Raw genomic sequence first — 72,089 nt, 5'->3', positions numbered from 1 at the left:
TGCCTTGAAGCTCTCATTACAAATAAAGGGTTTTCCACAAAGTATTTAAGAAATTTCAGTAGGCGTGTTCAATACTTTTTTCCTGTGGCATTCCACTTTTTTACTCATAACTCTACTTATGAACATTAATGTTTGGATTTTTTTATATGTGTGGAATACTAATGTCTGGTGAAAATTTCATGCAAATAGCCTCACTGGAAGTATACTTACTGAAAAAAATGTTGACGTGTTCAATATTTATTTTCCCCGCTGTATATCAGTCTCGTATCAAGAACATTTAAAAGGCTCTCTTCATCATTTTGACAATCATTCTTGCAGCTCTTACAAGCATTGATATATCAGTCTCGTATCAAGTACATTTAAATCACACAAAAGTGATTTAGTCAGTTGAACATGTCAAAAAAGAAATGTCTGTTTGCACCCTGCGATGGCAAGGAGGACGACTTCAAAATATCTGGATCCAAAGGAATAGCTACTCTTCTTAAAAAGAGTTTAGAGATTGGAGACACAGCTATACATGAGACTTTGTCAAACCTCAATGCTACTCATGGTGCTTTGTCAGCATCCATATTGTGTCACAAATCATGTTATAGCTCATACACCTCTATGACTAGAAATGTGAACAAACGCAAGTCAGATTCTGGCCAGAGTCTGCCGGGTAAACGGATTGTTAGTTCTCAAATCTCTACCTTTGAGTACTCAAAACAGTGTTTGCTCTGTGGTTTGATTTGTGAACCTAAAGACCCCAAACACCCTGATAGGTGGAATCCAGTCAAACAATGTCAAACTTTAGAGAGGCCTAGTGTTCCATCATTCAAAGATGTGATTTTGTCTAAATGTGAGGAGCGACTAGCCTAGAAATCTAGACGCACCCTAGCGGCGGCAAATTAATTTGCTCAGCTTGTACGTCTAGTATCGAACCATAGGAATTTCTATTGGCTTAACACCGTGGATGACGGCCAATCACAGCGCTCTATTTCGTTAGAGAGTCTTAAGGCGGGCTTAACGGGATAACGACATCCTGCGACGGTGAACAACAAGGAAGGTGGCTATGGCAAACGAAGAGCGGTTGTTTGAATCGGCGTTGGCGTCAACTTTGGAGGAGTTGGACTTGTGCTTTTCTTTGAAAGTAGATCAACACAATGCACTTAAGTCATTCCTTTCGAAGAAGGATGTATTTGCCGTTTTGCCGACCGGATACGGATATGGTCGTAGCGCTGGCCTATTGCATGCCTAGGCAGTTTGAAAGACAATTCTCTGCCCGCCCCTTGGATTAAGCGAGGTGAATGATTCGATGCCAGACTATACATGTCAATGATATAGGATGGCCCGCCAGGCTAAGGAGCGACAGGATGACTGGGCTGAAGTTGTGAAGCTACGAGCCAATGGTGTATTGGACCTACCTGCAGCTGATGCCCAATACCACTCCAAGTGTTACAATGCCTTGAGGAAGGTGCCTATTACCTCAAGAGCAAGCAGTAGTTGTAAAACAGTTGATAGCTGTTTGGTTGCTGTCATTGACCAAATGAATGCAAACAAGTCTGTAACTTGGACTGTGTCAGAGTTACACAACATTTATGTTGCTAATTCTGGAGGCTTGTGCAGGAAGCAAATGCTAACCAACTTAAGTGATTATTATGGTGATGATGTTGTTCTAATGAAAGTTGAAGGTTGCCAGACTATTGTTGGCTTTAGACAGTACATTAGTAAGACACTTAAATTAGTAGGACAAGCTGAGACTGCTAATGATGATGATGTTGTTAGAAAAGTGCTAGCAGAAGTTGGTAATATTCCTTTGCCTTGTGAATATGATCTTGGCATGTTTCAACTTGACAGTGTCATTCAGGATACAAGTCCAACTCTCCTAAAAATTGTCTCCAGTCTTGTGTCCAAGGACGGAGCAGTAACAAAACCATCACTTACACTTGCACAATGCATCCAGCAGCACATCAATAAAAGCTGGAATCAGACAACTTTGGGGCTAGCTGTAAAACTCCACCATAAGCATGGTAGCAAACAACTGGTTAATGATCTGCATGAGCATGGTATTATTGCTAGCTATGATGAAGTCCTACAGCAGTCCTTACAGCCCTATCCACAGTTGGGGTGATAATTTTGATCTTGTGGTCTTCACACCAAATGGTGGTCGCTCAACTCATGCCATGGCCACTCAGTTCATGCAGAATCCTGCAGGCATCATGCCTACTGGAGGGGCCACTCCTGATGGTGGGATCATGTCGCTAAAACTTACCCGTCTGACGAAACTTGAAGCTAAGAAACTTTGTCTAGCAGATAAGTGCAGTCTTGTCACTGAACATTATACAGGTCCCAAGAAGATGGCTCCACCAGCTCTAACATATGTTCCAAGAACTGCTGCTGTCCAGGAGAGCATCATACAGAGGGTTTCTAGAGCGCAGGAGAGGGATGCTGCTTGGCTCTGTCAGCTCCACTCCTCTCCACTCCCCCTGGACTGGTCGGCCTACAATATTGTACAAGATCGTCTTAATGATAATATTGCTCCTAAAATGAAAACAACAAGTGTCTTTGGGCCGCTGCTTGACTCACCTCCTGCCCACCCTGATACAGTGCTCAGCACCATCAAATACTTAGACACATCACTCAAGCGGCTTGGTATGAGCTATAGTCACTTAACATTTGACATGCAGCTGTACATAATTGCTTGCCAGATCAAATGGAGTGATCCACAGCGATGGTCATCAGTGGTACTCAGACCTGGAATGATGCACACTCTCATGTCGTTCATTGGTTCAATTGGACAACTGATGAATTCAACTGGTCTGGAGGAGCTAGTGGGTGCATCATTTGGAGGGCTGACATCCATCTTCAATGGGAAGGCCTGGCCCAAGGCTATGCGAGCCTTCCGTATGGTTATTTCTGCTCTTCTCCATGATTTCTTAGAGGATGGTGATAAGACTTGCGGGCAGATCATGGCATTCCTGGAAAATGCTAGACAGCACCCTACAGGGCGGCTATGGGTGGATTGCTTCATCACACCAACTTTAATAGCCCATAGATTCTGGCGAGCAGAAAGAGAAGGTGACTGGCTGCTACAACAACACTGCCTTGAAGAGATGCTACCCTATTTCTTTGCTGCTGGTCATCAACACTACTCAAGATGGATCACATGGCATTTGTGTGAAATGCAGCACCTTCCTGCTCCAGCAAAAGATGACCTTCTAACTGGAAGTCATGTTTGCCGCCACTCAGATGGTGCACCTGCAGTGAGTGCAGATATGTTTGGAGAGCAGACATACATCAGACAAGGGAAGGGTGTTGGGGGCATGAAGGGCATTTCCACCAACCCTGAGCAGGTTGCCGTGTGGATCAATTCTTTTGGATTCTGCTCCCATCTGTCCCAGTCCCTGGATGAGATGTACATTGATACAGCAGCAATAAACAAGACAGTGTTCGACAGACATAAAGAGGAGGGTCAGGGACGTCGGGAGTTGGATGCTGAAGACTGGGCAAAAACTTTGAACATGCTGCGGGAAAACTCTCACCCACTCACCACAGAGAGTACTACGCTCCACCACATTATAAATGGGCAGGTGGCAGAAGATAAAGTGAATGTACAAGATGCATTGAAGATTGGCCAGGACATGAGTGCAGGGTTCTCTTCATCACTTCCTGAGGGATTTCATTCACCCATCTCAAAGAAGGTGGTGACAATGAAATTCAAGGCGAGGGGAGTAAAGGTCAGTGGGAAGGTTGTATGTGACCTTGAATCATTGTTTGCTCGGCTGTTGGTGGTGGGAAGTCAGAGAAAGATGGAGCTCTCTGCTCTCTTTGAATATGAGCTTGGTCCAGTCCCATCTTCCATCATTGATGAATATGGATGCCTCAGAAAGGGGAATAAGTCAGTGATTGTCCACCAGCTTGGAGTTCTTGTCACCAATCCCCACCCACCAGATGTTGTTATTGTGGATGCATCCCAGCTCATCTACCATGTGGTTTGGCCATCGTCAGGGACTGTGGCAGATCTTGCAGCCAGCATGGGATGCCGACTTAATTGTTACAGCACCAAAACTTTTCTGATCTTTGACAGGTATTCTCATGTCTCTGCTAAAGATCATGAGAGACAGAGAAGAGCAGGGGATAGCTCAACGGAATACAAACTTACCCTAACTACCCCTCTTCCTGGATGTGACAAAGCCATGAAAAACAAGAATAACAAGCAAAGGTTGGGGGATCTTCTTTGCACATACAAAATAGGAGAACACATCATGATGGTCAACAAAACAGACAGTATCATCACTCATGATGAAGCTGACATCTCCATGATATCATACTTGTTAGATGCAGTGAGGTGTGGGGCTACAACTGTCCGCATTCTTAGTGACGACACTGATGTGTTTATACTCATGATTTATTGGTGTTGGAAGGCTGGTATCAAATGTAACCTGCAAATGGAGAAATGGGACGGCACTATTCTCAACATAAATGGAACTGTTGGGAACTTAGGTGACCAATGCCGTTCCATTCTGGCTATGCATGCCCTCTCTGGATGCGATACCACCTCCTATCCTGCAGGGAAAGGGAAAGTGTCTGCGCTCAAGGCCATGAGAGTTGTACCCAGTGAGCTGCTCCATTGTGTTGGAGAGGCAGGAGCTACTGATTTACAGATCAAAAAAGCATTGAGGGCTTTCTTCCTGGCTCTGTACAATCAAAAAAGGTCTGCAACTTTAGATGCTGCCAGGGATAAAATCTACCGAAAGAGAAAGACCCCTCCAGCACTGAAGACACTGCCTCCTACAGAACGCAACTTGCTCCTCCATGGGAAACGTGCACATTTACAGGTGCTGCTTTGGAAAGCAGCAGATCGTCCTGATCCACCAGCTGTTGATATCACTGCGTTTGGATGGAGTAAGAAGACAGGTATGAAGGAAGGAGAGGAACTCATCATGCCCACCCTCGATTCAAGTCCTGTTGCTCCTCCTGCTTTGTTGGATGTTATCAGCTGTAACTGTAAAGCTGGGTTAAAACCGTGTACATCTGGAAAGTGCAGCTGTGCAGCTGCAGGTCTGGCCTGTACTAATTATTGCTTCTGCAAAGGCAGTGATGTTATATGTTGCAATATATTTACACAGCAAGTAGAGCAGAATGACAGGGATGAAGAGTCTGGAGAAGATGACGACAGGACAATGGATGAGGACAGTGAGGAGGAGTAGTAGAGGGTAGTTCTTCCCTTTGTTACCCAATTGTGAGTCACAGCAGAGGGCCAGTGAATAGCTATTTCCAAAATTATTGTGGAATTTAGAAATAACTTGAGGATCCAAATTATTCCTGAACACTGAACATTTTTATTCTCCAAACATCCTTCTAAATTGCCTCAAAAACTCAGAAAATCAGCTTAATGAGAGTAAAAACGTGACCAAACCATGTTTAAATAGTGATTTTGAATCTTGAAAATGTCAGATATGGACTCAGCATCTCGAGTAACCCCTAAAACCATACTGACATTGTCCATTTTGGCCAATATACTCTATACACTGGCTGCAATAATACCTGTCTAAAGAGCTTACAGTGTATACAAAATGCAGCTGCTCGCACACTCACCAGGACTAAAAAATATGAACATATTTCCCCCATCCTAGCATCTTTACACTGGCTACCTGTTAAAAGTCGCATTGACTTCAAAATATTAGTTCTAACATACAAATGGTGGTCACTGACCATACCTGCGCTGATGCTGACTACCCCTCACCATGCCTTAGTTATCCTGCTATAGCATAGCGCTGTCATGGACTTTTCATCGTCGTACAAACCCTCTTCGTTCTCCCTCCCTCTCTCTCTCTCAACTCTCCCTCCTACCTCTTCTCTCTGTCTTGTCGTTCAACTCCCTCTTCTCCCCCTCTCTCAACTCTCTCTCTTGCCTTTTCTCTCTATAGTATAACACTATATAGTACCATTGATATACTTATTAATACTAACCACCATGACTTATAATAATACTAACCCACTCTATATATTTTTTCCCCCCTTACCTCACTTGTGAGGTAAACCATTACCAGTCATCAGCCATCCTTGTGTTTGGCCCTCATCGCACCTGAAGTCCCATCCCTATGACTGCCTTACCATTGCTGTCCCCTTGCTCTGACTCCTGGCCCTCGCAGCCTAGTGACCCACCACTTGCCCTACGACAACTCCTAATCCCTATGGACAATTCATTCCCTCCACTGGACTATTTGAACTTTCTGACACTAAATAGTATTCATGCATTATCATACTGGATATGTAACCATCCTACCTCTTTGTACTGTAACATATACCTCAGGTGGCTTTAAACACCATGTTCTATTCTCTACACCTAACTAACCTTTCATTTATAACATGCCAAAGGTCTATGTATGTATACATACATACATACATACATAGACCTTACTGCCCTGTAACTGACCCTTGGCAGATGGGTCAGGCCCTTGAGTCATGGATCTGCTCGACGTTTCTTCCTATATGTATCTCCAATTCTAGGGTGTTTTTCCTCGCCCCTGTTACTCATGGGCTCTCTCTGAATGTTTTAACACTCTGTAAAGCGCCATGAGACATGTGTAATGTTTTGGCGCACTATAAGTGAAATTATTATTATTATTATTTTTTTTAAATGCTTACAAGATTCAGAGCTCAAAATGTATGCCAAGTTGAGAACAGATGGGTTTTAGGACTGTTGTTGATCTGATTGCTTGTTCTTCATTGTCTGTTGATTTTTGATTGCCATTGCATCCATCCATTGATGTCTGATATTTATTTTTGCCAATAGAAACAAATGAATTTCCAGTGTGAGTACTGTATATCTCAATGAGGATGAGTCTGATGAGTCTGTTGTGAATCTTGAGCTCTATCTTATCCAGGAGGTGGCAAGTGATTTCATCCATGTAGGGTCTCATGAAACGAAGGACATTAGGGTAGTTTCCCATGGGTGAATTTCTCCTAAAGACCATGTCCCAAAGTCTGTCCTAATTTGGCCAAATGCCATCAGTAGGCCAGGATTGAAGACTCTAAATTTCCCTTGGGACGAATAAAGTATCTATCTATTAATCCATCCATCCATCCATCCACCTATCATATTAGGAGGCTTGTCCAATTAATTCCATGGTAAAGTTATGTGGACACTGTGAATTATCCATTAACCCAGCTAATTTTAGTCTGTGTATATTTTGTGGTATCATGTGATATGAACTACAATCGGGCTTTGTCCTAGGCTCTGTCCAGAGCTGCTAAAACAGAATTATTTTGGAGTTAATAGATCAGGAAACCTTAAAAGAAACCAGATCCAAGTTTGTGCATTTGTGTATTTGTTTGTGCATTTGTACAGTTTGTGCAGTCCATGGCATGACAAGGTCCTGAGTGAAATGTACTGACATTATTTGTTATGTGTGTTGATTTTTTTTATGTGTTCAGTGCTAATTTGTGTGTGAGCTGCTTCTATGTTTGAGTTATTAAGTTTAGATAAACCCTCATGATAAAGAAAGAGCAGTGTCGAATACGGCAAAATGTAAAGGTTTTGTGTTCCCTTCTGATAGCTAGAAAGCATCTTTCGTTATTGGCAAACAATTTGGTTTTAGCCTAACAGACCAGGAAATCTTAAAGTGATTTTAAAGGCAAATAGGGAGGTCAAAACATGTTACAAATTCTGATCACAATTATTTCTGATTGCGATTAAAAACAATATACTTATATATTCTGAAGAGACTTTTATTATGTTGTAGTTACAGAAGAGCCACAATAATCAGGATATTAATCTAGATGAGTGACTAGATAGAAGATTTCACAGGATTTACTCTGCAGCCTCCTTGCCCTAAGAAAGAGAAATTAAGAAATTTAATGAAATTGACTATGAATATATGATGGCTTAAAATACACTGAAATATGATCAATTAGATTTACCTTTCCAGAATCACGGCTCTTTGCTCTCATCTTGTTGACCTGGGATTCAGCAATGTCAGCACGCTCCTCAGCCTCCTCCAGCTCATGCTGAACCTTCCTGAACTTAGACAGGTGGGAGTTGGATTGCTCCTCCTAATAATGAGCACATATTTTTGATGAGTGAAGAGGCTTCTGATTTGATGCAAACCAATCACTTTTTGTGTCTTTGAAGATTTATTTAGGGTCTAGATCAGTGGTCCCCAAACTACGGCCCGCAGGCCGGATACAGCCCGCCACCTCATTTTGGGTGGCCCCCCAAAACATATCTGTGGTATATAGCATTTGGCCTGCACAGGAGTACGACATCGTCAAACTATAACCTCCATAATTTCCCCCATTCATTCTCTATGGCGAGTCTAACAATACACATGTAATACTCTTTTTGTCCACTGGTGGTTGTTTTGGCGCTGTTTCGCGTTTGCCATCGAAAACGGAATGAACCTACCTGCAAACAATGTAAGAGGCCAGTGGCGCCGGCAGGCGTAATCCTGTACGCACTGTGCGTACAATTTTTTCAAGGCTTTGTTTGTGAAATCATTCAATATTAGCCTACAATAATAAAAAAAAAAAACTGGTGTGACAACTAGCCTATATTTATTGACTCACGTGCAATCTGAATATTGGCATTATTCCGAATAAAACCGGAATATGGTATGCATGGAAAGAAACCATAGACTATAAAATATGAAAACGTAGCATTGTCATGACATGATAACGATTGACCTGTGGCGGTTTTCGGGCGTGGCTTTGGATGGGTCAATTCTGCCGCTTAAAAACACAACGTTCCATTCATTCATAGGCTAAATCATTCATCATTCAGCTAAATATTTTTCAGGCGTTTAACCGTAACGTTAAAAGACTTAGGCCTACTGTTCTTAGCAGTGATGCTGACACTGACAGCAGTGAAAGATTGTCCTCTACGGTCACGGTCTACACATGTTTAAAATGTTGAATTGTTTGCTTACCTCTGTAGGCTTATTTTTAAAAAATACGTATGGTGCGTACTATGGAATACAACCCTAGCGGCGCACCTGTAAGAGGCCTATGCTCACTGCATCAGTAGACTGTTGTTCACAGCACTAAGCTATTTATGGTTACTGATATACTCCGAGTCTCTGGCCCTCTCTTAGAGCCAGGCATAGTAAGCTGGCCCTCGGAAAAAAAGTTTGGGGACCACTGCCCTAAAGGTATAGTTTTGTGCAACTATTAGGGAACCTTTAGGGAAAGTTCCCTGATGGTCATATGAAGGATAAATTCCCTAAAGGTTCCCTAATAGTACAAAAACAACTGTAAGAGGACGTTCGAACGTTCTCTGAAGGTTACACAAAACAATACCTTTAGAGAACATTCCCAGAACGTCATGTAAAGGTTTATTTTTTGTGACCTTCAGAGAACCTTTAGGGAATGTTCCCGGAACGTTGCGTGTTTGCTGGGTCGGTTTTGCATATTCTAAGCTAGTCGTAAACCCCCATTTGGCTGCTACATTTCCAGTGTTAACAAACGTTAGCTAGTCTGTTGACATGATTATTTGCAAGCCTCCAAGCACAGATGTCACACTTTAAATCCTACCTGTTGCCTCTCACCATCCACTTATTTAACTGCTGTCGCATCCCTTGACATGCCATCTCCATCATCGACAGCTTTTTTGGATTATCCCTTTTTTTCCATAGATGACAACTCACTACTCGTATCTGCTCGCTCTGCGCTCACGGCGCCCCCGCTCCGTCTTCTATGTCAAAATTCTATGATGGAATCTTGATGGAAATGAGACCGGGCACATACTCTAGCCTGTTAATCCTTTAAAATGTTATAACATTGAGGAAATGCAGAAACGATTTAGAAACGCACAACAGCAACTACATATAGAAAAGACAATTTTTTTATTATTATTATTTATTTTACATTTTTTACCATCGCTTTGGCGCCCCCATGGTGCTGCGCCCCTATACACCACATATAGCGCATACCCATTTTTTGCCACAAATGAATGTGAATACTTTTGACACCTCTGCTAGCCTAGGGGACAGCCGGGACGATTGAAACACTTTTTAATTTACATTTATTTTAATTTACAAAGAGATCATACCACACTGAAAGCTAATATTTTGTCACTAGCAATAACCTACATCTTTCCTCTGTCAAATACAGTTGCATTTTCAGCTCTGAACAAAACCGAATTATTTAAGCAAAAGTGGAATGTGCGCAATGTTTCATTTATACCTACTGGTCGGGACGAATGAGACGGGCATGGGGGATGAAAGAAACATACAGTTTAGCTTGAGCTATGTAAACTTCCCAACAATTTCAGTATTTTACAACAAATGCTTGAATGGTATTACATGTCATGTCAAACTACTAAACTACTACATGTCAAAAATCATATCGCTACCTGTAGCATAGATGCAACGAGTGTTTATAGTGAGTGAGCTTGATAAACCATAAATGAAAAGTTTAATACAGTAATATTACATTAGGACAGTAAGTCCTTGCACTTTTGCAAGTGCATCAAAAAAGGCCCCGCCTTCGACTGTTAATGGCCAATTGTAGACCAGGGGTGACCCGTGTCACCCGGAGCCATCCCCTGGCTCCGCTCCTAACACGCCCACCCACACATGCACACATACACACACACATGCATGCACACACACACATACATCCACACGCACAGGCACACATGCACACACAGCACACACACATAAACACACACACACACACAAAGGCACACACGCATGCACGCACACACACATACACACAGACACATGCACACACAGGCAAGCACATACAAGCAAACACAAAAGTTGCAAGAGTAGGGGATGGACTAGGAGATGGAGACAAATTGACAAGCGTGATTTATTTTCGCGGAGAGGATGTAGAGGACTGTGCGTTATGCGGTACATCTAGTTTTGACTTAAAACTGTCATGAAACCCTGTTTTGTTTTCAGTGACCTAACTATAGGTGTGCTTTCATTCCATTTCACAAATCACACAAATCACACACATTCCCCAACTCTCTCTCCAATACAAGTAAAAGTTGCTAAGTAATTTTTATTTAAATTGAAGTAGAGAAGTACTTGCTTTTAAAAAATACTTAAGTATTCAGAAGTACATGTATTTTCCCTTTTTAATGTATTGAAATGCAGTGATGGGCAGTAGTAACTACATGTGTCAGTAGCTTGGCAGTAACGTCGTACAAAACGTCATACAAAACCAAGTAACTTTTCAGTTGCTAAGCTCTTTTATCGATCAAGTAGCGTCCTCGAAGGCTAATTTCTCCTGGACATTTCTGACATTTCACATTTAACAGCGTTTCCCTGCAGCCATCAAACACATAAATTAGGAAAACAGGATGTTTCTGTGTCGACAACACGCCGGGTACAAGCGCATGCATAGGCCAAACCAGTGCTTAATTTGTAAAGTGGGAGGTGCCGGAGCGCGAAGGCGGGGTGGATCCGGCGACTCAAAACGGGGATTTGAGGTTACGGACCAACAACAACAAAAAACCCTGCGTACAGCTCCGACTAAAAAAACGAAACAACGCGGTGTGTATGCTACATCAGGGCAATGTTTATTAACCTCAGAACTTGTAACAGACTGTACGGGTGGAAAATGTAAAAAAAAGCAGCAATTATCCATTATCAAATTATCGGGAAAAAAACTAGACAAACACTCTAGCATAGGCCAAAATAAAACATATACAGTAGTATGCTATATATTGCAATGATGACCACCCAGTAATCTATCTGAACCCCTAAATATTACCCCCGATCAAAACACATAGGAACTGACACATTATGGCACAGAGAGAGAGGGGGAGACACAAACACTCACGCGCATACACACACACGCGCGCGCACAGTAATCAATGATCAATACAGCGTGGAAGCGCGATTTCTTCCTACCGTAGCAGGCCTACTTGTCCAAAACCCCCCATACAGCATCCAGACCCCCGGCCTCCATTACCCTGCTTCTTTCTCTACACCTTGTGTCCAGTGCAGCTCTATGTCCTTTGGAAATCCATGACCTCACGTAAGGAAAGGGGTTGAACCGGGTAAGCGGCGGGCCGACAAGGCAAATGAAGAGTAGGGAGGAGATGGTAGAGGGGAGAAGAGACGCTCTGTTTGCTGTACAGATTAGGTTCATCTGTGAAAAGCCCCTCTCACACTCAGCACTTGAGATGGGGACAGTGTCCACCGCAGCCAAGAGGCCATTCAGCTCATCTGGAATGGATGTCCCATTATTGCCACGGTATTCCCTGAAAGCCCTGATGACATTCCGCGGGCTGTCGATGCTAAACTGCTGGCAGAGCGCCTCAACTTCTCTCTCCCCGAACAGCGCGTCACCATCCTGTGGCCAATATTGTGGATAAAGCACCTTTAAATCATCAATTAGTTTGTTATATCCTGTTTGGTCCTTCCCCTGTGATAACATTCGTTTCTCCAGATTTCTTGCCAGGCTCCATAAAAACGTCCTCTGGTCCAGGGTTCTGTCAGTGAGCCGTCCTGCATGCAGGGGTACAGCCTGGAAGTTGTTTTCCTCGACCCCGCGCTGGCTCAACAGGCTGTATCGACCGGGCCTCTCAGACATAGCCTCGAACACCCTGATCTGTCGGCAAATGGCTTTTGGAGCTCGAGAGACAGCTCTGACAGTTCTTGCAGTGCGTCACACATGAGTCCTAAATTGTACACAAAGGCATGGGATGAAAGGCGCTTTGCCAAGCCGTTGTAGCTTTCCCGAGTTGCGCTCTCGCGAGCAGAATCCTCCGCTGCGTTTGTAAAATGTCTATGGAGAGCAGGATAACTTCTCCACACAGCTTCGACTGTTCTGAGACTAGATGCCACCCATCTGTTGTCTAACACTCGACCAATTTTGCACAATTGAATGTTCAAGCCGTCAGCACACTCTTTGAGCTCAACTCGGTTTTTGTTTGATGTACTGTACAGCGCATAAAGTTTATCCATTAGAATTTTGAAATGATTTACAGCCCCCATTTATTTCATCACATCGCCGACTGCAAGCTCAAGTCGATGCGCAGAGCAGTGCCACACCATGATGTTTGGGAAGCGGGTTTTAAGACGAGTTGCCACACCACTCTTGCGTCCGAGCATCACTGACGCTCCGTCACATGTGAGACCGACGAGTGTTTTTGAGAGGAAGGCCTCGTCTAAGTTGGCGTGATCCAATGCATTCAACAGTTTGCGGACAATGCCTTCTGCTCCAAAATCATCCAACTCCACGAGATCAAAAAAGATGTTCTCGGGTGATTCCATCTCTGGCAACTGCATTCGTAAATAGACTATTAATGCGCTCTTCTTATTTAAGCCTGTGGCTTCATCCAGCATGAGTCCGATTTTTGGAGCACAAGTGACAATCCTCTCAAGCAGTTTTCTTTTCATGTCAGTTGCAATATGCTGTTGTATATGAGAACATGCCACGTTAGAGTGGAGAATTCTCCCCATATCCACACCATTCATTTCCTGACAGTCTATTTCATGTTCAAATCCGTGAGCTGGCCTGTGACGCTTGGCCTCCTTGTAAGCGGTGCGAAAAATTCTGGCAGTCGTTTGCACCTGTTCGCTTTGGCTATGAATTACTGCATTTACCAGTGTATTTTCGTTTGCTTTATCACACATCTTTGATGCCATTACATGTGCTTTAGTACTCCCATGCTCAAAAACCTTTTTCCTTAAGGCTCTTTGCTTTTTTCTTAAATCTGGCGCAGATTCATTCTTTTGCCAGTTTCACACCCGTCGTTTTTTCCGGACCCAGTGATCCCACTTTTTTACAAATGGCACAGCCCAGTCTAAATTTGTCCGTTGTAAGCCAAGGATAACTTTTTTTTTTCTCTGTAAACTGAGCGTCTGTCCAGATTTGCCCAGTTAGAGTGTCCCCGACAAAAGTACCTGCTTCGTCGCTATCACAATCTCTCACAGATTGAAAGTCCCCATCAGCCGTCTCGTCCTCTTCTCCTTCTCGTTCCCCTTCCCCGTGTGGGTCTGGGTCATCATTCCCACTAACAACAGGTGCATTGGCAGCATCAAAGTTAGGCGTAGGCCTACTTCTGCTACCACCTTGGTCTTCACATTCTTGATCAGCGATCGACACGATTTTTGCTTGTTTAGGATTCGACTGGCCAGCATATTTGAAAAAGCTAAGTAAACTTTTTTGTCTTTTTGACATTTTCCTGAGTGAAACCTACAGGCTAACAGCAATCTCAATCATCACACGCCATGTGTCACTTTAACTGCCTCCCCCTCCCTCCCTCTCCCCCCTCTGTCTTCTCCTACCCTGAAAATTCACCTCAAAACACATCGAAAATGCAAACACAATATTTCTAAAGACTAATAAGAAAGATATCAACATTGTAGACTACAGAAACAGTAATTTATTTTTTTCGTTTAGGCGATTCATTTTTTATATTGACATAAGAGTTGCCGGATCCAATAAAAGAGGTGCCGGATCCAATAAAAGAGGTTCCGGATCCAACATCGGAGGTGCCGGAACATGTTTGTTTTGATACATATTCGCAAACACCACCGCGAGAACAACAGAGGAGAAAAATCAGCGCAAAATAGTAGAACTTTATCTCCTGATACTGGTTGAAGATGACTGCAGCGGACTCTATTTGCGGGATGGACATACTGTAAGCCTACGCTCAGAGACAAGGATATGAAGAACATAATAGTTAGTGCACTTTGTGCGAAACCGAAAGATCTCACTATGCCTCGCGAAATAGCACAAGTCATTTAATGAAACATCTAAAGTGGTGCCACGCTAATCTTTTTGATTCTTGATTAAACACAAACTTCTACTGCATGTCAGCTTTGAGCTGTGAACTTGAATTCACAATTGAACTTAAAGAGAATAAAGGGATAGAAATGCAGAAAAAAGATTGTGTAGCCTGGCAGTGCCACCGCTCCCACCACGTGCATCACGCACTTTGCGTAGGGCACCAAAGGACAGAGGGGGCACCCACATGTAACCAATGAATAGTAGCTTTACTGCAAACTGCATTTCACTCTTCATCAATAGCGTTTACAATGTCACAATGCACTAACACCATGGTACATGCAAGTTTGATACTTTTTGGGTCTCAATCTCCACCACGTAGTGCTAGAATGGAATTGGTGGGTCTTCAATAATTCGTTTTCCAAGCATTTACATGAAGCACATGATATGCCAAGTTGACAAAAAAAAATAATCCATTCAGATAGCTAGGTGGATACCAGGCTCATAATTCACTTTTATTTGCAAAACGAAATGTGAAGCAACATGTTACTGCATACTTTCCAAAGCAATGAAGGCTGCTTAAAACAACTTATTGTGCATATTATTGTTAATATTGTGCTATCAATGTAACTCAACAAAGAAGGCTTGTAAACAAGAGCTGGCAAAAAGGCATTATGAGAACGTAAAGATCAATGCTCTTAAAGTGACAGTGCACCATTTATAAGAAAACAGCATGAATGTTTAAAAACACACAGTAATGGTCTGTAAATAATATACCTTTTATTTTACTTTAGGTTTTTGAGTTATCATTTAAATGTCACTCACTCAAAACCACTCACTTAGGGCACCAAAGGGCAGCCGTGGCCCACTGGTTAGCACTCTGGACTTGTAACCGGAGGGTTGCCGGTTCGAGCCCCGACCAGTGGGCCGCGGCTGAAGTGCCCTTGAGCAAGGCACCTAACCCCTCACTGCTCCCCGAGCGCCGCCGTCGTAGCAGGCAGCTCACTGCGCCGGGATTAGTCTGTGCTTCACCTCACTGTGTGTTCACTGTGTGCTGTTTGTGTTTCACTAATTCACCGATTGGGTTAAATGCAGAGACCAAATTTCCCTCACGGGATCAAAAAAGTATATATACTTATACTACTTATACCAAAATGGTCAGTAGGCCACCATCTTGACATGTCTTTATTAAAGGAACCGTATGTAAGAAATGTATTTCAATTAATCATAAATGGCCCTGATATGTCACTAGACATTAAGAAATCATGTTATTTCAAATACTTATATCACTGACAACAGTAGTCTGGCCAAGATATTGTCATTTAAAAAGTGGAGTTGCAGCCCTCAACTGATATTGATGTTGTCATGTTGTGTTTTGGCCTGATGCGCCACCCTCCACCTATCTACTAATTACAAAGTCAGTAGTGTTTCGGCATCCGTGTTGCCAGCTCTGCCAGTCAGAGGGGAGGGGAAGGGGATACATCGCTCTACATTAGTTTGAAAGTGATTGCAGTACCAGTTTTGGCCACAATCTTACATACAGTTTCTTTAAGCTTTGATTTACAATATAGTAGGCTCTCTATTGATTTTAATGAGCAGGCCTAGGCCTAAGAGTTACAGTATTTATATCACAATTTACCAGACTTTGACCTTTTGTCGGTTTTTAACAAAATTCTGACTATGATTGAGCGTAATACAAAACTGCATTTTGAATGGCAAATCCATATTTCCAGATATTTTGGTGAAAGTAACTTAAAAGTAATGCAATAGTAGTGTAATGCCTTACAATTCAGAGACAGTAATATTATAATGTAACAAATTACTTTGAAATGACAGTAATAAGTAATAATACATTTAGATTTTGAAGTAACTTGCCCAACACTGACGGTGACGACACACCATAGACAGTAAGCGACACACACACACACACACACACACACACACACACACACACACACACACACACACACACATACTGTACAGACACTGGAGGGAAAAGATAGAATAGCAGAGAGCCGAAGACCATGAACATGTTACACCGTGGCCATACCTTCAAAAGTACGTCACTTCAGTCGAGACCAGCGAAAAATAAATATATTTTCAGATGCCTTCTGTGTAATCCAAAGAAAAAGTTCCTGTCGACGTCAACGTCAACGACATCCAATACAACGAACAGGTTGTGTATTGGGCTATTGTTCAATGCATACATCATACTTTAGCCTTTATCTGACTGACAGTTGTGTTGATCAAGCTAATGACTAATGTAGCCTATCAAGCTACTTTTGACAGTTTGTAACTTAGCTTGCTACATTTTTATGGGTGGTAGCTTCTTTGTAGTGAAGCTGAATTTATTGTAGAGTAGCTGGTAGCTTGGCTCACTACACATATCAAGTAGCTTGCCCATCACTGTTGAAATGTAATGTTTATTTGGACATTAGGGTGTATATCCTGATCCTTTTGTCGGTCATGGGACTTGAAGAGACCTTCAGTTCCTTACATCCAACAGAAACATTTTACCTATTTTCATAACTTTTCAGCAACTGTTCAAATGGATGCAATAATATCATTTAAATCATTATTCATTCTCTGTTCACAAATCTAAAACATTTTCACTGCTGAATACAGAACCAGATAACTCAATTATGAGTAGATTATTTATAGTTTATTATCACCCGGAGAGAAGAAATACTCTTTTCTGATTGGCTGGCGGGTGGCCTTTAATTCTGAATAACAGGACACCGTTCCATATCAATACTTATGAATGGTAAACAACCATAGTAGGACAATGGTTGCAGCGCTCTAGAATCTTTGGTTGCAGGCTTCCCAACAATGGAATCAACTGTAAACAAGCTAACTGTCCATGCTAAAGTTGTACAACAAGCTGAACTAGTGAGCTTCTTTTTAAACAGAACCGCGTGTTTCCAGTGTTTACAGTGGCAACCTGGTGATAAGCGGGATAACGGCCTTCGAGGTGTGTCCAGTTATACGGAATTAATGGACTCGGGCGGAGGCAAAAGATCTAGCTATGTGGTAAATGTCAGGTGATTGTCTAATTTCATTCCAATTTCGCAATGATCATGGAGGATAGCCTGGTTAACACCAGACCACTTCTCAAATCTCAATTGCTAACAGGTTCATCTGGGTTCTCCCAGGCTACATGGAGGATGTTCTGATGAAGACTGTTGTCACCATCATTACCACAGCCAATTCTGCCAAGTTCAAATTAAACTATTGAAAAAATTAACGTCAAGATGGTCTATCACATTATTGCATTTAAATAATCAAATGTGGTTAAAAGTAACTTCATGCACACATATTTCAAATGTAGTGGAGTCAAAAGTACAATATTTGTCTTTCAAATTTAATATTTAAAAAAAAAACTAATACTCAAGTAAAGTACAGATACTCAAAAATCATACTTAAGTACAGTAATAAAGTAAATGTACTTAGTTACTGTCCACCTCTGGTAATATCACAAGACCGTATTTATTTCTATTCAGGAAAAATCTTGATCCTGTGTTTGACTGGAAGCTAGTCGTTTTTGATCATTCAATGTCGGCTCTTTACTGCCTGGGGATATGTGCTGTTGGTGAATTGGGAATTTCTGTCTGTAATGCTTTTTAACCTTTTCCCTGAAGGAAGAGGGACATATTAACAATAACTCTGTTGAAATATTTATAGTTTTGTTTATAGTCTGTTCTAGGATCAGACCTTTAGAGGGGCCCTTAAACAGGTTAATAAGTAAGGGATAAAGGCCACCGAGGTGTCCTGTTATACGGAATTAATGGACGAGGGGGAGGGATTTTCCTCCGCCCGAGCTTGATTGTTGGGGACAGGGAGACAGTGACATTCCAGGGCCTTTGTCCTTGATAGGATGAGCTCAAGTCCACTGACAGTGACAGTGGGGAGGAAGCTGCAGTGACATTCCAGGGCCTTTGTCCTTGACAGGATGAGCTCATGTCCACTGACAGTGGTGTTGTGCTCCATATAATACATCTCTCTCTCTCTCTCTCTCTCTCTCTCTCTTTAATTTCTAGTAATATCAGAAGACCCTATTTCTATGCAGTTAAAATCTTGATCCTGTGTTTGACTGAAGCCAGTGGAGATTGTGAAGGCCTGTGGGGATGTGGTTGCAGTGGCAGGTGGAGGTGAGCAGGAGGGCATCTCAGTTTTTAAGTCAAGTCAAGTCAATGCTTTATTGCCAGTATGATGGAACAATGCCTGGGATTTTTGCAGTATGATGGAACATTGCCTGGAATTTAATTAGGTGTTAGGCTCAGGACAGCAGACAGAACATACATACAGACAGTACAACATACACAACCCATACATACAAGATATAATGTACAGTGCTGTGAAAAAGTATTTGCCCCCTTCCTGATTTCTTCTATTTTTGCATATTTGTCACACTTAAATGTTTCAGATCATCTAACTAATTTTGATGACATATAAGACAACGCGGGTAAACACAAAATGCAGCTTTTAAATTATCATTTAATTTATTGAAGGTAATGAGCTTTTCAAAACCTATATAACCCATGAGAAAAAAGTAATTTCCCCCATAAACCTAATACCTGGTTGAGCCAGCACCCTTGGTGGTAACAACCACAATCAAACGTTTCAAACAAGTCTTTTACATTGCTGCAGACTAGGAATTTCGTTCCACTTTTCTTTGCAGAGTGGAATTTAATTCTGCCATATTGGTAGGTTTTGAGCATGAATTGCCTGTTTAAAGGCATACTATGCGAGATTTTCACCTTTACAAAGCCTATTTGATGGTAAACGAACTTGTAAGAGGCGAATTGTTCACCTAGCATAGCTATACAGCATAGACGTAGCGAGTCCCTACCGAGAAAACCAGCCATGCAACTTCCAAGAGTGGCACCGCCAAATCTCGTGAGAATCGTGAAACATTACCTTGTCTGTAGATATACAGTAGCTCTTTGGAGATAGTTTTTGCCTTTTGTTAATCCTTCACCTCCACAACAAAAGCGTTTGCATTGTGTACAGGGGGATAAGTTGTGTGAATTTTGCTATTTACAATAGCAGAGTAACATCTAAATACATCGCGACTCTAGAGGGAGCTCTACATTCGCCAAAAATACCTAAACCTGCATAGTATACCTTTAAGGTCATGCCACCCCAGCATCTCAATTGGATTCAAGTTGGGACTTCGACTAGGCCACTCCAAAACCTTAAATTTGTTGCCCAGGCAGCAAAGCAGCACCAGACCATCACACTACTACAGTACCACCGTGTTTGACTGTTGGTATGATGCTTATTGTAGAATGCTGAGTTAGCTTTATGCCAGATATAATGACACCCACATCTTCCAAAAAGTTCCACTTTAAACTCATCAGTACACAGAATATTATCCCAAGTCTTGGGGGTCATCAATACTGTATGTTTTTTGGAAAATGTGAGACGAGCCTTTGTGTTCTTTTTGGTCAGCAGTGATTTTCATCTCGCAACTCTCTCATGGATGCCATTTTTGCCCTCTCTTTTGGTCTCTTTCTTATTGTGGAATCATGAACACTGACCTTAACTAATTCAGGCAAAGACTGCAGTTCTTATATGTTAGTCTGTTTTGTTTTTTTGTGACCTTCTGGATGAGTTGTTGATGCGATGCGCTATTGGAGGAATTGTGGTAAGCTGGCCAATCCTGGGAAGGTTCACCACTGTTTCAAGTTTTCTCAATTTGTAGATAATGGCTCTCACCATGGTTTGTTGGAGTCCCAGAGCCTTAGAAATGGCTTTGTAACCCTTTCCAGGCTGATAGATGTCAATGACTTTTATTATCATCTGTTTGTGAATTTCTTTAGATCACAGCATCATGTACTGCTTTTTGAGACCTTTTAGGCAACTTCACATTGGCAGACGTTCTATTTAAAGGTACACTATGCAGGTTTTTTAGCTTAATATGCAAGTTTTTTAGCTTAATTTACCTTCATTTAACAGCTTCAGAGTCATTGGAATGGTTATATTACTTTTTTCGGGTTGAATGGTGGCCGTCTCGCTTCCCCCTAGCGCCTGTGAGCGGAAAAATCACCCTTGCAACTGTGGGCCGGCAGCCTCAGTGTCAGGAAGTATAACGAGTGTAACAAATTGCTTTACTGCATTCAAATACACATACACGCCAGGCACCGGCTAGAAAAAAGTAGCAATGGAGTTTCTCAGACATTCGTCATGACAGAGCCAGCGAAAAAGAAGCAAAAACCAAGAAAACAGAAAGGAAATTGCCAATACTGCATAGTTTACCTTTAAGTAATGTTTAGATTTAATTGGGTTGGCAGTAATCATACCTGGGTGTGTCTAGTGAAGTAAATTAATTGGTTAATTTAGTTACTAAGGGGGCAATTACTTTTTCACATAGGGCCATATATCTGAAATATTTTAGTGTGACAAATATGCAATAATAGAATAATTCAGGAAGGGGGTAAATACTTTCTCACAGCACTGTATATCACGGAAAGGAGTACAAAATGCAAATGGATAAAATACAAGATGTCTTAAAACACATACAGAAAGTCTGCTGGGCACCTATTAAAGAGAAATACATAAAGCAAAAGTGCTAGAATCTGAAAGGGACATAGCCAGGTTATGTGCAGATCAGATACTGAGGGATGATGTGTGTTGAAGGCCCTCACTGCCTGGGGATATGTGCTGTTGGTGAATCTGGAATATCTGTCTGTAATGCTTTTTAACATTTTCCCTGAAGGAAGAGGGATGAAAAGGGCATTGGCAGGATGAGAGTGGTCTCTGGCTTTTTCCCGTCCAATTTTAATTATTGATATCAGACATGTCCTACTCGATGATTCCAGATGCTTTTTTCCGGGGACAATTATCATATTGCGAAAATCTCTTACCATTGTAACTAAAGTCTCCACTGTTACCACAGTACTTGCTGAACAACTTGTAGGGTAAATGCAGTCCTGATCCGGCAGAGCAGGAACCAGAAAAATGTTTCCCAAAATCTTCTTCATGCTACGTTGTATGTGAGTTATACCTTAAGCTCCAACTGATGTTGACGTGTGTTTCGTAGTCATATTTTCGTAAGGTCTGGACATGTTAGTGTCAACAAGTCATGTTTGTAACAATGTGTACTTACTGCCAAGGAAGACCTACATATATGTTGCATTACATGATGTGCTTAATTTAATAAAAAGGGAATTAAAACACCAGAATAGGTTTATTTCCTTTTTTATTTTGTAACCCTTTAAAACCAGTTAGTTTGCAGTGGAACGCCGTCGCGCCATTTGGGGGGAGGGGGGGAGTGGTGGGGTGTATTAAATCAATGGGTAGGCTCATTACTTCATGTAATATTGACATCCCATACATCAATAAAAAGCTACGGGTCTCAGGTCTTCAGGTATCCACCATTCCATGTCAAACTGTGTGGTGTGAGCTACAGTAAGTAATTTATGCTGATATGCCCCCCTCAAAAAAACACCTCCCCCCGTGCATCATTGCCTTCTAATCCTTGTGTACACCCATAACAATATATTCACCTGGTCTTGAAATGTCCGTAAGAATCCATAGAACAAGATTATATGTGTTGTTATAGTCCAATGTTGAACTGTGAGTGTGTAAGCTTCCATATTCAAAACGTTTATAGAATAGAAACTAGACTGCATTTCCGGCGGGAACTGCGAAAGTGTGCTTGCCCTGGTCCGGTCACCAACGTGAGCAGACAGTGACATACGCTATGCTGAACCTGGCTTGATCCAAGCATTCTAACAGTGCCTTTCAGTGTTGGAGCAGTGGCAATACCTCAAAAGCTCTATTCAACTATTGCCTTGCGGGGTGAATGCGGTTCGTTGGCTTTTACCTGTCGCCTGCCTTCGAATTTAGCTTCTATGACTAAAATCAAATCAATAAAATAAAACAACAGCAGTGATTGGCTGCAAAAATAAATAATGTCACGCGTCTTGCACCTCTCAAACTGGGCTATCAGGTAACCTAGAGAAAAATTTGAAATTATGAAATATGACTAAGGCATTAAAATGCTGCTTGTTTGTCAGGATACTTTTTCACTGATTTATTTTAAAAATATGAGCTATGAGTGTGAATGTTATATATTCCATCCCCTAATTCTGTTTTACTGGTTTATTTGACAAATAATCTATATGGATTTGCTCTATAAAGACCTTATGTCTGTTTGGGATTGTTTTGAGAGCCTATTGATTTATCTCAGAATAAAGGAATGTCCACAACATTAGTGATGTTTTTTTTGTGTGTGTGAATGTACTAGTGCAGTGCCCGTTCAAACATGCTATTCCTGTAGCCCAATTACTGCAGGTAGGTAGGCCTGCTTTAAAAATAGGATGATAGGGAAAAACATAATTCCAGGTAAGCATTCAATAATGAATAAGCCTACAGATAATATAATAATATAATAAATGTGAATTGAGCAGAACTTAAGCATGGCTGCATGTGACATTATTTACAAATCAAAATTACATAATCCTAACAGCTGTTTTGAGTCAAGGCTATATGCTTAGCCTATTGAATAACTTGATGATAGAGAAAACAAACCATTTTGTGGAATGATGCATCATATGGAATTTGCAACGGTGTGACTTAAAAACAGTCTCTGGCCACTCGTTGCTTGTCGCTGGTTATGCTTTGCATGTGTGGCATTCTGAGACGTTCTTTAATTCGGGACCATTATCGCTCGTTTCAATGTAGGACCTTGCAGTTGGAATTGTCGTTTGTTTATTCAAAGTCTAAAAACAGTCCAAAGTAGCCTGGGCTATTCATATAAGTGACATCACACTGTCTGCCACTCGTTGCTTGTCGCTAGTTATGCTTTATGTGTGGCATTCTGGGACGTTCTTTGATTTGGGACCATTATCGCTCGTTTCAATTTAGGACCTTGCAGTTGGAATTGCCGTGTGCTTATTCAAAGTCTAAAGACAGTCCAAAGTAGCCTGGGCTATATAGGCCTAAGTGAGATCACACTCTGCCTGCCACTCGTTGCTTGTTGCTGGTTATGCTTTGTGGCATTCTGAGACGTTCCTTAATTCGGGACCATTATCGCTCGTTTCAATTTAGGACCTTGCAGTTGGAATTGTCGTTTGCCTATTCAATGTGTAAAGACAGTCCAAAGTAGCCTGGGCTATTTGAATTGTCCGCTTATATCACATAATGTTTACGTCATTTTGAAGAGACACTGCATAGCCTACCTGTGTATGTTGGCGTGTTGTTGCAAAATCCGTGGAGTTATCTTGCACTCGCTTAAGTTTTTACCCGTGTAACCTACACTGATCGAGTTCTGCCAAAGCCCTGCTTCTATCCTCACTGGTAGCTTACAGTCCTACAGTGGTGTGTGGGAGGGGGAGTGGCTAGCGGTGAAAGCCAATGTGTGCTTCTTTTACCGATATTTAACGATATCTTTTGCATTTCTTATTCAAACAACGTCAAATTCGGCAGTGCACTTACTCATGCCCGTAGCAAGACACCTGCCAAGTTTGAAATCAGTCTGACAAACGGTCAGCGAGATATGCGTGCCACAGACACACACACACACACACAGACGCTTCTTGCTTTATAGATAGATTTTACTTAACTCATTGAATGTAGCTGGATACTTATGAACGCATGTCTGTAATAGCCACAATAGGAGTAATTTTAGCAACACCGTATTTTGTGTGGCCCATAACGACCCAGTGGATCATGAAAATGTGCCAAAATTCACATTCCTTGCTTGTTGTTGGTACATTAATCCCATTCAGATTGCCACTTATCTGAGATGTAAGAGTTCAGTATAGGTTTAAGGTCTGGGGCAGGGATTTGACATTCTGTGACTTCTTCATTGAGGGCTTGCTTAGCAGCACTGTCCGCTTTCTCATTTCCCCTCAGACCAACATGGCCTGGGACCCAGCAAAAAACTACACTCAAGTTCTGGTTCTTTAGACGTTCTAGTTGATCAAGCTCAGCTTTGGTTGTACTTTTTGCGTGACATTAAAGCCTACTGGAAAGATTTTTAATTGCAATTTAATTGAATGCAATTTACTTTTACGATTAAATAAAATTAATTTATCCCTCTCACCCATAGTTTTCTATTTATTTACAAATGTACATAGGCCTACTGTTATTACATTTATACATAGTTATTCTACTGATCTTTATACTATTCATCCTGCACATAGACTTATTCTTACTACTCTTATAATGTTGTTTCTGCACTACAATGACACTGTTTCCACACTGCACATAGCTGTATGTTATGTACATATCTGTTATATATTTGTCATATTGAATATCCATATTTATTCTGTTTTATTATATTCTGTTAATACACTGCATATATCTATATTATTATTTCTACTATTATAATGTTACTGCTACATCTACATACATTATTCTACTTATTGTATGAGATAACTGCTAATACACTGTACATATTTATATTTAATTCATATTACTCTAAACCACGTTCTGTAAATCAACTGTATACTACTGTCTACACTGCACTATATTTCTTGACCTGTCTCTGTATGTTTCATCACCTTTCTATACTTTGCCTCACATTGCAACACAGCTCAGATCTTTGGTTGCTATGACGGCCAGTCGTTCTAAATAGATGGTTGCTATGGCCAAAGGCCAGTTCTATCTCTGCCGTTGTCAAGCGGGCATATCGTAGAATTCTGATTAACTTTATCTTATTTAAAACATCTCTATTTTACTTAGCCCACTTCCATACAGTGGGTCCCATTAAGAAGTGGCCACTTCATTCACGCTTACCGTGATTCACACAGCAGCATTATTAAATTAATCTGTCACCATACGCCTATGCCTACGTTTGCAAAGAAAACATTTTAATTTGATTCACATGAAACGTTACATTTCATGTACATGTTGACAATGAGTAGGCTAGTTTTGGTTGCTGGTGGTATTATTGCATGCCTTAGTTATGCCTACAATGCAAGTTCCCTCGCGATTGGAAGCTCCTGTAGACAATAGTAGACGCATTTCTGGTGGTATTATTGCATCCCTTAGTTATGCCTACAATGCAAGTTCCCTCGCGATTGGAAGCTCCTGTAGACAATAGTAGACGCATTTCAAAACATCGCGTTAGGAGTCCTTGTCACTTCTTTTAAGCTGTCACAGACGTAGGTGCTACTTTTAGGGCTAAAGTGCTTCGTGAATTACTGTTAGTAAAAAAAAATAGCAGTCCTAAAGTTACAAGTGACGAAGTTACGAGTGCAAGCATCTCATATCAAATGACCATGGCATTACGCTAAACAACATAAATCCCAATTAGCAACATACATCTCCTCCCTATAGCTAGCCACACAAGAAATTAATGATACTAAATCTCTGCTTAGCATGCTTCTCCGCTTAGCATTCTAATAACAGAAGGGGCACATTTATGTTGACCACTACAACATGACTCATTATGTCTGTAACGTTAACTGTATAAAACACTTTCCACACACCATCCAGCACATGGAAACCGATATTTTAGGTTCTTGGCCACAAACTCAAAACGTGTCTCTCTGAAGCCCTGTTCTAGAATCTTTGCTCTGAAGGCTGTGTTGCTAGGCGACATCAAATAAACTAAATGCTAGTCTTTCAGTATTAAATGTGTGCGTGTGATTCCGAATGGATGTGTGTGGTTTGCAATTAGAATAAACAAGAAATAACATTTCCAATAATTTCCCATGATAAATTACATAATATTTGCACCTTCCTTACTTGTGAATCTCACACCGTATTTCAAGTAGGCTACACTAGTGAAATGTAATACAACGTTGCCACCTAGTGTTCAGATGTAGTTCTAGGCTATTTAACATTAACGTGACATTGCTTGTTTTTTCTTTCGTCAACTCCATGCAACAAAACAACACAGTAAAACCTAAATGCCCGTAAACATATGCATTTGCATACTTGTAACATTTTTAATAATACTCTCCCATCATGATATTTAACAATAATGAAAAATTTTATTTGAATACCGTCAATGTGAAAACAACTCTATTATGTAAGCTATATATAACTACTGTTCTCCTTGCTATTTCAGTTCGTAAGTCCATACTATCCCATGGCAGAGCAAGGATTTCATGATTGGGCAAGGTTGCCCGGAGACATTGTGGCTGCCCAGAGACATTGAGCATACTTGGAAGGCATTGTGATAGAAGGTGAATGGTGCAAAGGTGAATGGTGAGAGTTACCAAATACCTGTGGGTGGTTTGCCAAATGATGGAAACTTTTGGAATATGTCTTTTTTTTTTTAGCTTATGCACCCTCACACTGGAGTCCCCAGTTCATATACAAAATTTGGTATCGATATGTGACAGTGTTCCTGAGATATGGACGACTTCCTGTTTCGGAGCTTCGCCGCCGATTTCGTTTGGCTGTAACGGGCAAACGCTTTCGAAAATCAAAAATCCTTACGGTAACTTTTGTGAGGCTTGGTCCAAGGATAATGTACGTCAAGTTTCGTGGCGTTCGGACCAAATTTGTGACCTGTGAAAATGTAGTTTCGCTTTCTGTTCAATCCAATATGGCGGACGAACGACACGCCCACCTGACGTCATCTTCGCGACCAATTTACACCGGTACTGTCCGGACGTTTTAAAGTTGGAACGGTGTCTCTGTCTCAAAGGGCCTAGGCGCTAGAGCTGACAAAAAATTAGGGAGACGGGAATAATAAAACTTAAGAAGAACAATAAGTGTGCTGCTTTCAGCAAGCACACTTAATAAGAAGAACAATAAGTGTGCTGCTTTCAGCAAGCACACTTAATAATAATAAAACTTAAGAAGAACAATAAGTGTGCTGCTTTGCAGCAAGCACACTTAATAAAAAACCTTCAAAGATTTTCCGGTGAATATCGGTGATTTTGAATACCATTCGGCTTCGAACTCCCTACGTATGCGTATTCCCCACGTTCCCCTGAGTCTCACGAACACAAAGAGCCATGTCACGTGTCTGTAGGATCTACCAATCACGAGAAACGAAGCAAAGACGAGGCAGAGACAAGCTTGGTCAGCTACACCTTTCTATTGGACATGCAAGCTTGGAATGGCAGCCACGTGGGCCTCTTACAAGTAAGAACGAAATGATGGACATATTCTTGTAGCCAATGACCAGAGCTTTTAAACAACGTATGGGATGTCGTCATTGACTTTGACCATGTGTGTGTATCTCAATGCACAAAAGAAGCGCTTGTTGATGCGAAAAATACACCACGGCCCAGCCATTGTTAGCAGGTGAATAGGGGTGTGAATCATTGTCGATGGCGGTGTATACCTTTACAAAAATAATTGTGAAAAATCAATACTTTCTCCTATTTGAACCAAACTTTACACACAACTCCACAAGACCTGGTGCTAGAGCCCAGTTGTGTCTCTGAGGTCATGAAGGTGACCCAAAGTCTAAAAATGTGGTCTGTTCAATGGTGTTGGTATACGGCAGTAACAAAAAACTTTATTCCAGCCTCTGTGGCCCTTTCTGAGAACTTCACAGTTATCCTGACTGTTTCAACAAAATCTACATGGTCTCAGCTTTCCAATGATACCAGCCATGTGCTTGTAGACCAAACTATGTGGGCATGGTGGCCTCTCTAATACGTGCAGTGCCTTTTGGTCAGAATTACTGAAATATGACTGCAAAGCATGTGGTTAAAATATGTATCTGAGTAACATGTTGCCTACACACATCATAGGCTATTTGAAAATTATTACATGTCATGCCCATCAAACAAATCTCACATGTGCTCAAAACTATGTCAATGATATTAATTGATGTCCTTGATGCTGGGGGGAACTTATTTCACTGCTGAATTATTACATAGAGCATATTATTAGAATAATGATCAGGATGATATTGCAGTTGACCTTGGTGATTTTGCAGTCATGTCTCCATATATTCCTCCACTTTATGTTTGATAAGCTATCTTCAGAACACTCTCGGGATATGTTGTGGTCCCATTTGGAAAATACTTACTACAATCCAAAACAGGACATGTGCAGGACAAATGCATGCTGTCTGTCCTAGTGCTAATCATATTTCCAAATAGCCACCAGAGTGATTAGCAGACATGGTGCTTAGTTTCATTTATAAATAGTCTTAGTCTGATCCCCCCCTCCCCAGAAATTTCAACAAAGTATCCTCTGACACTGTCCCTTTTGACTTTTGGACTCAATGGAATAACACAAATGAAATATCCTTTTAAGGGAAAATGCTGCGGTTTGCCAGATTACCAGTCCAACCAAAATTTAGTTTTTTGTAAAAATGCCATGCATAGACTTGATTTGTTAACATTTCCTAAATATTGACTTGGGTTGCTGAACAAATTGCCAGCCAAAGGCCAATAAAAATTCGAAACCAAATCAAGCTTGTGCCAATATTTTGTGATATAATGGTTCAAAGTCCTCAAAATTTTACATTGGTGCCATATTTATACCAAATTTTATGAAATTCTGCCCATGGGAGTGATGAGTGCATGTAGCCAATTATTCACAACTATTAACTAAGTATATTGTATGTTTGGTACACTTGTAATTCCATGTGACTTTGTTATTTTGTTTTGCAGTTAGTTCAAGCTTTTCAGACCAGTCAGACTTTGTATGTTGTATTGCATTGTTTCAATCATTGTTTAACCAAAGCATGTAAGACTGGATTTGCTAAGGAGAGTAAGGGATGGAAAGCTGGAAACAGGCTTTATTTTCTTCAGCTAGCAGGAAGAAACAGAAGTTCAGACATCAGACACTGTCACATTCAGTTACATTTTGAAACAGCTTCTTCATTCTTTGTGTTTCCAAATACTTCTGGAAATCTAGAAATAATTCAGAACCAGTTAAAGCTGTGGATTAACTCCCTTCAAAGCAGCAGTTACCATTAATGACAGTATTCATATCATTATTATTAATGGTAACAAACAATGCTGTTATTTAGTTTATTTGACATCTAATTATGACAGAAATGGCCCCTATAAATATCCCTGGATAACAAGTATAACTATGTTCAAACCCTGGTAATATTTCTGTGTATGAAGAGAAACTGCATTTAAGAGTCGATGACCTAAGGGTCATACCTGTGATGTGGAGGGGGTTTGGCCAGTGCTGTGAGATCCACAACTTCTCTTCTTGTCATTTTGTGGATATCAGCAGCTTGTTAAGACTTCCACTTGTAAGTGATTTATTTCTAGTGTGACAGCGAGCTTTCAACCCTCCTCATAAGCATTTACTGCTGGCAGTATCCTCTTCCCACATAAGTCATTATCAATAGATCATACATTTAAAAAAATAATGTTCTCCTCTAGATTAGTAATAAATGCTATCCATATATAAACTGAGCTGTATCTTTGTGGCAATCCTGTTTCTTATGTACACCTGACCAAACCCAATCTATTATTTAAATCTAATATTTTATGGGTCAAACAACAACACAAATTTACAAAGCAGCATTTTAATGGTGGCATGAAAATACAAGAAATATTGTGTTGGTAAAACATAAAGCAGACATTAAGAAACACTTTCATAATTTGAAAAGTGCAATCATATACTACTTGGATTGCCAAGTTTAAAAGATAACTATTTGTTACAATACTGTAACATGTAAGCCCTATAATATGACTATAAGGCCATTGCTAGATTCGATAAACCTTGGTAGATCTTTACACAGTTGCTTATTGAAATGTCCCACAGACTCTGCCAAATTATGTGCATACATATATATATATATAAATAATTAAAGATATTTCAAAAGACATTTTCTTACCCCTTGGATCATAAAGCCATGTCCCTTTTGCCCTTGACTAGTTGGCTGCCAGCAGTTGCTGTCCAGACTGAAATTATATCACTAAGACCCTGTCCCATACAAGGTAATATGGGGTGTGTCTGATCCAGTCCCTTATTTACACACACATCTGAACATGGCAGCTTTGACAACAACATTTTGCTGTGGCTGCTACATTTATTTCTGACAACTGCAGCAGTTGCAAAATCAGTGGATGGGCAGTAAACAAAACATAAATCTTGGTGAAATAAAATTTTATTGCCATAGGCTGCATGGTGCCCAATGCCCATTGAAGCTAGTTAGGCAAGTGCCCACCCAAATCGTTAATATTTCAAAAATGATCTTTTTGATCATTTTAAACTATGAATGAAACATAATTATTATATAGTTATTATGTCAAATGTCAAAAGTCATACACCCTCTTCTCTAAGATATTGGTTTCTTCCTGGCTCTGACAACATGCATACTTGCACCACATGGGCAGTTCTAGGATCAGACCTTTAGGGGGCCCCATAATGACAGTGGCTATCGATCCAAGAAATGGGCCTGCCCAGTTTAGTTGAGGTGAAGATCTTTCAGAATAGGCCTACATTAGCAAACAAAAGCTGATTGACATACAGTATATTATTACAAGTGTGGTTTAATCTTTTGGTGGGGCACTTTCCTTTCTATATTTGGATGAGCCATACTGATATTCAGTGCCTTGCAAATGTGCTCAACGTGGTCCACCCCCGTGCTGAATCAATACTTACATCGGCTAATAACAATGAATACATTAATATGTCTCTATAAAACTTTTTGTCTATAATATTAATAGTTCAAAATGCTCAGACATATTGGGAGGCAGGTACTCAAGGTAAAAAAGGCACCCCATTCACCAATAGTTATTTATCAACACCACATACAGTAGGAAACAATTAGCACATTGTGCCTGTGTAGGTTAAACATGAGTTACATGTTTATATAACCATAGCTCATCAGTAAAGGTGAGGATACTGAACATTTCTTACACACCATACAGTATGTAACATATGGCTACAGATCTATCAGCGCAGCCTTTACTTGTTTTACATTTAGAATATGACTGCAGGCAGGGATGTAGTGGAGGCTAAACGCAAGTAAACACAGTTTATCCACCTCTGAAATTTCAGAAATAGAGTTTATCTACCTCTTATTAGAGTTTATCCACCTCTCAAAAGAGTTTATTCACCAATTGCAACTTTTAACATTCAAACATCACCAGGGATGAAGTGGAGGCTAAACGCAAGTAAACACAGTTTATCCACCTCTGAAATTTCAGAAATAGAGTTTATCCACCTCTCAAAAGAGTTTATTCACCAATAGCAACTTTTAACATTCAAACATCACCAGGGGCGTATCAAGCTTTTTAAAAGTGTGGGGGTTGTGGGATAGAAAAATGAAACAATCTTGTCAAATTATAAATAACTCCCTACAGGGACGTTGTAAGTATTTTCAGAGAGGGTGTCCGGCAGTTTCTACCCCGAAACAAAATTAGAAATTCTGATTGCTAAACACACCATTTTAATGCAGTTTGGGAGGGACAGAAGAAGCAGCGCCCCTCATATGTGTGGCTCATGTGACATGTAGGCCTACATGATCTACCTGCTATCACTTCACTATTTGACACTACCCTACATGGAGACATATCTCATGTTATAAATCAAAAAATCATTTCAGAAATTATGTTTTGTGCATATGGGTTAGCAGGCTACAATAAATTGCCCTAACAGATAGCAGCCTAATTTCGAGGTATCACTACCTATTAAATAAATGTAAAGGACACAGAATAGTGACAGAACTGTAAGCTCAAATTCAAAAACGTTTGAAGTCTACCCAAACAAAGGTAATATAAACTAGATGTACCGCGTAGCGGTACAAAATATGACCGCCGCTCAGTCCTGCACATCCATTCCGCGAAAATAAATCATATTAATGAATTTGTCTCCATCTTCTACTCCATTCCCCACTCTTGAAACTTTTGTGTATGCTTGTTTGAAATGTGTGTTTGCACACATTCCGCACACAAAGTAGCCTACTGGCGCTGCAAAGGTGAATAGATTTGTTTCTGGGCCAAAAAATCTGTAACATTGTTATAAAACCTTTAAAATCTCTAAACAATCACAAGTAGGGCAGTTCATCACAGTCCATCCATTGCAACTGGACTGATGAAAGGTACACCTGTAGGCTACATTGTATTTGGGAAAAGCAGAAGGTAGCAGCATAATGTATTTATTTATTTATTATTAAACAAAACAATCCCTGTCAGTTCCATGCAGTTTTCAACAGCTATCAAGAAGAGAGGTCATGTCATGGATTTTTGTGAATGTTTCTTCTTCTACATATGCATAAGTTTAGTCATCTAGTTCAAATGATATTCAGCTTTATTGTCAATGCACAAATGAAATACCAGTAGTCTAAAACAAAATGCCGTTTTTCCCAGTGGTGCAAATAACTGACATGTCCAAAGGGCCTTCATGAAATGCGTTGCGAGACTGTTCATACACATTTTAACGGGCAAAGTTGAAGAGCTACTCTCCGTTATTGTTTGTGCAAATAATATGCTGATTCATGTTCCCTTGCATTTTGCAACCATGAGGTCAATGGTTAAGCTCAATCTTTTGACGCAATCTTTTGATTTTCACCCAGCCTAGTCCATGGTAGGCGCCCGATAGAAATATTGTTTAATTTTGCGATTGAGATATCCACGCACTGGCGCCCCCCCTGCGACGTGTTCGCCCCCCGGTTTTAGAGCTATTCTAAATGCAAAAATGCATAGAGGGAGTTATGACAAAACCGTGACTGTTAACAAACTATAAGCTATATAAGGTAGGCCCTATGCTAGGCCTATTACACAACACAAATTGTCGCTAGGCTATGCTGGCGACCCAAATAAAATCTCCGTTGGAACCAATGGCTTACACCTTACAGTATCAAGCTGCCACCTCTTGGCGAAAAAGTTAATAGTTTTGCATATCAGTAGTAATACATTTCACGTAGCTGTGAATCACGGAAAGGGCGAATGAAGTGGACACTTCTAAACGGAACCCAACCCACTGTACAGTAGCTCAAGGTCTGTGGCTAAAGCAGCCATAATGAAAGCGTTATCATTGTTTGGATACTTCACACACACGTGTTTTTTAATCGCATAGACTACAACTACCAAGCTGGAATCAAAGCACATCGACTCCCCTCTCACACCCTAAACACGCACTTCGAACAAACAAAAAGCGCCTCAGTCTCACGGAATAGCCATAGGCAAAACTGTATCTGACCCTTGTAACGTTGGTACTAAATCATTCATCGCAAAGAATGATTTTTGTAGCACGTGCAACAAATATGTGTAGGTACAGCCCTGCCCTGAATACATCTCAACGTGCGCTCTAAAACATCTGGTTTAAATGGAGATTGTAGATCATCACGGGATCATAGACAGGTTATCTTTCAGGTAGCCTATATATTTTCCATTAAAAAACCATCACATAGCGAACGTGTTGTGGCTAACTCACTTAGCTCCTGTTAGTAGCCTAGGTTATGGTCATAAGCAAATGAGATGACAGTCGAAAGATACAATTAGTGCTGTTATCGATTTGCTTGGTAGCTTATAAACGCATTTATGGTTTTCTACAAATACATCAATAATCAAATTGGCCTCCATCACTCAACCATGCTAACGGTAACATTATTTTACCTACGTTCTGCTATTGATAGGATTAACGTAGCCTACCTGCAGTAAAAAACAAGCATGTCCGATAAACATTCTCAGATTTATTTCGGCTTCAAGAGGAAATGGGAATTACATGTCATGCAGAAATCATCCTACCCTTAGACGTTCTCTGCGGTAAACTACTGTAGCCTACAGTCTTGTCCTTGTAGGAAGCATAGTGTCTTTCCAACCCATTTAAGATTAACTTCCAACAAAATTACGTCTCACTGCAACGATGCGCCATCTAGTGGACAAACGACTACTTATCGCCAATACTGGAAATGCAGCCATGATGATGATGATGAATATTTATTTTGGCTTTCTTTTAATCCTACTGAATTTGTAATTATGTATCGGCCGTTCTAATACCGATAGTATGTGGGTGCCTGTGTGTGTGTGTGCATGTGTATATGTGTGCACCACCATCTACAGGCCAATGAGTGTAGAGTCACTAAATGTACACATAACTTAATTTTTTAGACCCCCCCATGGATGAAATTCTACGAAACTTGGCATACCCCCAGAGAATGTCAGGTTAATCATACACATACAATTTGGTGCAGTTCTGAACGTCTTTACTGAAGAGAGGGGCGATTAAAGCAGAATGATATTGCATTTTCATTTTTTACCGGGGGGGGGTGCAAATCACAAATGAGTGATTATGGGCTAAGTTGATGTGGGCCCTTGAGACCAACATACCATAAAAATTTCTTCATCCTCGGTGCCACGGTTCAGGTAGTTATTGAGGAAAAACTGCATTTTTTGGGTTTCGGGGGGCCCAGCGCAGAGGGGGAGTGGCCCCCGGGGACCAAACGAAATTTTTCCGTAAAAGTCTAGTGGGGCTACATACCCACCAAATTTCATGTGCCCTGGTGTTTCGGTGCCCCGGGTATCGTTGACCAAAATTTCAGGAAGTAGATGACGGGAAAAAAAAAAAAAAAAAAAAAAAAAAAAACTTTGACAATCCCTATATGACCGCTTCGCTAGCTTCGCTAGCGGCGGTCATAATAAATTGTGTTGCATATAGCCATCTTAATTGATGTCAATTTAAAGATTATGATTAGCAGTTTTATGCTTTTTCCATTGATACAGGAAGCCACGTTGTTGTTTAAACCATTGTTGCTTCTAGCCCACGTTACCTCCAGTTTCACTTGCTGCAGGGACACACACATTGCATGAGCGCTCATAAGCGTTCTATTTGAGTTCTACATGCTGGAAATCTTTAGTTCTCAGATGTAGAACTCAAATGTGTCTTGACGCCTCCGTTTGTAAGATAAAAATAAGATGTTCTAAATGGAACGCGATCGTATTTAAGACATTAAGATCTCCAGTAGATGTAGCACTACGATACACACATTGACAGTGAAATCAGATCAGACGTGTGAAGCACCAGGCATAACTTAATTTCGCGGCTACGTGGACCAGTAGGTTAATTGTTGAGGAGGCCCAAGTTTGAAAAAAAGCTGCAGATCATAGACAGAGAAAGCATAGGCTACAACAAGTGCCTTGGTGCGCGCACCCCCGCTTTCACTTTGACTCCCTGCATTTATACATTGTGACAAAAACTGTCAGTCAGACAGTGAATTTTGGTTTACTAAATTAGCATAATGCGGTAACAATTATCATTTTAATATTGTAAATCCGAAATTTGCTCACTGCAGACGTTATAATGCAGACCCAGCAGCAGCACAGCCTTAAAAGATGCACACTTTGAATTTGATCACAGCGGCTCTGGTTCTTCACTGGCTAACTTGATGTGATTGGCTGGATGACCGTTCAATAAAATCAACAGACTTATTTGTGTCTCTTTGTGTGTGCGTTATGGTAGATACGGTTCCAACTCTTTACGGGAGCGTTTATTTTCATATTTTACTTTCATTTTAATCTGACAAAAAAAAAAAGTGTGGGAGATAGAATCGTGTTCCAGCAAAAGTGTGTACGTTATAACACCCACATCTCCCACGCTTGCTACGCGCCTGAACATCACACTGTATTATCCACATTCACAATATGTACACTCATAAACACTCGCACATGCCGCAGTCCACCTCACCGTGATCACAGAATTCATAGTTTACCCACCTCTTATTTTACCACTACATCCCTGACTGCAGTGGGTCAATGGGTGGATCATCTCCAAACACTTGTCTTAGAGATAAAGCAGCTACACAATACACTAGTCCTCTTAAACATTTCTAAAGCAACCAATGAGCCAGATTCAGGAGCTATGAGGTTATAAAGGTTTAACATCTTGTGTTCTGCATGAGAGAACCAAGATTATATTCATATTCATATTCATTCACTCAACATTAACCAATGGGATAAGATGAGGTAAGAAATACTTTATTCATCCCTAAGGGAATTTGACTGACACAACAGCACTGTCCTGTGCATGTACACAAACATAAAAGTGAAATAAGTTTAAGAATAAATAAAATAATAATAATAGTCACATCAGCCACATTACTGACAAAGAGGTGAAGAGTTGTAGAGTTTGATTGCCATTGGATTACAGCCCTCATTGTGACAGCAGCCACATATTCACCAAGAATTCGTGAACGAGGTGTTGCTGCATGTGCACGGTTGGCAATTCCCTTAGAACTCATCAGCTGGTTGCTGCTGCTCACGGGTAACAGTTCAGGCCTGATACCACTATGGGACACTGTTGCTCTCAGTTCTCACTGTTGCTCTCACTGTTTCTCTGTACAAGTTGAGTTCTTTTTAAATCCTTAGAATTGTGCTGTGCTCAGTTCATCATTTACCAAGAAATATTAACACTTCATGAATCTCATTCCAAAACAACCATGTTTTGGTACATAAATTCAGTTTTGATCAACAAAAAGAGATACTCAGGAGTAGACACTTTCATATAGGTCTGTTGGTAATATATAGTTTGTATTTCCAAAATGTACTGTAGGCCAAATTGAAAAAATATGGGTTTTAGTAATGTTGTTGATCTGATTGCTTGTTCTTCATTGTCTGTTGATTGTGGATTCATTGCATCCTGCATCTGCACCCAAGACACTGAGCCTATCCATGTTGTCTGCTCTTTCCCTTTGCCAGAGAAACAAATGAATTCCCAGTGTATCACTGAGGATAAGTCTGTTGTGAAAGCTTGAGCTCTATCATATCCAGGAGGTGGCCAGTGATTTCATCCATGAAACAAGGCACACTGGGATAGCTTTAGCCACAGTTGGGGGTGAATTTCCCCCACAGACCATGGTGAGGCAACAGAAGGTGGCCCATCTGGTTCCAGCGCTGATCCAGAGGGGTGCTGGTTCTGTAAGCTGTTTGCAGAGTATGACTTGGTATTCCGTCATAATGTGTTGTTATAACAAAAAAAAATCAGTCCTTTTTGTCTTTGTCCTTCTTGGGACTGGGCTTTATCTTCAAAGAGACAAAGAAGCCATCAGCCATAAATGTATGATATCACAAAAATGTGATGCCACCTATGGTTACTGTAAAAATGTTTCAGAGTCTGTCCTAATTTGGCCAAATGTCATCAGTAGGCCACAATTAAAGACCATACATTTTCCTTGAGATGAATAAAGTATCTATCTATCCATCTATCCATCCATCCATCCATCCATCCACTGGAAATCACTACAGAGGGTGGTGAAAACTGCATCGCTAGAACACATCACCTCACTCCCCTCCATCTAGGCCATCCAGGGCAAGCAATGCTTGCGTAAGGCACGCAGCATCATCAGACTGTTCTCACCCCAACCACAGACTGTTCACCCCACTCCCCCTCCGGGATGCGTTACATGTCTCTCCCCACCCCAACCAGCAGGTTCAGAGGAAGTTTCTTGCCTACTGAACTCTACCTCTGCATCCCAGTGACAACCAACCAACTAAGGCCCCCCCCCCCCCCCCCCAGCCTAATGCCTCCTTCCTTGCCTGTGCCTGTTGAGGTACTAAGCCCAATCCCCCCCCCCCCCCCCCCCCCCCCGGACCCATAATATTATATTTATTTATAACTGTACATACTTTAACTAGATGTACCGCAGAGGTACAAAATATGACCGCCGCCCAGTCCAGCACATTTTTTCCACAAAACATGTGTCACGCTTGTCAAATTGTGTTCCTTTCTTACTTTGTTCCTTTTTTGTGTGTTTGTAATTGAGTGTGTGCAGAGTGTGTGGTTGTTTTTGTGTATATGTTTTGTGTGTGTGTGCGTGTGTGTGTGTGCGTGCGTTTGTGTATGTAGGTGTGTTTGTATGTGTGGGTGCATGTGTGTGTGTGCGTGTGCGTGTGCGTGTGTATGTGTGTGTGTGCGTGTGCGTGCATGTGTTTGTGTATGTAGGTGTGTTTGTATGTGTGTGAGGGTGTGTGTGTGTGTATGTGTTTGTGTGCATGTGCGTGTTTGTGTGTGTCGTGTGTGTGCATGTATGTGTGTGTGCATGTGTAGTGTGTGCGTGTTTACGTGTCTTTGTGTGTGTGTGTGTGTGTGTGTGTGTGTGTGCATGTGTGTGTGTGTCTTTATGTATGTGTACATAAATAAAGCAAATCAGGGAACCACCTACTCTTTGCGATAAGTGCCATGGGATCTTTAACAACCATGGTGAGTCAGGACCTCAATTTAACATTCATGCAAAGGAAAATATCTCCTGCAGTACAGTGTCCCTGTCACTGCAATAAGACATTGGGATTGATATTTGTTTGGTGGCGTTTGGCCACAGGGAAGAGTGCCACCTACTGGCCAGCCACCTACACCACTTCCAGCAGGAACCTACTCTTCCAAGGAGGTTTCTTATCCAAGTACCCAAGTACTAACTAAGCCTGCTTAGCTTCAGCAGCAAAGTCAGGGTATCTGCTGGTCTGGCTGCTGGCTAAAAACAAAATGTGAAAGGCATATATCAGGGGTATTCAATTAATCTTCAGCAAGGTCCAGTTACGGAAAATAAAATAAGTAGACTAAAAGGCAACATTCAAAATGAGAAATAAGGCAAGATAAGAGTAATTGGGGAGAAAAACTGAGTAGCCTTGGCTATTTTTAAGATCTTAACGTGAACTTAAAATAAAATTTGAGCTGAGACAAGGATGAATATTCCACAGATGGTTCCTTGAACCCATTAATCAGCAGGTTTAATTTAATTTTTTTGTCTTTTTTATGTTGACCCGAAATCCTGGAAACCCAGGAACATCACGTTGTTGGGCAGTGAATGCATGTAGGCTTAACTAGATTGTGGTGGATCAATCATATTGCCTTCTTAAATCGTAAAATATTCTGTGGTCTCAGTTCACTGTAGAAGGTGCCTAGCCTACCCTATGCTTGCTCAAAATATATGCTTTGTCTAGTAGAGGTGCTTCAAATTGGCGCTTTTAAAAATCGCCTGTCTCAGGATATATAGAAGAGGTCCAGGGCAATTCTGCGCAAAACTGTCACATCCATATTTAGTTTTGCCAGTTTTGCGTGGTATTGCCTCCGTATCGTTATATAAAGCTCTGTTCTCGCTGTCTAGCTTTCTCCTCTTTGAGCAATCGATGATTTGAAAATAACTTACTTATCGTTAACTTAGATATCCATCTGATTGTTTCTCGTCCCGTCTCCTCTCCTCGCTATCAGTCTCTTCCCCATAGTAGGCTACTTTACTCACTGACTCGACTTTATCAGAATTCACAGATTTTACTGGCTGAGTAGCAGCAAGCGAAATGATGGTTCCTGAAGCTCCTGAAGTAAATGCTGTTATCCTAACCAACGAAACATTTAGCGCAGCTTTGAAATCTTACGTGAAAATCTAAATTAGGCTATTATGGTCCGGGTCCGGATAGGATCACGTCACGATCCGGACTCGGACCGCGGTCCGCCATTTGGTGACACCTGGCATATATGATTCTAACCGCCTCACTGAATTGCATTATGCACACTCAATTCTCACTGGTATCTGCTAGATAACAAGTACCAAAACATGATTAGTTCATAGATTTCACATGTAAAATACATTTTATACAACCCCTCCCCCATCTTGCCTGTTCATAATTCTGAGAAATTCTTGAATTGTGAGCATGTGTGCGTGTACGTGTTTATGTTTGTGTGTGTGTGTGTGTGTGTATGTGTGTGTGTGCATGTGCTTGTGGGCAGTGTTCGAATTACCCCGTCGTTTCCGGGGGGGCCCACTTGGGGGGGGGGGGCAGGGTCGGACTGGGAACAAAATTCGGCCCTGGCAATTTTCTCCTGGACCGGCCCACCACTGGACCGACGACCCCCCCCCCCCCCCCCCCCCCCCCCCCCAAAAAAAAGCAACACTTCATAAACTGAACCCAAACATTAAACATTTAGATTTTAGATCTATAGCCTAATCACAATAACACAGGGGTTTTAAAGTGATTTGAGAGGGACAGGGATAGGCAAGACAGTCTCATATTCTGTCTGTCTCACGTCATGTTACCCCATGCATTAAACCACATGTCACTGTTTGACTAAATGAAAAATATAGGCTACTGAACATGGACATCGTCATAGTTGACAAAAAATTAAGTTTTGTGCCAACGTGTTGTAGAAACACAACCAGGGCCTTAATTTAATTAACTTAATTTGGTGCAAATCTCCTTTACTTTGGTTATAGTCCGCGATTCACATTAACTGTTGGCTATCACCACAAGTAGCCTATAGCCTACTAAACGTTTTTGCCCAAGTTTGTGTGCCGTCATCACATTTTGCAAAATTAGGCTACCTTCGTTACTAACCTAAGTTGATGGCCTACTTTTTACCTGCATCGACTCGCGATTGATTGTGCATCTAATGTAGGGCCTAGCCTACACTCGGTGGAGAGACTTCCACTTTCCAAGTTAGGCTAGGCCTACTATATGGGAAATACTTTGAAGTTCCTTTTGAGTAGAATCAACTCCAAAAATGAATGGATTTTCTTTAACCTGTGCTACACTTTTCCACCAAGTTGTGCGAAAATTGTAGACTACCCGTAGTTTTTTTTATGTTGACAGAACCGCACTACAGTAGCCTACATGGTGCAGTAAATGGAAGCTCTTGGTAGCGCGTGCAACTAACGTCTATAAAAACAATATATTTATGGAATAAAACTAGACCTCTGGTTGCTGTTTACGGTTAAACTGTGATGTGAACACCAGCCAGCGGAGGGCACCTACTAGGCTACCATGCACTCGTAGGCTATATTTCCCCACAAACCTAGTGGCTGCTTGGACAAATCCACTTGAGGGGTGGGGCAGGGGGGCGCGATCGTAACACACACTGAACCGGTCATGAAGACCCCCCAAGCCAAATGGATGCAACTGCATTTATAGGCTAGGCCTATGCACTATGCCTACATGACGGGTCGCAAATAGGCTAAATAACTTTAAAAAAAAAAAAAAATCCCGGAGGTCACCGGCCCACATGTGGACCGGCCCACCGGGCATTTGCCCGGTTGTACAGATTACCAGTCCGAGCCTGGGGGGGGGGGGGGATTCATCATCCAATAGATTAAAATAAGCAGGGTAGCCAGTTTATTAAAATGAAATCTATGACATTATGAAATTCAGCCTAATAACAAAGGCTATCGTCAAAACTGAATCTGAGCAGATTCAACATCCAATAGATTATAATAAGCAGGGTAGCCAGTTTATTAAGATGAAATCTATGACATTATGAAATTCAGCCTAATAACAAAGGCTATTGTCAAAAATGAATCTGAGCAGAGCTAATTGTCAAATATTTTACGTGCACAACTAAACATCGCACAACTGAAAAAACTGAAAGTTAACACAAAACAGCTGTCTTTATCACATCTCGGATAAACCTACTGGAGATAGTCCCAAAGTGGCCTATTGGTCTCTTTCTGGGCATTTTTTCCCGTTTTCCACACAGTTGATGGATGATGCCCAGCCTTGAGCCATGATTTCACGAATGGCTTAGGGTTGAACTGGACCAGGGGAGGCGCATTGATGCTCAGAAAAAGAAGCGCATTTAAGCTGCGCTCCCTTAAACGATTTCTGGCTTTGTCATCAATGTCATTAAGCGCAGAGAATCCTCTCTCGCATTCTGCCGAAGTAGGTAAAAACGTGTTGTAACAATTTTCTAATTTTCTAATATCTAATTCTAATTAAATTATAGGCTACATTGCTTTTAACTTTTTCCACTGCTGCTAATTGTTCAATCGCTAACAATGCTCTAGCAAAATTAATAAGATCTGACAGGACAGGGGGCTATTATGCGCAGCAGTGCCCCTGCAGTCTGGGGGGGGGGGGGGGCGGCGGGGGAATACACATTGCAACCAACGGGAAAATGTAGATTATCATAGTTACGGGTTAGCAACTTGACAATGAATGAGTGGGCCCCCTCTGACAGTGATTTCGAGCAGAACTAGTAGTGCCCTGGCCAGAACTAAGGGGGCTGGGCACTACCGGGCCCTATGGTAATTCGAACACTGCTTGTGGGTGTGCCTGTGTGTGTGCCTGTGTGTGTGCATGTGCATGCATGCGTACATATGCCTACTGTCTGTGTATGTGTCATACGTATGATTACTGTGAATGCGTGTGTGAATATCTGTTTATGCACATGTGTACATATGGAATGGGTTAACATGACCCCGGGAGGCAAACATACACAAAAAATTGGTCATCCTAGGCCCTACGGTTCTCAAGATATTCATAGAAAACTCTGTTGGTGTACGGTCATAAATTAATTTATTGTATGGACCCCATGAACGAAAGTCCACAAAACTTGGCATGCATTCAGAGGGTGTCATAATGATCCTACACTTTCAATTTCGTGCAGTTTGACCATGTCAGCCAGAGATATTGTGATTACAACACCTAATGTTTTGCTTTTTAATTTTTAACTAGGTGGCGCTATACATGAATTGAGTGGTAATGGGATGGGTTGACATGACCCCTTAAGACCAACATACAAAAAAAGGTGGTCCTCCTAGGCCCTACGGTTCTCGAGATATTCACAGAAAACTGTATCCGCCCTACCCTCCTTTCGGGGGTCCAGTCCAGCGGGGGGGCTACAGATCAAAACGAAAAACAATGGTTCCATGCTATTCTTGTGGGGCTTTCAGTGTCCCTGGAATCCTTGACGGAAAATTGGCCATGCTGCGCGGCGGTCATAACTAGGTGATTCTTTGACCGTGTCAGTTTGACAGTATTCACTTCCCGCAGCATTTTGGTGATATTTTGTGATGAATTTGGGGAAACCAATTGTTGTTTCAGTTGTGTTTTCTCAAAATAAAAAAACTCCAAAACTGTGTGTATTTTGCAACAAAATTTCTAAAGGGGTGACAATACTTTTGTCAGTGGCTGTATGTGTCGAGCATGCCAAAATGTAAAAGTATTGTGTTCCCTTCAGATAGCTAGAAAGCATCTTTCATCTTTCCGACAAGTCAGTTTCCGTAGACCAATAAATCTTAAAGTGATTTTAAATGCAACTAGAGAAGTCAAAACATGTTACAAATATAAGCATATTATTCTGATTGTCATTAAAAACAATATACTCATATATTCTGAAGAGACTTTTATTATGTATCGTTACAGAATAGCCACAGTAATCAGGATATTAATCCATCTGAGTGACTAGTCAGAAGATTTCACAGGATTTACTCTGCAGCCTCCTTGCCCTAAGAAAGAGAAATTGAGAAATGTAATGGAATTGAATGTATGAAATATGAACATATGATGGCTTATAATAAAATATGGTAAATGTGATTTACCCTTCCAGAATCACGGCTCTTGGCTCTCATTTTGTTGACCTGGGATTCAGCAATGTCAGCACGCTCCTCAGCCTCCTCCAGCTCATGCTGAACCTTCCTGAACTTAGACAGGTGGGAGTTGGATTGCTCCTCCTAATAATGAGCAAATATGTTTGAGTTCAGAGGCTTCTGTTTTGAAGCTAACAGTTTTTGTTTTACTGTTTTTCCTCTGTTGCTTTGGCACATTTCTCAGATCAGAATGGTAATTCTCAAAATTGTTTGTTCAAACTCCATATCATATTATCACTTGTGCACATCATTGCAGTTAGGCAGTTTCTCCCCATTTTGAACAAATAGCAATGTTTGAGTACATCCATGCACCTGATTTTGTACAAATGTCTGCTGTTTTTTGAATTTTCAATGGCTAATGTCATGTTGGTCAAAATGCACTATACTGGTTCCCTGCTGACAGTCCGTCGCAAGGGGGGTGTGAGGCCTTGTGCGAACTTGACGGGTGCGAGGCTCTTTTCACTTACGGCCATGAAATCATGCGATAGCCTACTTTACACGTAGTTTACTGTCCTGGGATTCGGAATTGCTCAAAAAGAAAAAAAAAACTTCAGGCAGTTTTCAGTAGTTATGAGGAGCAATATGAGAGAGAAATTTGATTATCATTGATCGTTGTTTTGGGACATTAAGCCCGTTAAGCCTTTTCCATAGGCGTCAGTGAAGGAGATTGAAGAAACATGCTGTCACGTCAGGTAGCCTAAAGTTCATAGGCCTAATATGACTTCATGCTAATTTTTTTGAAGGTTCTTAGTGATTATGAGGAACAATATGAGAGCAATTTGGTGATCACTGATCATTGTTTTAGGACATTAAGCCACGTTAAGCTTTTTGCTTAAAATAGGCGTTAATGAAGCTTAACGCTTAATGCCGTCTTCGGCCAGGCGCGAGGCCCATCAGACGCGAGGCCTTGGGCGACGGCCCAACCTGTACTTCCTGTCTGGTTAGTTTCCCTCCATTTATGCTTGCACCTGCTCCCTGTTATTGTCTTGTTGGTCTCATCCAGTCCTCTGTCTTTCTGTTAATTAGTCTGTGTATTTCTACCCCCCTGTTCCTCTGTCCTTTGTCGGTTTGTACTGTCAGGTTTTAGGCAGGAGGACCCAAGCGCAAGACTCTTCCAAGCAGAAGTGTAGAAAAACACACTTTAGAAATATAGAAAAACTTAATTATAAAGAAGACACCATCATACGCCTAAAATGTAAGTAAAGGAAGTTTGCTTCAGACAAACAATTCAGTACACTATACAGTACAGTTCTGCAAATGTCGATAACAAACGAAACAAAAATAAGTGCTTGCATGTAAACTATTAATAATAATAATAATAATAATATTATAATATTATAATAATATTAATAATATAATATATCGATATTATGTTTTTGAAAATCGATACAGTATTGTCTAATAAAATGTTGCGATATTCAATTTCATGGATACTTTCTTACACCCCTATAGGCAATATAAGAAGCTACTTACAGCTTCCTCAGCCTGCCTCTTGTAGGCTTTGACCTTCAGCTGCAGCTTGTCAACCAGGTCCTGCAGTCTGGTAACATTCTTCTTGTCCTCCTCAGTCTGAAAAGAAAAACAATCTGTTAGTGCTGGGCGGTATGACCAAAAATGTATATCATGGTATTTTTCAAAATTCTTACGGTTTCACGGTATATGACGGTATTTTTTTGTCATGCATAATCAGATGTTCACAGCATTTTCTACAGGTTGAGAGAGGAATTGCTGCAGTACATTGACTAAGGAATAGGATGGTCTATTTTACTGTCATGATGTAAAATAACTCCACACTAGTGGTAGGCTAATGCAGTTTTGCATGGCCCCAGAAAATGATGCTGTTTACAAAGAGCCACTCATGATTCTAATGAAGAATCTAATCAGAATGCAAAGACAATTGCTGTCAAAATACAAAACTTTTACTGTGCAAATTTCACAAAAATCTTGTATAAAACCAATACAAAAAGTAGTGCAACTTGCAATTATACTTTTTTGAAAATTATACAATTTAAAATAAAACCTCTCTGCTAATATGCTTACTCTGTCAAATAGGCCTATCAGAAACATGCCTTAATGTTATTGTGTGGTTTATATGACGTTAGTGGTAGGCTAACGTTAACTTCATGTGGATGTGGATGTCTTGTTAGCTCAGTGTTTTTCAACCTTTTTTGTGCCACGGCACACTTTTGACACTTAAAATGTCCCACGGCACACTAACATCCTGTGTAAAGAAAAAATAAAAATACCATAACATACCTAACATTTCAAATAATACACAGATATGGCCTTATTATGGCTTCTATGCAAGACCTGCTCAATGAAACAAGCGCCCTCTGTTTCATTTGTAGGTGACTATATCTAATTTAATTGTTGTTATGAACTGGATATGTGATGATTCTGTGAATACTGGATATGGGGCCCCCGTTGTACAATGCCTGCATACCACAAATAGTGCAATCATACAATCAATGAGAGCATGTGGTTATAAATTCTTTGATGCAACAGTTGCTTTTCTGGACCAGTGAGTGACATTTGGGTAATTTTCTGCGGCACACCTGATGATCTCTCACGGCACACTAGTGTGCCCCGGCACAGTGGTTGAAAAACACTGTGTTAGCTTGCCATGAGCTTCGGTTCGGTTCGCTAGGCAAAACATTAACAAAAAAGTTCATTTTGGAGCACTGATGACAGTCAGGATCATTTCTAACTAGCCAGCTAGTATTGCTCAGTGCATGTCTATAACATGCTTTACTTGCTACCTGGATAATTTCAGTGAATATTCTTAAGGTGAGATGAATGATAAGAACATTAAACTTCACTGTGTTCGGTGGGTTGCTAACTAACATCACCTAGCCAGCTAGTTACAGCTGTTGAACAATCTCAATAGAATTTTCGTGACGGTAAATCCCTTTCAATGCAGTATCCCTTAACGTTTTTCCTTAACTAAAGAAACAATTTAAGGTATTCTGTGCAACACCCTTAAATAAACCCTTACCTAAGGAGAAATTAAGCCTTAAGGGTCATTCTTCAGGGGAAAAACTTAAGGTGTTTTGTGTTTACCCTCACTATGCCTCGCAGTGGCTCCATGCGTGCGTGTGAAAAAAGTCCCGTCTGAAACACTGTCGCGCGGCGCAGCGTTCCAAACATTGTGTAATAAAATACACCGGTATGGCGGTATATTAAAAATTCATATCATAACGAAAATATACACCGGTATACGGTGTGAACCGGTATACCGCCCAGCACTACAATCTGTCAGTCATTGTATTCCTTGAGTTAAATTAAATGTTGTTCCATTGTGGTTAAATAAACTTTGTACCTGGTAGGTGAGCTCCTTCACTCTCCTCTCGTATTTGCGAACTCCCTTGACAGCATCAGCACCACGTCTCTGTTCAGCCTCAATTTCAGATTCCAACTCACGGACCTTTATATAAACAACATTTTCATTTCGGACAATGTCTTCATTTTATTCATTGCGTTCTTTAAAAACAATTTTCTTCTCATCCAAATTTAGTCACTTACCCTGGACTCCAGTTTCTGGAGCTGTTTCTTGCCACCCTTCATGGCCAGATTCTCAGCCTCATCCAGGCGGTGCTGCAGATCCTTCACAGTGACCTCCAGGTTCTTCTTCATCCTCTCCAGATGAGAACTGGTGTCCTGCTCTTTCTTCAACTCCTCTGCCATCATGGCAGCCTAGATGACAGCATGATTGTTTATGGAAGGTTGCATGAAAACACTTTCTTAATGTTCATATACTTAATACATTAGGGATGAATTTAGAAAAAATATCACTTCATAAATATCACTTACATCAGTGATGGCTTTCTTGGCCTTGTCCTCAGCATTTCTAGCCTCCTGGACAATGTCATCAACCTCACCTTGGATCTGAACCAAGTCAGCCTCAAGCTTCTTCTTGGTGTTAATCAGACTTGTGTTCTAACATTCAGAAATAATTTCAAATATGTTAAATGGTGAAAAATCTTTTGAAAGAACTGGGGATATGATTGAAATTATTCTCTTTTGTGAGAAAAAATATGTCTCTACCTGAGAGTGCAGGAGGCCAACGCGCTCACTGGCATCAACCAGCTCCTGTTCGGCCACTTTGCGGCCTCTCTCCGTCTGCTCCAGAGCAACTCTGAGCTCCTCAATCTCAGCCATCATTAGGGTGTTCCTGCGCTCCACCATGGCAACCTGCTCCTTCATGTCTTCTTGTCCTCTGACAGCATCATCAAGGTGCAGCTGGGCATCCTAATAATAAAAACATGGAATGACAAAAAAGATGTCATGCTACCAAGAGACAGTTTGGATGAAATCTTATGTTGTTGTTTTTTGGAGAAACTTCTACTATCAATCGAGTAGTAATGATGGATAGATAAAATCACACAGGATTCTTGTAATATTTTATTCTATAACTGACCTTGAGTTGACCTTGCACATTTCTCAGTTGTTTCTGGGACTCAGCAGCCTGGCGGTTAGCATGACTCAACTGAATCTCCATCTCATTGAGGTCTCCCTCCATCTTCTTCTTGATTCTTAGGGCATCATTTCTGCTCCTGATTTCAGAGTCCAGAGTGCTCTGCATGGACTCAATCACCCTCTGGCTGTTCCTCTTGATCTGCTCCATCTCCTCATCCTTTTCTGCAAGCTTCCTGTCAACCTCACCCTTGATCTGGTTGAGTTCAAGTTGGACACGAAGAATCTTGGACTCCTCATGCTCAAGACTTCCCTAAATAGCAAAATTAAGAATTGTAAAATATAAAGAACATAATTTACAATTCTCACTGTGTAGTAAAGCCCATCTGAGTTTCTACCTCAGCCTCTTCGAGGGCTGTCTGGATCTCCGACTTCTCAGTCTCTACAGTCTTCTTGGCCTTCTCCAGCTCATGGATGCTCTTTCCAGTCTCTCCAAGTTGCTCAGACAGGTCAGATATCTCTTCTGCAAATATGTAGTTATATTACAGTAAACATATTATATGGAAGTTTAAAAATATGTTTTGAGTTGGATACGTATTGGGTTATTTTGACTCACGTTGCAAATTCTTGTTCTCCCTCTTCAGGGTCTCAAGGTGGTCAAGAGACTCCTCATAGGAGTTCTTTATCTTGAACAGCTCAGTGCTGAGAGAACGAGTTTCTTTCTGGGCACCCTCCAACTCTGCCTGACCCTCCTCGTACTTCTGCTTCCATTCTGCCAGGACCTTTTAGAAACAGTTTTTGTTGTGAGGCTTATTTGTTCATTTTACCTACATTCCATATCTGAATGATGTTTTGGAGGTATTACCTTGTCAAAGTTTCTTTGCTTCTTGTCAAGATTGGCAGCTAGAGCATTGGCTCTCTCCACATCAATCATGAGGTCCTCAACCTCACCTTGGAGTCTCTGCTTGGTCTTATCCAGAGAGGCACATTTGGAGTTGACAGCCTGGATTTGCTCCTCAGCCTCCTGAAGACGCTGGGCAAGCTTTTTTCTGTAAGAAAAAGCACAAGATTTCAGAGGACATTATGGTTTTGCCCCCAAGAAAATAGAACGTTTTAGTGGTCAATATCCATATATAAATTCACTTTTTGCCATCTTTAGCACATACTTGGACTCCTCAAGCTCCTCAGTGCGCTGGATGGCATCAGTTTCGTACTTAGTCCTCCACTGAGCAACCTCGCTGTTGGCCTTGGACATGCCACGCTGCAGTTCAGCTTTAGCCTCCTGCTCTTCCTCAAACTGCTCCCTCAGGAGGTCGCAGTCATGCCGTGCAGACTGAACAGCATGGGCCAGGGCATTCTTGGCCTACTTGTTAACAAGTATGGGTATTAATAACGTTTTTCACATAATTTGATCTATGTAATCCAATTTCTTCATTTTGTGCACAGGTATCAGTACCTTGACTTCCTCTTCATTCAGTCTCTTCAGCTCCTCAACTTGCTGAGTGAAGGCCTGCTTGCTTCTGGTCAGCTGAGACACAAGAGCATCTTTCTCCTCGACCTGGCGACCAAGCTCACCATTTTCAGTCTGAAGTCTTGCTCTCTGAGCACTGAGGTCATTGACCTGACGACCAGCCTCATCACTCTTGGACTTGGTTTCACTGAGTTGGTCCTCAAGGGTGCGGCACATCTTCTCCAGATTTGTCTGTTTAACAAAATGTCCGTTAGTAGCAAAAAGTTAACCAAATTATTGGAAGTTGGTTTGTTTAAAAGATAACATGGAGGTAAATATCATCAACCTTAGCTTTAGCAACAGCCTCCATGTTGCTGGCGAGATCATCAATTTCCATCTTGTATTCACTCTTCTCCTTCTCAAGCTTCTGCTTGACACGTTGGAGGTTGTCAAGCTGCTCTCCCAGCTCAGCCACGCTGTCGGCCTGCTTCTTGCGGAGAGCTGACGCAGTGGCTTCATGCTGCAGGGTGGACTCCTCAAGGTCACGACGCAGCTTCTGGAACTCAGCCTCACGCTTCTTGTTCATCTCAATTTGAGCAGCAGTGGCACCACCAGCCTCCTCAAGCCTCTCACTGATCTCCTCAAGTTCCCTGGAGAGATCAGCTCTCTGCTTCTCAACCTTGGCTCTAGCTGCACGTTCAGACTCAATCTCTTCCTCCAGTTCCTCAATTCGGGCCTTTTGAGGGGAAAAATGTAAGACAAAAACCTGCAAACAAGCTCAGAGTTTTAGTTGATAGAGAATAATCAAACCTGAAGCTCCTTGATCTTCTTCTGCAGCTGAGCACCCAGTGATTGTTCATCTTCAATCTTACTTAGAAGTTGACTTGTTTCAAAGTCCTTTCTGATTGAAAAAAGAGTAAAGAAAAGGAAGATAATAGATAAAGGAAGAATAATTTCTGAAGTTGGCTGCATACATACAGTAGGAATTGAACGGTAACATTTTGCAATAGATAAGGCCTTTACTTCTTTATCTTCTCATTAGACTGCTGCTTGTCATTCTCCAGATCCATGATGGACTCCTGGGTTAGCTTCAGGTCACCCTCAAGCTTTCTCTTTGATCTCTCAAGGTCCATACGGAGTTTCTTTTCTTGCTCCAGGGAACCCTCAAGCTGACAATTTGAAATGTGAAGTTAGTATGTGGGAAATATTGATTGTTTATACTCTAGATTCATATTATAGACTATAGATTAAGAATTTACATCATCCACTTGCTGTTCAAGCTTAGACTTTGATTTGGTCAGAGTGTTGACTTTGTCTTCCTCTGCTTGAAGATCATCAAGGGTCTGCTGGTGGGCCTCTTGGAGGGCTTTCTTCTCCTTTGTCAGCTTAGCAATGGATTCATCCTGAGAGGCCATCTCTTCAGTTAGGTTCTTGACCTGCACGGGGAAAGTTTAACATTAGTAAACAGTGTAACTTACTGTAGATGCTTTATTTTTTACAGATTACATTGGTCGGCCCTTTATAATTTCCAACCTTGTTCTCAGTGGCATGTTTCTCCTTCTCCACTTTGGCCAAGGTCAGCTCCAGATCATCAATGTCCTTCTTGAGCTCAGAGCACTCATCCTCCAGTTTCCTCTTCTTGGCAGTCAGCTCAGCATTGATTTCCTCTTCATCCTCCAGTCTCTCTGTTGTTTCTTTGACTTTGGCTTCGAGCTGGATCTTACTTTTGATAAGACCCTCACACCTCTCCTCAGCATCATTGAGACCCTCAGATCCCTATTGTAAATATAAGATGTAAACATGACATCTGATTTGTTTTGAAAACACAATGCTGAGACTGGGTATTCGTATGAAAGTGAATATTGAAATTGTACAGTATAGACCTACAGATGCCACTTGCAGTGCCAGGTCATTCCTCTCTTGAACCAGAGCCACCATCTTCTCCTCCAGCTCCTTCTTCCTGGCCTCTGCCTTTGCACAGTTTTCTTTGAGTTTATCATAGTTCTCTTTCATGTTGGCTAGCTCCTTCTCAGTTTCAGCACTCTTCAGCAGAGGCTTGACCTTGTAGTACACCTTCATCCATGGCCAAGTCTTGACATTCATGAATGAGCGGATATTGTACTGGATGGTGAAGATAGATTCTCTAAACAAGAACAACTGTTTGTGAAATCATTTGTCCTTGAAAATAAATACTCATACTTCCAATTGTTGAATACTTTTAATTGAAAACAATTACCTCCTTTCCATCATCTTCACAAACTCCCTCCTCATCAGGTATGCGCGGCAGAGAGCCTGAGTCATTGTGACCAGGGTGGCCAGTTTCTCATCTCGCATTTCCTCAAGGGTACCCAGCAGACCAGCTTTGAAAAACACCTGAGGGATGAATGACAATATAAGCATTAATCTCACACAGAAAATGTGCTCTAGTTCCCTGTGCTCTTGTTGCTCCTGTACATATGATAGTCAGATAATAGATTACATGACACTTCTCTACCTTTGTGTGTCCAAATTTGTACTGGGTATGATCAACATCAATGGATCCCAAGAGCTTCTCAGCAGCCTTCTTGTTATCAATGAACTGACCCTCGGGGATGACACTGGCATTTAGCACTTTGTATCTAGATAGAATAAATGCATGTCCATATACATTATTACTTTTTCCTCTCTAAATGCAGTATTGTATTTTATTTTATTATATTTAGTATATTCTTTATCTTCCACTGTCCTTATTGCTTAGTTGTGTTTTTATATTATATACTTTTTTTTTTTTAAGTATATTTTTTTGGCCTTTTTATGCCTTTAATGATAGTGACAGTTGAGAGTGACAGGAAGTGAATGGGAGAGAGAGCAGGGGTAGGATCCGGGAAGGACCACGGGGCGGGAATCGAACCCGGGTCGCCGGCGTACGGTGCAGGTGCCCCAGCCAGTTGCACCACTGCTGGGGCCTATATTATATACTTTAATTACTTTTTCTGCTGTTAGTGAATGTGTGTGTGTTGTCTGTATGCTACTGAGACCTTGAATTTCCCCTGGGAATCAATAAAGTATCTATCTATCTATCTATCTATCTATTGAATATCTGTAATGCTTTATTGGCTTTCTCAGTTCACCTCTGCTTAAAGTCACCATATAGGATTCTGCTTGGGAAACCCTTTCTGCAGATTCGGATACCCTCCAGTACACCATTACACCTGAGCTGATGGATGACCAGGAAGTTCTGCATAAGACCTGCAAATATAGATATTTGTATTTTTCAAGGAAAATACAAGGTGAAGAATAATGAAAAGCTATTTCATCATCAAAAGCTCTCTACCTGGTTTCTTAATTTCATTTGGAATCAGACAACGCACAAAGTGGGGATGGGTGCTCCTCAAGTTGGTCATCAGTTTGCCCAAGTTCTCCTGTTGAGATAAGAATGCAATCAAAAAATCCCCTCATCTTTCTTGATTAGATGATTGATTTGTTTGTTTTTTGGTTTTATATACATACCCTGAACTGTGATGACACAGTCTGCATGGAGCCACCCTTCTTCTTCTTCTGCTTACTACCAGCAGCCTCTGTTGAAATACAAATGATGGATTCAGTAATTGAGTTACATATATAGAAATTCATACACGGGATATTTGTAGCATTAGCTTATAGACTGGTATAGGTTTTTTTACCCTCAACAACAGGTGGGTACAAGGTAGGTAGGAGTTTTACTCCTGACTTCTGGTACAGCTGCACAACAGAATCGTTCAGTGGATCCTTGTTCTTGTCCAGCCACCCAGTAACATTGTAGTCCACAGTGCCAGCATAGTGCACCAGGGAGAAGTGGGCTTCTGCTTTGCCTTTGGCAGGCTTGGGCTTCTCAAAGGCCTTAGTTTTGCCAAGATGCTGGTCATACAGCTTGTTCTTGAAAGTGGTGTCAGAGGCCTTGGGGAACATGCACTCCTCTTCAAGGATGGCAAAGATTCCCATAGGCTATTGGATGAGCTTAGTTTTAAAATTGGATATTATAAAACAATACAAATCTAGCACTTGGGTCATTTGACTGATTGAAACTGACCTTCTCAATGAGCTCAATGCAAGCGGCTAAGTCCATGCCGAAGTCAATGAACTCCCAATCAATGCCCTCTTTCTTGTATTCCTCTTGCTCCAGAACAAACATGTGGTGGTTGAAAAACTGTTGCAGTTTCTCATTGGTGAAGTTGATGCATAGCTGTTCCATGCTGTTGTACTGTGATTGAAAAATAGATTGTAATATAAATGTCCCCTACTGAAGTTATACCACATTGTGGTGTGAGTGAAAATGGTGTTAACTTATGCTTACATCAAAAATCTCAAAGCCAGCAATATCCAGCACACCGATATAGAACTGCCTTGGCTGTTTAGTATCCAACATCTGGTTTATACGGATGACCATCCACAAGAACATCCTCTCATAGATGGACTTGGACAAGGCTGCAACTGAGTTATTGACCTGAAAAAGAATATTCAAGCAATGGTCATCCTATGCTCAGAGACCAAAAAGTAAAATGCTTATAGGATAAAAGCAGGTCATTTTACTACTAGTAATTTTGTCCAAATACTGCCAAGTGGTTTGTCATCTTAAGTGAACTTTTTAGTGACTAAAATAATACCTGTGGCACAGTCTGACCCTTAGTGACATATTCATTTCCGACTTTCACTCTTGGGTAGCACAAAGCCTTTAGCATGTCAGCAGAGTTCAGGCCCAGGAGATAAGCGACTTTGTCAGCTTCTAAAAACAGTGCAACAGTGAAGCATTGTAGGGATTCAAAATGTATAGCTTGGAAAACAATTTCATGCTCCACAATCCAAACAAATTTGGGACCGCATTTAATGCAGGTTTGTCCACATTCATGAAAAAAATATATAATGTCCGCAACACTTAGACTCCCATATTATGTAATGTACAAAGGTAAAGTTTCGACCCTGCTGGGTCTTCTTCAGGCAAAACATTGTCCACATTTATCTTATCTTTCTAAACCAAAAGAAAGTGTAGCTTAAAGACTATGTGCAACACAAACAACAGAGGTTTTTGATGTGGGTAATAAATATAATAAATTAATTACTATGAGACGAGGAAAAGTTATATGTTGATATATAAATTATACATAGTAAAAATAGTACAATAAACAAGACTAATTTAAACTTGAAGAACTGACAGAAGTTCAGTAGATTATTGTAATATGTTAGCTCTAGGCACCCCGGGACCGGTTTTGTTACAGTGCCCCCCTCCTCCTCCCGTACTGTACATCAATTCTATGCAACATATCACAAAGCACCATAGTGATACTATACATCTTTTGAAAGCTGACACTCTCAACAGATTTGGTACTATCTTCACATTCAGGTGAAGCACTGCTACTTGGGCGGAGTGATTTGCAGGCCGCACCAGAAAAGTTCCGGTGTTACTTCTTCAAACCCCAAGGAGCGGTGCTTACATACGCTTACATAACGGCTGTGTCTCCTTTGACATTGTTATTTGTACACGTTGTCACTATACAAATCACAGCATGCAAATAGGAAAATGTTGGAGTTCTTTTGTCACTATTGGGAGGTGTAGGCTATTGGAACCGGCCACTTCGAGAAACCTGTGCTAAGCTAGTAACAACACGCACGGAGATGAGAAGGGTATGTATCGACTTAGCTAACTCTGGGGAATACGGTTAGCTAAAGTCCCAAAAAGTTGGTGTGTTCCTTTAAGTATCCTACCCTCATTGCCATCAGGCTCAGCCTGCTCCTCACGCTGCTTCTGCTTGAATTTCATGTTGCCATGATGGAGCACAGCACCGGTCAGCTTGTAAATGGTGACTTTCTCCTCATTAGTGAAACCCAGGATGTCAATGGCAGTCTGAAATGATAAATGATATGCTTATTTTCATACTCTACATTCTCTGAAATAAGAAACCATAGAACCTAGACATATGTAAATCATACATCTGTGGCCACCAACTCCTCTTTGTCATCAATGCTGGCCACAGCGATCTGACCCTGACTGCACATGGGGAAATCATAGGGGTTGGTTGTGATGAGGGACATTTCTGTAGGGAACAAAACACACCATAAACATCATACACATCTTCAGCTATCAACATTGAATGTGTTCATTCAGTATTGTTTGAATGGGTTAGCCTACCAACTAGCTCAGGCATGTGATTGGTCATCATCTGATAGAAGATGTGGTAGCCTCTCTCATCAGGAAGCTGGAATGTCACTCTAGACTTCTCCAGCAGGTCTATTCACATAGGGAAGTACAGTATGTATTTTGATTTGACAGAAGGCAGTAATAGTGAAACATTTTATAAATGCAGGATAATTATACTTACAAGTCTCAATATCAGCACTAGCCAGTTTTCCAGATGTGCCAAAGTGAATTCTGATGAATTTACCCTGATTGAAATTACATTTTGACATTAGATTTATTCATTTAGCTGACACCTTTAACCAAAGCAGGTTACAAGTGAGGAAAAATATTCAAGTATTCAATAAACATTCAGTAAATAGACCTAAGAGTAAAAATAAATACTGCCTTTAGGCTACTAATACAAAAAGCAATTTAAAGTGTGGTTTAAGTAGAAATCAGAGGATGTTTTTCAAATGAGATATAACAGATATAACAATCTGGGTACATGATACTGTAAGTGTGAGTTAAAAAAAACCTAAGAAGTTGATTATCTAAAAAATACAAAACTGAAGTAAGAGTTAAGATGAGAAACTAAACTTACGAAACGTGAAGAGTTGTCATTCCTCACAGTCTTGGCATTACCATAAGCCTCCAGCAGTGGGTTGGCAGCAATAATCTGGTCTTCAAGAGAACCCTGCAAGTCAGTAGATATATTGTTATTGAAGTTCATGTCTGTGTTGCTATGTGATAATTAGCTTTTAAATATGCAAGGGAGGACCTTACCTTAATTTTTCCACTACTGGCTGGTGGCTGCTCTTGCTTCTTCTTGTCACCACCAGCCACTGCAATTGTTGCAAAGTACTGGATGACACGCTTGGTGTTTACAGTCTTGCCAGCACCAGATTCTCCGCTGTATTAAACAGAAGATTTGCAGTTTTCTATATCACAATTACAAAGTGTATCAAAAGATTATATAGAAGATAATGCAAAGGTTTAGCCCTCTATTAAAATTCTAAAAAAGTTTTAAGGCGTGCATTGACACTTACGTGATCAGCACTGACTGATTCTCCCTGTCTGTGTAGCAAAATAGAGTTTTACATGAAAGGTGCATTTTACATAAATTAATAAAAAATATTATGTATCGAAATTATTCAGTGTTGACCTTTAAACTGAAAGCATACCTTGGAGCATAAACTGATAGGCGTTGTCAGAGACAGAGAAGATGTGCGGTGGGGCCTCCACACGCTTCTTGCCTCTATAGGCAGCCACCACCTCTGCATCGTACACTGGGAGCCACTTGTAGGGGTTCACAGTGACACAGAAAAGTCCAGAGTAGGTCTAGAATGAAGAAATAAAGAGGATTGGTTTTCCAGCTTTTCGTTTTTTTTTTATTAGTTCAAAGGTGTAATGCTTACGTAGATCATCCATGCTGCATAACGCTCTTTGAGGTTATACAGGACAGAAGCTTCATTGAGGTGGGTCATCATGGCCATGTCCTCAATTTTGTCATATTTGGGAGGATTCAAGGGGAAGACTTCATCTTCCTTCACTGTCCTTTCCTAAAACAAATGTAGAAAACAGCTTTAACAAAGAGATGTATTCAAGAAACTTTCTGTGGAAATGTAATTTTAACAGCCTTGCTAAAGTACCTCCTTTTTTTCAAGTGTTTCAACGACACATTTGCCACCTTCCTTCTTTTTAATTGTACCCTTGATGTACAAGTCCTCTTTATCAACCACAAAGCAAGCTGTCTTTGCATCAAAGGGCCTGCTTTGGGCCTCAATTCTCTCCCTCTCAGGCTTACGAAGGTAGATGGCAGCTTTGCCAAACACGGCCATTTCACCGTCTCCCATGGTTGCTGGTTACTGTATTAATCATGAACATGAAGAGCAGACATTTTCAACATAAAATGCTTTAAATAGTTAGACATGTACAGACACAGTACTGGAAATAAAGTGGTTGACAACCATTAGGGGACAAATCATGGAAAACCACAGTTGTTTGCCAGGCCATGGAGTTTATCAATAGGGTACTCAAACTGTACAATTAATTAAAAAGTCACATACAAAACAGTCTTTCGATATCTAAATAATAATGGAAACAATTTAGAAACGGCATTATTTTTCTGAAATATAATCCCATTACAATCATATTAATATACACATTGAATATACACACATATTCAAACACACCATACTGTACAAACCACTGAAGTGATTTATGAGCATATTAATTCACTGCAGAAAAGTATATCTTACCAAGTTTATTAAGATAAAACAAATCTATTAGTATTGCTTTTAGTATAAATATACTTACTTTGAGCTTTCTTGTAAGATTATTTGACTTAAAATACGTCAAAATCTTCTTATATTCAGACATAAAAACAAGTAAATTTATCTGCCAGTGGATTAAGTAAATTTATCTTAATTTAAAGGAACCATATGTAAGATTGTGGCCAAAACTGGTCCTGCAATCACTTTCAAATTAATGTAGAGTGGTGTATCCCCTCCCCCTCCCTCCTGACTCAAGGTTGCCAACCTGGATGCCGAAACACTACTGACTTCGTGATTAGTAGATAGGTGGAGGGTGGCGCATCAGGCCAAAACACAACATGACATGACAAAACACAACATCAACATCAGTTTTAAATGACAATATCCTGGCCGGACTACTGTTGTCAGTGATATAACTATTTGAAATGAACATGATTTCTTAATGTCTAGTGACATATCAGGGCCATTTTATGATAACTTGAAATACATTTCTTACATACGGTTCCTGATAAGATTCTTAAATTAAGATAAAATTACTTAATCCACTGGCAGATAGTGTTACTTGTTTTTATTTTTTTAAAGTCCTCTTTAGAGAACATCTCCTCTCATAGCACCACTTACAACAAGTCTTGCTGATCCTAGCACTCACCAGCCGTTTTAAACTGACACGTAACTGTTAAAAACAGCACTCACTGATGCACTTATTCTTACTGTACTCTTTTTTTAAATTGTCCTAAAATTGTTGAGAATTGCTTTAAAACTTAAACTGTTTACCATGTTGTAAGTCGCTTTGGCTAAAAATGCATCAGCCAAATGTAATGTAATGTAATGTAAAGTAAGTATCTTTATACTAAAAACAATGCTAACTAGATTTTTTTTCTTAATATAAGAGTATAACACTTGGTAAGATATATTATTTTTTGCAGTGTTGACTCTGACGATGCTTCTCTGTTGAAGCTTTTTAGGCATAAGCTATCCGTGAATTATGGTAAAATTCAAGATCTGTGTAGGCACTAGAGTCATAACTAGGGACATTAAGTAATTAATGGTGTAGACATATTGGACACAATTTGCTGCAAAGATTGAATATTTCAATACAAGTTAAGCCTTGAATGGAGCTACACCTGTGTCACAGTTCATAGCAATAATTAGTAAATGCCCCCAAAACATTTTGTTTACTTGAAGACAAATAGCTTGTTTTAATCGTTAAGCTGTTCAGATAAATCAGATGTAGTGACTTACCTTTTCCTCCCAAGACCAGATTCCAATTTCCACAGTTGTTAGAGTGTCTAAAAATGATAAAACATACAAAGTCAAGTATTTTAGTATAGGAATACATGTAATGTAAATACATAACGTGTAGCAGTCTTAAGTGTATTAGTTCCATACTTTAGAGATTAAGAGATGGAGTTTGCCATGACACATTCTCTAATAGGAGGAGCCACCTCCTGTCTGTGTCTGTGAAAACAAAGAATGACTTACTGTGCACTGGATCCCCCCTGGCCTCTTTTGTAGCCCTCCCATACTCCCAGCAGGTCCTTATATTGGCCGTATTCTGTCAACTAAGCAGAGCTCTAATAAGGCAATGTGTGTTTGATATGTTGATGTGTTTGGATTTATTTAAACATTACCTCAACCTCACTAGGACACAAAAACCCCCAGCAAATTGTGTGTGTGTGTGTGGGGGGGGGGGAGGGTGTTAGGGGGGTGCTGTGGCGAGACTGGCAACAGCGCCTGTACCACCAAGTGCCCAGTTTTGAGTCAGGATTTCCTGATCCCACCCCATCTCTCTCTCCCACTCGTTTTCTGTCAGTTTCTTCACACTCCTATCATAATAAAGGCCAAAAAGTCCAATATTTTATGTTAACTGTATATGAAGAGTTCAGATGCAAAAGCCTCTAAACACCACCTCCATCACAAATAAGATAACGATGGTGCGTGAATGCTCTCCACATATACAGTAGTATACATTAATCAAATAATTTTGCTTCAATACTCGCTAAATACTACTCTCTTCCTGGTCTGAAGTATGAGCCAGATAAAAAAAAAAAAATACAAGAAAAGTGGTCCGGTGGATTAAGAGGGTTTTGCATAATATGTATAGTGTATAACAGTAAACCTCAAAGTAAGGGTCATAATTAATGTTGTGCCTTTTTTGGGATGGTTTTGTGTGTATTATAACTGATTTATTTATGAGATATATTAGGATTTAAAGAATTGTAAAACCATTTGATACCTGGAGATGCTCATTATGGTCAAAATCGGTGGCTATATTTAACTGAGCAAAAAAACAATTCTAGAATAAGAAGTTATTGGAAGGGGCACATGTTGTCCATGAATATGTTTTCAGTATGAACATAGAACAGTACTTTTATACCAGTGTGATACAAATGCAATTGTTATCATATATCATAATTAAAGTGTAATGTCTACTCCATCAGCTTGTCTAGGCATTTTTGCTTTTATGGCCAAGGGCTTCTTGTTTGTTTTTGTGTGGTGACTGTGAATATCAGATTACAAAATGTTGTTCCCCAATGATTTGGAGGCTCCCTGAAATAAATTGCATGTAACTAATATGTCCTTCAAATATGAATGTGCTGTATTCTATTTATGCCCACGATGCATACGTAGGATGTGGCAGTACTTTTGTTTTGGCAGTGATTGAACTAGTACATTTTATAGCAAGATGAAGAGCACAGCGGTTTTATTACTGGTGTTCAGTGTCATACTGTATTTCATATAGGCTCTCTGCCTGGGACATGTAAAAAGAAGCAATACTGTATTCTGTATTCATCCTTGACCTTCTGACACTATTAAAGACATGTTACTGTTGTTTATGTTGGCTCTTCAAATATGTGCAACCAGCTTCCAGCTCCATAGTTGAAACACCATGCTGTTGTCATATTTATTATGAGACTGTGTATGTTCTGTTTAGTTTGAAGGCACAACTGAATGTATCACCCAAATGTGTTTTAAATTATTTCAGTTTAGTGATACTGGTTGTAAGCAATGGAGAGGGCAGTCAACCAACCCTTCCTCGAACCTGGGTCTCCTCCGTACTAAACAGCAACGGCAAAGACCCAGACTTGTTTGTATGGCAGTGGTATGCTCAACCGTAGTGACGGTACTTCATCACACTGCCCTCTCCATTGGGAGAAATCCGGCAACTTTTTACATAGATTTGCGTTTCTTGAGGTCACCGAGTACTGTTGGTACGGAAAAAACGAAAACAATCGATTTTACCTAGCTCGTTGCTACAGCCAGCAGCTGACGCAGCAAGGAAGCTATAGTGCTACATTCTGAGGGCATATCCGTGAGCTCCCATGTACAGTACATGCCCACAGAGTGTAGCGCTGTAGCTGCCTGGCTACATTAGCTGCTGGCTTTAGCAACTCAAACTAGGTAAAACGATTGTTTTCATGGTTTTTTCGTACCAACAGTACTAGGTGACCTCGAGAAGCGAAGATCTATATTAAAACTTGCTGTATTTCTCCTTTAAGCATAGTGGCATCCCTCAATCACCCACCAGCCATACTTCTTCCAGCCCAACACGCGTCACCCATTTCTGGGATCCATCACACAACCTTTCCTGGGGGTCCATACAGCTTACATAGTGGGTACTCTTATAATGGCCTCACGGCATGCCATCCCACTTCTAAATGAAAAGACCAGTTACATGCTTGAAGTTTTTCTATTGCTAACACCATCATAAAGTGTTGAGCTGATCCACTGATATGTCCTTTTTTGTCCTTAGAATCCTGCTTGTGGTATTAACTAAGCAAATAGATTCTGCTGCCTTATTATGACCGCCGCGCAGCGAAGCGGGTGGGTGGGTTAACATGACCCCTGGAGGCAAACATACGGAAAAAAATGGTCATCCTAGGCCCTACAGTTCTCAAGATATTCACAGAGAACTGTGTCTGCCCTACCCTTCTTTCGGGGGGTCCAGTCCAGCGGGGGGGCTACAGATCAAAACGAAAAATTACGGTTCCATGCTATCCATGTGGGGGTACATGCCCACCAAGTTTTGTGTACCCCGGTCTTTCAGTGTCCCGGGAATCCTTGTTGGTGTACGTCACTAAATGTACACATAAATTATTTTATTGTAAGGCCCCCCATGAACGAAAGTACACAAAACTTGGCATGCATTCGGAGGGTGTCATAATGATCCTACACTTTTAATTTCGTGCAGTTTTGACCTTGTCAGCCAGAGATATTGTGATGAAAACACCTAATTTTTTGCTTTTTCATTTTTAACTAGGTGGCGCTATACATAAAATAAGTGGTAATGGGATGGGTTGACATGCCCCCTTAAGACCAACATACACAAAAAAGGTGGACCTCCTAGGCCCTACGGTTATCGAGATATTCACAGAAAACTGTCTCCGGCCACCTACAGGCCAGTTGGTGTATAGTAACATAAATTAATTTATTGTGTGGCCCCCCATGAACGGAATTCCACGAAACTTGGCGTGCATACAGAGGGTGTCATAATGATCCTACACTTCCAATTTTGTACAGTTTTGACTTTGTTAGGTCACAGATACCTCCAATTACAACACCTCATTTTTACTTTTTTGTGTTTAACTAGGTGGCGCTATACATGAAATGAGTGGTTATGGAATGGGTTGACATGGCCCCTTGAGATCAACATACAAAAAAAAAATGGTCCTCCTAAACCCTACGGTTTTCGAGATATTCACAGAAAACTGTGTCTGCCCTACCCTCCTTTCGGGGGTCCAGTCCAGCGGGGGGGCTACAGATCAAAACGAAAAACGATGGTTCCATGCTATCCATGTGGGGTTACATGCCCACCAAGTTTCGTGTACCCCGGTCTTTCAGTGTCCCGGGAATCATTGACAGAAATTTGAGCATGCGAAAAAGAAAAAAAAAAAAAATAGAAAAAAAAAAAAAAAAAAAAAATCTGACTAAACCTATATGACCGCCGCTTCGCTGCGCGGCGGTCATAATAACATGGATGTTGCTGTTGGCGAACAGTGTGACATGAGTTAAGCTTTTATTAAGTTGGCAAAAGTTTGAACTAGCCAACTAGCTCCGCTGGTGGGAAACGCATGGGACTCATAGCTCTGTCCTATTGCGTGCAGAGGGAATTTGAAAGACAACCGATTATCCCGCCCCTCGGACTGAGCACTGCGAACGGTGAGTGCCCAGACAAAACACTACATTTTAATGTGGGTCTGGCTCGTCAGGCTAGTTGGAAATGGGATTGTGGTCAAAATTACTCCAAGACAACTGGTGTGAGACTGCAGCTTTATTCTTGATACTGGGAGCATGTTACCCACATGAAATATCGAAGTAACAAGCCCACATATCTATGGGTGAGTCAGTTCTTAACTTAAGTTCCCAGACCCTACATCTTGATGTGGGCCTGGCTCGTCAGGCTACAAAATATGGGCAATATCTAAATGATTTACAGTAACTACTGTCTGAAAAAGTGATAAAAACACAATCAATAAATATTATGCAAACATAATTAGCTAAACATCATTATAAAACATAATAGAATTATTACTGAAATATAGCCTACCATGCACAGGAATCATTCTGCAGAGTGGTAGGTACTGTAAGGGGTCTTGTCCCGTTTTCCTGTCTGTACTTTTATTTTGTATCCATCATGTCTGCTCCTGGGGATTCAGGCAACAAGGATTAGGGACAGGAGCACCAGCAGTTTTAGAAGTTGAGCAGTTAAATATGCAAGGACTTTTATTATGAAACAGCAAAATGTATGCACTTGAGCAGAGGAAGTGTAGAATAGTGTATCCATATTCCTAGTTTGATGGAGTGATACACAGAGAAAGCTTCAGATGTTCTATGATATGTCCATATTTATTTTATGCTGGTATCTAGACTTTATTCTTGCATTGTTGCACTGTTGGACTTACTCATTTTCACCATCACCATGACAGTCACTCACACAGAGCACCTTACCTTACTATGCACAGAGAATCACAGGCTCAGTCCCTGCCTCAGTCATTGCAAACGCCTCTTGATTAATCACCCACTATGTGGATACTGTTTTTAGAATTGATTTAGATTAAGTGTCATTTAGTATAATTTGTATTTTAGTATATTCTTTATCTTCTACTGTCCTTATTGCTTAGTTGTGTTTTTTATATTATATACTTTTAATTACTTTTTTCTGCTGTTAGTGAATGTGTGTGTGATGTCTGTATGCTACTGAGACCTTGAATTTCCCCTGGGGATCAATAAAGTATCTATCTATCTATCTATGTATCTATCTATGTAAAAGTAAAGCAACCAAGTTGACTCGACTACCATAAAGAGTGATTTTCCAAATCAGTGAAACAATGAAAATTGGGTAACACTTTATTTGAAGGGGTCTACATAAGGGTGACATGTAACCGTCATAAGAATGACATGACACATGTCATGCACATTAATGACACATTATTGATGTTTATGACTGTTGTCATAATGTGTCATTCGGTTTTTGAAATGTCAAGTTGACATTGTCTGGGTGTCATCATTATGACAACTTGACATTAGACAAGATGACATTATTTGACGGTGTCTTTGTCATGACAACTTGACATTAGCCAAGAAAATGTAACCCATTTACAATATTGTCATGACAACTTGACATTAGCCAAGAAATGCAAGGTGTTTATGATTGTTATGACAACTTAAATGAAAAAAGATAATGTCCGCAACACTGCTTTTGACTCCCAATATTTAATGCAACGTTTCGACCCTGCTGGGTCTTCTTCAGGCAAATGCCATTTGCCTGAAGAAGACCCAGCAGGGTCGAAACGTTGCATTAAATATTGGGAGTCAAAAGCAGTGTTGCGGACATTATCTTTTTTCATTTGAGTATAGTTTCCTTTGTCCTGCACCTGCCAGAAGGTGGGATGTGCACACATTAACTGTTTGCTGAATGTTATGACAACTTGACATATAACTGTGCTTGGCCTAAGTATATCTTCTAGGTTTATGAAGTGATGAGCCTGAACAATTGGCTGTCATGACACCATTATAAATTGTGTCATGAACTTTCCTTGGCATGATATTGTCATGACAACTTGACATAACTGTTTGGCCGGACTTATCTTCTAGGTTTATGAAGTGATGAGCCTGAACAATTGGCTGTCATGACACCATTGTAAATTGGTCATGAGTACTTTTCTTGACCTCAACTACAGTGGTACAGTTTTGCCTTGTCATTAAGCTGTCACAAATAACTATTACACACCAAAATAGTTTCCTGACAGTGTCATGAATACTTACCTTTGACCTAAAGTACAGTGAACCATCTGAGATGTTTCCTGAACATGTCATTAAGCGCCATTACACTATCATGTAGGTCCTATTTCTGTATATTGGAACATTGAGTCTAATTCAACTATAATAACAACAAATACCATACTCAGTCATGACTTAAAAGAGTTTATTTCAGCAATTCATTTTGCAAAACCATAACACATGGACATGTAACCATTCCAGCTAACATAACTGTGTATGTGGAACATGGATTAAACTATTCACATACTAGTCCTAAAGCACATTTTCATTGCCATCATTTCTGCAGCTTTTTCAAGTCATGCACGAGTCTACCCAACACACCATTACGATGGCGGATTCCTAACCAGTAGTGTTTTGAGGGACTGAGGGGTTCGATTCCCCCTGAGACGCCATATTTGGTTTTTGTATGTCTGCCATGCACGTTCAATATGTTGAGTATGTGCACTGTTTTCTGGATTTACAAAGTTTTGTTTGTGGCAGACTGAGAATTGCCTATACCCATACTGGGAAAGTTGATTCTTGTAGGCACGCCATTCATCTGTGAGGATGGATGCATTGGTCTTGACGTGTCTCCGGATTTGTCTTGTAAGAGTACGCCTTGAGCGATTCCTGACCAGTTTCAAAATGGGTCTTCTGGAGTGACCATCGACTTCCAGCATCCCAAAGACCCATGTGCGCTTGCGACGCCAAGTGTTACCACATCGGCCTCGGTGATACTGAAAAGTAAGGGGTGGAAACAAAGACAATGAATGACAACTAATTAACTGTGATTGTGTTGTGGGACAGAGGTACACAAATACACAACCAGTAGGCTACCTTTCGTTTGTGGGCGAATTTGCTTTCATCAATAACAACAAATCGATGACGACCACCAATTCGCATTCCTCTGTCCTTCAGTCGTCTGAGGGCAGACATACACACCTTGGAACACAGAAATCAGTACATTAGTACTGTAACATAAAATTTGCAAGCTCTTTTTATCAAACACACTGAATAGGGACCCTTTTGTATGGAATACAGTGTTTCCGACAGAATTGAATTCTATTTGTGGTGGTAGGTTTGCAGAATTAACTTCAATGCAACAGTTTTTAACAAATTAGCGCAGCGTGGTTATGATGCTAACCAGATTTAGCACAATTTAGTACAACCTGGAAAATCATTGTGTGGTGGTCAATGTTGATATTGTGGTGGCCCGCCACAAATAAGTCAATGTATGGGAAACACTGGAATAGGCCTATATGAGCTTCGCGCATACATTTTACAATGGGTTGCATTTACTATAATGGGCATTTTTCATTTTATATTAATATCACCCTACGTGTCATGCACCAACCTCTCTGAGTAATTTTGCCATTCTTGACAAAGTCTTCGAGCTTGCTGCAATTCCATCTGATATCATATCCAATTGTTTCAACTGCAAACCTTGCGCAAACCTTTAGAGAAGCAAGATGACAAGAGCCATGAGCATATTACATAAAATCTAAAATCAAGTCATGCACAAATGACACATCATTGATGTTTATGACTGTTAGACATTAGGCTAAGTGTCACTCAGGTGTTGTAGCCTAATGTTAAATTGATTTTATTAGGGAATCATGGTCAAACAATATCTGGTCCACAATTCGAATTGGTCTGGAATTCTTTCACTTTCATTTTCAGTCATTGAAATTTCAGAAACTTCAAAAAGTGTCATAGGTGTCGTTTTATGTTTCTATACCCATGTCTGGACTGTCTCAGCTACCAAAACAACTATTTCAACAAAGACATGGATATAATGGGTTAATAGGACATTTCTACATAGCCCTAGATGCCTACCTGCATGAATTCAAGCCATTTCACCAATGGAGTGTGGGACTTTGAAAATATTGAGCCATTGCGTATACGGACAGGGGGGAGCTTTTGTGATGCTTACAGACCCTGAGGAAAATTAAAGCAAAGCATTAGAATTATTTCACTTAAATAAAATAAAATAAAAAATACAGGTGAGATTATGAGAAGTATGAAGTCTAGGCTACTGCTTTGATAGCTATTTTCTATTATAATAGGCTAACACACTAACATACAGCAATAATAGCCTATAAAAAGTAGATGCACTAGTGGTAGCTATTACATTTACGAAGTAGCCTAAAATCTTATAATCTTGTTTGAAAGAGGATTAGATAACACCTTACCATCGGAAACCATCACTTCGGTTTTCTCTCTTCAGTTTCATGTTGAAATTGCATTTTCTGCAGTTCATGGTCCTCTTCAGCATTCCCCATTTCTGCATCCATACAACTATTTTTCTCCTGTTTTTTATGGTATCTGAGCGCCTAGTATTTTTTATAAGTTTTTGTTGTAACAGTGTCATCATGGCAGGGGTCCTTAATCAAGCGCTTCAACTACTGTAGCCTACAACATCCTGGCGCCCGAATTAGATTTTTGAATTTTAGGCGGTAAGTACCGTAAGAACATTAGCACTCCACCTAGTGGAATTTGAAATGTTCAGGAAAAAAATATTTCCCTTTTTCATCCTCATAGTAGTTGAGTGTGTAGCATTATTTATATATATATATATATATATATATATATATAAATTTATTTAACTTAAAATAAATCTTGTCATAGCTTTATCAACCTGCATGCACGCTACCGTAAATACCACAACCACCGTCAAGCGCAAGCAAATTCTGACGATGACCGTGACAAACCCAGCAAGCAACTGACGTGTTGGAACCAGGTCAGAACGGAAGAGAACCATTCACTAATTAGGTAAACTAAAGCATCTTAGTTATAATTTCTTTGTGTTTTTCTTTGCCGTTAACATTATTAACTATATTAACAGAGCTTGCAGTTAACATTATTAACTTTTGTTAGTATTAGTGTAACAGATGCCAGCTAGCTTAGCTAACTTTTGTTAACAGTAAACTACCGGTATTGCTCGTAATTTTCTTCATCTCATCATTCTCGTTAGCTGCTATACTAAGGAGAGAGAGAGAGTAATACATCGTATGTTTTGGCACTTAAAATGTGCAAAATAAGTAATACTGAATGATGTTAATCCCATTAAGTGCTAAGTGGGTAAGTGAATGAGTAAGTGTGCATAGTGTGTAAGGTGGCACTCTGGAAGCACGAGGGGCATTAGCCTAAACTTTAACGTTAACTGGAATAGGCTAAAGTAGCAAAGGTTTCAGTAAAGGTCTGTTTAAAACAACTTGGTTTGCCAATCTTATGACCAACTTGTGCAGGTTCATTTTAACCTGGTTTTAAAGGGTGTGTTTTTGCTTTTCACAATTTGGTTAACACTAGCCTCGATGGAAACTCGTGGGAAGAAGTGTGGCGGCCGCGCGGGTAGTAAAAGGAAGAAAGATGACACATGGCTGGAGGAGGCAGGAAAGGAAAGTTCTCCGAAAAAATCTTGTAAGTCAAATCTTGTTGAAAGCAAACACATGCACCTATCCCAACTTAGCCTAGATGGTGATCAGCAAGCAGAGTTCAGATATAAAACCATTTTTAAAGTCCATATTCAGAAATATGGAAAAAATAAGATGATTTCCAAGTGATTTCTGTCAAACTGCAATTATAATGTTATTACCAAGTTAAATAAATCAAACCAAAACAATCCCATTGGAGTTGGACTGATAATAAATAAAGTAAAAAAATATATTTCTGTACATTCATCACAAATGGACTAATTTTTTTGCATCAACTCTTCAAGTGTTGTCAGAACAATGGATCTATTGCAGGTTTATCTTTTGAAGAGGACAGTTGTACACTACCATACATTCTTTGGGTGCTTAATTTAGACTCATGTCGTGCTAAGAATATAATGTCGTGCAAGGAATATAATTCGTCGAACAATTTTTTATGACAACATGTAGATGCTGAATTCATGGAACATGCAGTTTAACATTAGTATGGAATGGTGACTTTTTTTTTACCAGATCTACTTCATTCTGTAAACACATTCTGTGTCAGCCAATTAGGTAACAATGCAGTAACAAAGTATGCTACAGTCAACATGAGTTTAATAGAATTAACAAATTTTGTTATGTTTATTTGTCCCCCAAATGTGTAGGGTCACCAACTGGCGTGATGCAGATGGCCAAACTGAGAGAGGAGAACAAATTGGCACAGCAGAAGATTAGTCATCTTGAAGAACGTGTTAAACACCTCGAGGAGGCCAATATTGACCTGAAAAGGGACAAAGACTTCCTGGTGGAACAACTAAAGGGAGCACATGTAGAAAGCAAGGAGCCAAAATCCAGTGAAAATCCAGGTACAATGACATCTGTCATGCTATCCATGAAGTGCTTCAAAGATTACAGTTCACATCCAGACACTTTAGGCCACTGCTTCCTTTTATGTAGATTTTAACAAATTGCTTACCTGTGTGGATTTGCATGTTTTATTTTGGGGGCTTTTTGTCTTTATTATGATAGGACAGTAGAGAGTGATAGGCAATGAGTTGGAAAGAGATGGGGAAGGGTCAGGAAATGACCTCGGGTCGGATTTGGGTTTAGGTTATGATGCCTGAGTCTACTGAGCCACGGTGCTATTTGCCTGTTTTAGCATGTTACAAAATCATTAGAATGAATGACAAAATATGGACTAGGATTCTTGTGGTGAGAATTAAAAATGACGTGGAAGCAAAACCGAACTGAGATGTGTTAAGAAAGGGAACGCTCCCAAGGTTTATTACAAGCCGGCTTGGAGGAGAACATGAACCGAGTTGCCTCTGTTCAAGTCACCTCACGACTCTCGTATGTCACTGCCTTTTATCCTGTTAGTAGGCTATTTATCTGCTCCAGTGGAAAAGTTCAGACACGCCCGGACCTATGCGTTCTTAATTGGCACCGACCACCTATGGTGAAGTAGCCTGGGTGTTCCCATGCTGCCTTGCGCGCGATTTGATTCACGCTGCTAAGGCAGCCTGGAGACCATGGAGCAAATTTTCGCCTGAGATAGGGGATGAGCTATAATCACATTTGTTTACAGTATGTACTTACAAATTATTTTTTCTACAGTTTGGCTTCTATTTTACCTAGAAGAATGTGTGAGAGGGGGCATGGCAACAGTAGATAGAGGGGGGGGGGTAGTTAGGATAATTCTTAAGGCCTGGCACTAATAGGGGGCCTCAGAGAATATTTTAATATTATAATCAATGTTTGTGGGGCCCAACATTATTTTTAGGGGCAAACATTTCTACAGGTGCTCCTGCTCTCAAATAATCAATTGCAGAGGGTCACTACACCTAGCCTGGCTAACGTCAGCCCTCATCTCATTGAGATGGGGTCTGGGAACTAGACATTAATTTTCTCGTATTTGAAACGTGGTTTACGAATACCCAGAGCCGTTTATTGGGCGCTATGAATGTCTATCAAATGCGTCTGTACGTAGCTCATAACGGCTTCGGTGTGTCGTCATTGTCTTGCTGGCCTCCCTCCGTTCTGTGATTGGTCCCCTAACTGAGGCGAAATTTGTTCCATGGAATCCAGGCTGCCTAGCAGCGTGAATAAAATCGTGTGTGTAAGGCAGCATGGGAAAACCCAGGCTACACTACACCATCAACCTGGAAAATTGTTTCAAGTATTTAAGATTTGTTTACTTGTAAATCTCCATGCTTGTCCACCCTACACGTTTTCACAGGTTCCAGCAAGACTATCCACCACCTCATTGTATCATCTTCAAGTTCTCCTGACCCATCCTCTTCTTCTGGATGCCAGAGCTCCGATGAAGAGGACCAGAAAAAATCAAAAAAGAAGTCCAACAAGAAGTCCAAAAAGACCCACAAACATCTACCCCTAGATTCCCATAGTCGTTCAAGAAGTAAGTAGAGATAATACTTATTATTATTTTTATATTATAATAATTATTAGTTTTCTTACCCAAAATTAACTTAAGTAGTTTGTATGCCACAGGCCAAATGGGGGGCGCCCATCCCCTCTTCCTCGAAACCAACTTTTTTTGCATGCTCTGGACAAGTCTCAATTCATGTTAAATCACATCCAGAGATCTTAGGCTTTCAGAAAATATGTAGTTTATTCTGTTTAACCTGTGTATGTTTCAAAAATCTTTAACATAGGCCCTATGGGGGCAGAAAAGGAAAGAATTTGGAAAAACATTCACTGAATGGTACCGAAAGTGAAAGTGAGCTTATTGTTCCATTGAATAAGCGTAAGCAGCACGTTCGCCATTCAGTCTATGTTGTTCCAAATTCTTTGACTTTTCCTGCTATCGACAGTACTCACCAAGCTCGCATCACTGGGCTATGATTGGAATTACTCCAAACCATCACTTTAACACTAGCTGTTGTTGTCTGTATAGCTGAAACAGGTAGTTCATCCCAAAAGTTTCACTTCAGCTTTACATTCACCATGGCCAGACCATGCAAAAATAGTTGATTTCTAGAAAGGGGGGGGGGGGTGCGGCCTATTGGCTATATCATTTGTAGCCTTAGGAAAACAACTGAGTGCAATCTAAGTTTTGTTTGGTTTTGTTTCCTCTTTTAAAGTGACAACTGTGGAGGGTGTCGTAAGGCGTTACAAAGAAGCTTTCAAGTTGTTCAAGAAAGTAGGCTCAATGAAACGTGCCTTTGACCGGATTAATGTGGACAGAAACACCATAGCCAGAACGGCAATTGTTGGGGAACTGGCGATGGTGTTCCCTGATGTGCTGAAAAAGGTCCAAGAAGCACAAGAAGCTGAG

General features: G+C 40.6%; 1 protein-coding gene across 2 annotated transcripts; it reads right to left on the bottom strand.

The window, feature by feature from the left end:
- Window positions 1–43,596: 43,596 nt before the first annotated feature.
- On the bottom strand, window positions 43,597–59,639 carry LOC143123045 (myosin heavy chain, fast skeletal muscle-like). 2 transcript variants are annotated; one of them, XM_076284154.1, is made up of 40 exons: window positions 59,604–59,639; window positions 59,364–59,410; window positions 57,498–57,713; window positions 57,264–57,407; window positions 57,030–57,186; window positions 56,895–56,922; window positions 56,632–56,758; window positions 56,450–56,542; window positions 56,051–56,114; window positions 55,861–55,959; window positions 55,662–55,765; window positions 55,437–55,575; window positions 54,341–54,459; window positions 54,031–54,180; window positions 53,767–53,937; window positions 53,381–53,681; window positions 53,208–53,275; window positions 53,032–53,119; window positions 52,829–52,946; window positions 52,213–52,336; window positions 51,955–52,091; window positions 51,606–51,861; window positions 51,252–51,494; window positions 50,978–51,154; window positions 50,742–50,887; window positions 50,529–50,619; window positions 50,065–50,454; window positions 49,725–49,970; window positions 49,435–49,631; window positions 49,134–49,317; window positions 48,885–49,050; window positions 48,667–48,791; window positions 48,273–48,581; window positions 47,900–48,103; window positions 47,666–47,791; window positions 47,378–47,548; window positions 47,175–47,279; window positions 45,329–45,424; window positions 43,808–43,939; window positions 43,597–43,714 (listed from the first exon to the last, which is right to left on the bottom strand). In XM_076284154.1, exons 3-40 carry the CDS (start codon window positions 57,699–57,701, stop codon window positions 43,694–43,696), a joined length of 5,820 nt encoding a protein of 1,939 aa, XP_076140269.1. In that variant the 5' UTR covers window positions 57,702–57,713; window positions 59,364–59,410; window positions 59,604–59,639; the 3' UTR covers window positions 43,597–43,693. The 2 variants fall into 2 exon arrangements, with proteins under 2 accessions (XP_076140269.1, XP_076140270.1); XM_076284155.1 differs by lacking the exon at window positions 59,604–59,639 and adding an exon at window positions 59,511–59,558.
- Window positions 59,640–72,089: the final 12,450 nt, after the last annotated feature.

The sequence above is a fragment of the Alosa pseudoharengus genome, unplaced genomic scaffold, assembly GCF_046254945.1.
Source record: "Alosa pseudoharengus isolate Yale_2024_CS ecotype anadromous, Long Island Sound unplaced genomic scaffold, YU_APseudo_1.1 YU_APseudo_1.1_scf_14, whole genome shotgun sequence".
Lineage (NCBI taxonomy): Eukaryota > Metazoa > Chordata > Actinopteri > Clupeiformes > Clupeidae > Alosa > Alosa pseudoharengus.
Note: the sequence above shows the minus strand (reverse complement) of the source record. Positions and strands in the feature narration are given on the sequence as shown.

What these genes read in the sequence shown, in the direction of transcription:
- LOC143123045 (XM_076284154.1), bottom strand. Translation starts at nt 57,701, where the DNA reads ATGGGAGACGGTGAAATGGCCGTGTTTGGCAAAGCTGCCATCTACCTT. An exon ending in TTGAACAGCAAGTGGATGAT is followed by an intron (nt 50,888 to 50,977) that starts GTAAATTCTTAA and finishes TCAAATTGTCAG; the next exon opens with CTTGAGGGTTCCCTGGAGCA. An exon ending in GAGGAGCTTGAGGAGTCCAA is followed by an intron (nt 49,318 to 49,434) that starts GTATGTGCTAAA and finishes TTTTTCTTACAG; the next exon opens with AAAAAAGCTTGCCCAGCGTC.